At 39.5% G+C, this 54,017-nt stretch overlaps 6 protein-coding genes and 4 long non-coding RNA genes across 10 annotated transcripts; all 10 read left to right on the top strand.

The window, feature by feature from the left end:
* The first annotated feature begins 3,936 nt into the window (after positions 1 to 3,936).
* Positions 3,937 to 5,228, top strand: LOC124124375 (paired box protein Pax-6-like). The gene is made up of 4 exons (XM_046487517.2): positions 3,937 to 4,095; positions 4,215 to 4,316; positions 4,604 to 4,794; positions 4,901 to 5,228. Exons 1-4 carry the CDS (start codon positions 4,000 to 4,002, stop codon positions 5,226 to 5,228), a joined length of 717 nt encoding a protein of 238 aa, XP_046343473.2. The 5' UTR covers positions 3,937 to 3,999.
* A 7,558-nt stretch (positions 5,229 to 12,786) lies between these two features.
* Positions 12,787 to 13,541, top strand: LOC125384346. The gene is made up of 3 exons (XR_007223234.1): positions 12,787 to 12,890; positions 13,187 to 13,377; positions 13,484 to 13,541. It is a non-coding gene; the product is annotated as an uncharacterized LOC125384346 (long non-coding RNA).
* Positions 13,542 to 17,146: 3,605 nt separating this feature from the next.
* Positions 17,147 to 17,901, top strand: LOC125384344. Its single transcript, XR_007223233.1, has 3 exons — positions 17,147 to 17,250; positions 17,547 to 17,737; positions 17,844 to 17,901. It is a non-coding gene; the product is annotated as an uncharacterized LOC125384344 (long non-coding RNA).
* Positions 17,902 to 21,296: 3,395 nt separating this feature from the next.
* On the top strand, positions 21,297 to 22,569 carry LOC124124374 (homeobox protein OTX1 B-like). The gene is made up of 4 exons (XM_046487516.2): positions 21,297 to 21,392; positions 21,509 to 21,610; positions 21,907 to 22,097; positions 22,204 to 22,569. The coding sequence occupies exons 1-4, from the start codon at positions 21,297 to 21,299 to the stop codon at positions 22,529 to 22,531; spliced, it is 717 nt and encodes a 238-aa protein (XP_046343472.1). The 3' UTR covers positions 22,532 to 22,569.
* A 3,096-nt stretch (positions 22,570 to 25,665) lies between these two features.
* LOC125384347 lies at positions 25,666 to 26,328 on the top strand. The gene is made up of 3 exons (XR_007223235.1): positions 25,666 to 25,746; positions 25,863 to 25,964; positions 26,261 to 26,328. It is a non-coding gene; the product is annotated as an uncharacterized LOC125384347 (long non-coding RNA).
* A 3,682-nt stretch (positions 26,329 to 30,010) lies between these two features.
* LOC124124372 (homeobox protein OTX1 B-like) lies at positions 30,011 to 31,283 on the top strand. The gene is made up of 4 exons (XM_048403343.1): positions 30,011 to 30,106; positions 30,223 to 30,324; positions 30,621 to 30,811; positions 30,918 to 31,283. Exons 1-4 carry the CDS (start codon positions 30,011 to 30,013, stop codon positions 31,243 to 31,245), a joined length of 717 nt encoding a protein of 238 aa, XP_048259300.1. The 3' UTR covers positions 31,246 to 31,283.
* Positions 31,284 to 34,370: 3,087 nt separating this feature from the next.
* Positions 34,371 to 35,643, top strand: LOC124124373 (homeobox protein OTX1 B-like). The gene is made up of 4 exons (XM_046487515.2): positions 34,371 to 34,466; positions 34,583 to 34,684; positions 34,981 to 35,171; positions 35,278 to 35,643. Exons 1-4 carry the CDS (start codon positions 34,371 to 34,373, stop codon positions 35,603 to 35,605), a joined length of 717 nt encoding a protein of 238 aa, XP_046343471.2. The 3' UTR covers positions 35,606 to 35,643.
* Positions 35,644 to 38,739: 3,096 nt separating this feature from the next.
* On the top strand, positions 38,740 to 39,402 carry LOC125384348. Its single transcript, XR_007223236.1, has 3 exons — positions 38,740 to 38,820; positions 38,937 to 39,038; positions 39,335 to 39,402. It is a non-coding gene; the product is annotated as an uncharacterized LOC125384348 (long non-coding RNA).
* A 3,682-nt stretch (positions 39,403 to 43,084) lies between these two features.
* Positions 43,085 to 44,357, top strand: LOC125384337 (homeobox protein OTX1 B-like). The gene is made up of 4 exons (XM_048403341.1): positions 43,085 to 43,180; positions 43,297 to 43,398; positions 43,695 to 43,885; positions 43,992 to 44,357. The coding sequence occupies exons 1-4, from the start codon at positions 43,085 to 43,087 to the stop codon at positions 44,317 to 44,319; spliced, it is 717 nt and encodes a 238-aa protein (XP_048259298.1). The 3' UTR covers positions 44,320 to 44,357.
* A 3,090-nt stretch (positions 44,358 to 47,447) lies between these two features.
* LOC125384336 (homeobox protein OTX1 B-like) lies at positions 47,448 to 48,720 on the top strand. The gene is made up of 4 exons (XM_048403340.1): positions 47,448 to 47,543; positions 47,660 to 47,761; positions 48,058 to 48,248; positions 48,355 to 48,720. The coding sequence occupies exons 1-4, from the start codon at positions 47,448 to 47,450 to the stop codon at positions 48,680 to 48,682; spliced, it is 717 nt and encodes a 238-aa protein (XP_048259297.1). The 3' UTR covers positions 48,683 to 48,720.
* The last annotated feature ends 5,297 nt before the right edge of the window (positions 48,721 to 54,017 follow it).

Raw genomic sequence — 54,017 nt, 5'->3', positions numbered from 1 at the left:
GCCCAATTGAATCTGTCTCGTCGGATAATCGAGACTGGTTATTCTTTCGCGTTGACGTGTTATATTTCTTTGAGGTCCTCTCAGTGGGAGAACAACTACAAACGTTTAATGCAGGGCGGTCACACTTTTGATGACAGCTGAATGTGACAGAACGGGTTTATTCCAATTCTGTTTCCTCTTTTTCAGTTTAGGTATTCTACCATTACCATCATCACGCACTGACTTTACCCACTCTGAAAGTCCTTCGACAGGTTCATCTTGTCTATTGGCCGATTTGGGGGTATACACTTCGACAGCACTAATATTGATTTTATTCATTTTAAAGATGCGATCCCAAATGGTAGCAGGCTTATTTTGGTCAATGTTTGAATCACTGACGAAGGCTGTTTTAGCCATCAAGTAGCCTTGCTCCAAGGCTGTACTGGAAGATAAGTCCATAGATGTGTAATGTGTAATTCTATGCTCCTAATAGACAAGTCTTGGTAAGTGGGAAGGACGCCAGTCTCTTATAGGGGCAACTTGGTCTTATAATTTATATAATATAGAAATTATTGTTTAAGCTAATAATCATTACCTTAGAGACTTGTGCAAGTCTAGCCAACAAGTAGCGGAAAAAGTACAAAGAAACAAAGTAAAAAAAATATGAATGCTCACTTGTTACATTTGAACAGCTGTTTTTCTCCAGAACTTGATGTAAACATATTTATTTCCGCAAAGTGGAGGGAGTGGCAAACAAGCAAATTTTGCTTATCTGAATGCCTCTCCCAAACATGATACATATACAAATTACAATGTATTGAAAGTGACATGAGAAAAAGCATACATTATATAATTGACATTAAAGATAGTTATTGTTCTGTAAGTGTTTTATTACTCGATTATCTTTCGTAACTACAGCTACGTTATTATTTACATCCAGCACAACAGCATCGCAGTATCATATAGCAAAGCCAACATTTTTAAAAAAAGGACTCAGATAAAATCTCTAAATCGGCAATAAATTAGAATAAAAATTGTGCACTGATTTCAAAATTTCAAGATTTGATACAGTCGTTAAATGTGAATAACCATTTAGAATTGAATTTAAATCGTAACCTTTTACAAAATAAAACAAATTTTGCCTTAACGTACTGTTTAAGGGACACGTAAGAAAGAAATGAAATGCATTTTCCGTTTGATAGCCACAACAACATCTCGGACTGTCGGATATAAATCTGGCACATTTGTCGGCGTTAAGATCACTGCAGCCAGGTCTGAGATGGGAGTGTATAACCCGACAGAATCTTGATCCATAATTTACATCAGAGTATATACCATTCTTATCATTGCTTTTTATAAAACTTTTAAAACTTCCCAAACTACTGGCATTAGTGTATTCAAAAGGTAATGAGTTCTAAAATATTAGCTGTATCTGGAATAATTATTCATTATACACTTTATGTTTTGCAGCTGTGAACCAAATTCTCCAGTGCTTCGAAAAACGTTTCTGTATTTGATCGTATAAAGTACAATACTTGCAAGTGATAGAAAGAAAAAGTGAGTTGTCAGTCATATGAACATATCTGATAACATTTTAATTGTTACAAATTTCAAAGGGCAAAGGCTAACCCTTACAAAACCACTTCTTCTTCACTTAAGTGTTTTTAAGAGTCGTATTTTGCCTGAGCAGTATCGGCTGCCCCGCCCCTTTGAGACAGATTTTGCGAATAGGGTGACATATGTTTGTTGAGATTTCAGTATTGACATGATTTCTGGTTTCTTATAGAGAAGATTTCTGGTTTCGCATGGAGAAGAGTTCTGTTTTCGTATTGAGAAGATTACAATTTTCGTTCTGATGTGATTTCTGTTTGTTTGTTTTTTAATATTGATGGCACTTTTGTTGTTGTTGTGTTTTAAGTGCGTCATCATAGTTAAGTTGAGTAAGGACGATGAACCTACCCTGTCCCTTCCTTTTAGTACCAAATTAGCTGACCGCCTCCGTGGTATAGTGAATAAAGCGTCGGTGGTCGGTGGTTCGATCTCCCACCGCGCCAAACCAAGAGACGTTTATACCGTGTCTGAGTGGGGTATCCAACTATCCATATTAGACTGTGGCATAGTATCTCAGTTGGCTAGGCTTTCAAATCGACCATTGTGCGGACTAGTACAACCAACCAAACATACACGAACAGGCACGCACGCACACGCACACGCACACGCACACGCACACGCACACGCACGCACACGCACGCACACACGCACACGCACATGCATATACACACGCACATGCACACGTACACACACACGCACACGCACACGCACACGCACATGCACACACACACGCACATGCACATACACACGCACACACGGACATGCACATACACACGCACGCACGCTCACGCACACACGGACATGCACATACACACGCACACGCACAAGCAAACGCACACATGCACACACACATGTACCTGCATGTCGCGATATAAGTGCAATATTCTTGAACCCCGTGTCACCTCACCTATTACTGACATAGTAACTGTACTCCTCAGAAATCTCAACGTCCAGATCATCTGAACCCCAAGTTATTCAGTCGGTCACAGGTGATCTGGCCAAAATTTCAGTTGTTATATATAGCTTTATTTCCTCCAATGATTGAAGATTTGCAACTCCTGAAACAAAAAAAACCCAAACAACCGAATATAAGAAAAAGGTTAAATACAATTATCAATACAATATCGGACTCATGGCGAGAACCATTATTGCCTCTTGTTGTGGGTACAGCAGGTCACCCAATCAAGACCAGTCAACAACCTATACAGTGCGCACATAATTTCCACATCGATGATATAATATGTGATGTGTGCATGTTTTGAATAACAACAGGGCAACTCTGGTGCCGGGGGATTGCCAAGTTGTTGGCCCGAACCGTAGGCAAACCCAGTTACACGTTGAGTACCAGAGTGTACACAGCTGCCCGACACTGTGGGACTCACTGTCACCAGTAACCCAAGTGGTTGACTTGTCTGACTCGAAGTCATGTGCTGACTTCCATATTGCTTGACTTGGAAATATATCTATGTCTATAAATGTCTCAGTATCTTTCTGACGATTCATATTTATGTGACGACCGTCGAGATTGTTATTTCATTTTTTTCAATGATGTAAATGGATATGCATTGCAAGCTTATCATAAACATAACTGTTTCTTCTTTCAGAGGCATTTAGAAGTTGGTGTGATGAAGTAAGACAAGTTCTATGGATGAACAACTTCTTGTAATAACACTAATTGAAATAAAGAAGTTGTTCATCCATAGAACTTGTCTTACTTCATAACTGTTTCACACATTAACAAATAAGTTATCCCTGTGATAACTACGGTTTTGTTAATGTTCGTTTGTTGTTTAACGCCGCACTCGGCAATATTCCAGCTATATGACGACGGTTATTGTTAATGCCTGGCCCTTCCACACACTATAAGGATTCCTCGCTGGGATTTGTAAATGTTTTGTCCCTGTTTGTTTATGAAATTGTCCCACAAAACAAGATGGACATTTAAACGTAGTGTCCACACAGGTGTGCTACGTAAGGCGGCCTCTTTGATGTAGGTGTAAAGTTTTGACAGGTAAGTGAGTACACGCTCACCTGGCGGAGGCTACTTTAATGTACCGTTACCTCTTCGACGACTGCTACCGTTTTAATTAGGTAAACAAAGATATAGTTCTTATTGCTGTGAAAACAATCAAGATGTTTCAACTTAAACAGCATGGCGGCTATACATGAAGAAAGAATTCCTGATTATCAACAACACAGACGTGGGAGTAATGAGTATGGTGGTGTATGGTGGTTGACTTAAAAGAAGCCTGATGGTCATGGTACGGGTATAAAGTCGAAAACTTCCATCCTTGAGTCATCAGTCATAGAGCTGCCCTAATCGAAACCAACAAGACTTTTCACCGAGACCACCTTCTCATTTCGAGCATTTTCTCTTTTAAAAGTATTCTATACAATTACCACACTATAATGAAAGTGAAGAGCCCCGAAACCAAGCCAAGCAAGTGTACCGTCAACAAGACAATCGTTCCGGCAAGGAACAGAATCAAGTACTCTGCTAGTCAGGTAAATATTTAGTTGAACGAAGCCTAAATAGGAGGGAAACATAAACGTTATGTTATTTGAAAGGGAATGCAAACAATACAAATTTAACACGTTTTCATCTCCACTATCCATATCCACAGTTGAGGCAACTGGAGAAGGTATTCGTGTCCTCTCAGTATCCTGACAGCTCCATCTTGGAGGATCTCTCCAACACCATCAACATCGACGTAGAGAGACTATCGGTAGGTAAATCCTCCTTATTACACCTAACAGAACTTCTCGAAAGAGATAATTGATCACACAATACACAATATCATAGTGATATAAAACTCTCTTTCTTGTCCCCTTAAATGTACATAGGACCCATGAAATGTACTGAAGGGAAATTCTCACTTTTACTGCTTTATTCAGTTTATATGGTAGACTTAAAGAATTGTTGTATATTTCATTTCATAATCTTTTCAACCCATATAATAGACCCTGATTTCATCAAATGTCTCGATAATAATGACCTCTTCCTGCCATACAGATCTGGTTCCAGAACCGCCGTTCCAAGTTCAAGCGTCAGTCTAAAGGTGCTCACGTAAACTGGATGAGACAGCAACTGTATCAACAAGGAACGTCACGGTCACGTGACGTAACGGCTACGGACGAGTGTCACGTGCTCACACCACCAACGACTTCCAAGAAAGATGACGTGAAAGACAAACCCAAATCAAAGTAAGTACACACCAAGTTAGTTTCACAGGCGTGTAGTTGGCTCTTATTAGCTTCAACACAATGGCATGTCTGTCTCGGACTAACAACAATCTCTTCTCTTCTTCAGCCTCCACTACCTACCCAGCACTGGACCCGGCTGCTCCTCAGTGACGGACTACGACCCCGTCTACAACCACCTGATGTACCCATCATCACACAACGTCTACAGCGCACTCAGTGACGCAGTATCCTGTGCAGGGCCTACCCAGAATACACTCCACTACCCACATCTGATGACGGAAACATCCTTCCAAGTCACACCATGCCCGCAACAGTGGACAGAGTATTCCAACCAGTCCAACTTCAGCTCTCCCGGAACTCCATACTACCAGAATTATCTACCCCACTTCAACTTCCTAAGCGATCAGATGACATTTCCCCAGATAGGCGTCTAGAACCTTCGGGGATGTATTAGTGGTCAGATGAAGCACAAGGGCGTAATTTGTGCAATATGCACTGCAGTCCAATGTTGAACTCATCTTGGGCCTGCTTTGTTACTATTAATGTATATATTGTTGTGTTTACGTTATGGATTGCAACTGTCATTTGAAGAGGACTGTGTAAATGTTTCTGAGATAATAAACATTATCTGAAAACTATCATTTCATGTTCCTATGCAGCACGCATTTTCCCACTTTCATATAAACCACGATTACAAATATCTTACTGATAAACAAAGGATCCTAAACAGGCGAATCTTGGATTCGAACATTTGATTGGTGGATGTTGGTTGGACTAAGAGACAAACCTCTGCACAGTTCCAATGAATCTGCTTGAAGGAAACTTTTATTGTGAAATTTAACCGTTCTTTAGGTTGTGTGATATGAAATATAAAGCATTGTATAAATCATTTTTAGCAAAGCTACCCTCACAGATATAGATCCTCACCTCCTTGGAAACATGTGTGTTGCAACTGCGACAGATATCCTGCTTTGCTCAGGTCACATATTTAAGAGTGTTGTGGTTACATATGTTCCATCGTATATAGGTAATAACTAAAACATTGAATGAAGCTATGTTTTCAAGGCTTGAATGATACATTTGGCATCAAATAACACTCATGTGAAACTTTGAAGCTGCTCAGTTACGGTCAATGTGATAACCCGATCTATGCCTGTAAGGTATTATCAACAACTTTCGTATGCACTTGTAATCGCCATGTTGCGTATATGAGCCAAACCTTCATGCTGACGTTATCGGATTATCGGGCGCTTCCTTTGGATACCATTGTCTTAAGCAGCTGTCGACACAAGTTACCGTCTGGGAGCGTAAAACATATATATAAGGCGTGTCGGACAAACAAATTACGTCAATCAGTACTGTACATACATTATATACCACTAGTTCAAACCATTCATTATTTCATATGGTGAGAGATACAGACTGGTAAACGGGAAATTTACCTATAGGGTGACCCTTGTATTGCAGAAAAGCCAAGCAAGTAATGGTACAGCAATCACAGTTTAAGGTGTCATTTACAGGTATTTGCATTATTACCACGAAAAAGTACATGGCAAAAGTTTCAACAGTTTTTAAAATAGTTTGCCAAATCAATACTGACATTAAATTCTTCATAACCATCATTTAGGATCCGATTTTCTATCATAATACCATATGCATCTTCCAAATGTTATATATCAATTTATTTATGTGTCAGTTTAGGTATGTAATGTGTATTTTATTATCATATTGTGAGGCGCTAAATATACAGGTGAGGAACATCAAACGTCCCATGAAATACTTGCACCTTATCCCTCTATAAATTGTAAATATAGTTGCTGACTTTTCAGTTTCATGTGGGTTGTGAGTCTTCACTAAATTTTAAGTCCAAAAACATCTCTACACTTTGGTGGCAGCCAACTTCTACTCATATTTCGATCAAATGATAATATCCCTTAAGTCGGAATATATGCATCGGAATATATAGAATCTGAGCGTGATCTTGAAATAGCTTGGAACATCCGTTCAGTTAGCATAGAGTAAAATATTTAGAAGTTAATAAAGTGAAATATAAATAGCTACAAAGAGAAAAGTAATTTTTACGTGTTATTGGTGGTTATGATGGACACGTAACTTGAAAATTGCAAGGTTTTTACCAAACCTAAAATTCTTAAGAGAGGCGGGTAAAGACAATAAAATAAACTTTCCATATTCATATTAAGAATTTGTGTCAAACACACACTCGATTGTATAATTCCGACCATATCATGAGTATGTTTCTATTAATCGCCATTAAATAGTGATGATACCAGATGTTGGTGAAAAGGCGAGCGTATCCGGCTCCGCTATTTCCCCGGTTGCATCCCGTTAGAAACACATGCAAAACCAAGTCAATTGTTCACCCGAAAAAAACCCAAGGAAACAAGTTAAAAAAGGGAACTGTATCAAGCATCATTTGGTCACTGATGCGTCAAATTTGGAAATGTCATCCACATGTCTACCACAAAACGTTTTAAAAGCTTTATGTTGTAACTAAGAACACTCTTTGAAATCATCGTGGAAAGAGCTTGCTCGAGTGTACCTCAAAAGTTGTGAAATGTAGACAGTTGGGAACCATTTTTCTCGGCTCACGACATATATGCGCCTTATTTCTTTTGAACAAATACATGATCATCGAGATTTTGCTGTATCCTCTTATTCCAAAGATGTTCAATTATATAATGGATATGCGTTTCAAGCTTATAACGAGCATAACTGTTTCACAAAATAACAAATAAGTTATCCTTGTGAAGACTACGGTATTGTTAATGTTTGTTTGTTGTTTAACGCCGCACTCAGCAATATTCCAGCTATATGACGGCGGTTATTGTTAATGCGTGGCCCTTCCACACACTATAAGGATTCCTCGCTAGGATTTGTAAATGTTTTGTCCCTGTTTTTTTATGAAATTGTGCCACAAAACAAGATGGACATTTAAACGTAGTGTCCACACAGGTGTGCTACGTAGGGCGGCCTCTTTGATGTAGGTGTAAAGTTTTGACAGGTAAGTGAGTACACGCTCACCTGGCGGAGGCTACTTTAATGTACCGCTACCTCGTCGACGACTGCTACCGTTTTAATTAGGTAAACAAAGATATAGTTCTTATTACTGTGAAAACAATCAAGATGTTTCAACTTAAACAGCATGGCGGCTATACATGAAGAAAGAATTCCTGATTATTAACAACACAGACGTGGGAGTGATGAGTGGGTGGTGTATGGTGGTTGACTTAAAAGAAGCGCAATGGTCATGGTACGGGTATAAAGTCGAAAACTTCCATCCTTGAGTCATCAGTCAAAGAGCTGCCCTAATCGAAACCAGCAAGACTTGTCACCGAGATCATCTTCACATTTCGAGCATTTTCTCTTTTAAAAGTATTCTATACAATTACCACACTATAATGAAAGTGAAGAGCCCCGAAACCAAGCCAAGCAAGTGTACCGTCAACAAGACAATCGTTCCGGCAAGGAACAGAATCAAGTACTCTGCTAGTCAGGTAAACATTTAATTGCTCGAAACGTGAATAGGAAGAAAACATAAACCATTGTTGTTTCAAAAGTAAATCGAAATACAAATTTAACACGTTTTCACCTCCACTATCCATATCCACAGTTGAGGCAACTGGAGAAGGTATTCGTGTCCTCTCAGTATCCTGACAGCTCCATCTTTGGAGGATCTCTCCAACACCATCAACATCGACGTAGAGAGACTATCGGTAAGTAAATCCTCTTTATTACACTTAACAGAAGTTCTCGAAAGAGATAATTGATCACACAATACACAATATCATAGTGATATAAAACTCTCTTTCTTGTCCTTTTAAATGTACATAGGACCCATGAAATGTACTGAAGGGAAATTCTAACTTTTACTGCTTTATTCAGTTTATATGGTACATAGTTTGGACTTAAAGAATTGTTGTATATTTCATTTCATAATCTTTTCAACCCATATAAAAGACCCTGATTTCATGAAATGTCTCTATAATAATGACCTCTTTCTGCCATACAGATCTGGTTCCAGAACCGCCGTTCCAAGTTCAAGTGTCAGTCTAAAGGTGCTCACGTGAACTGGATGAGACAGCAACTGTTTCAACAAGGAACGTCACGGTCACGTGACGTAACGGCTACGGACGAGTGTCACGTGCTCACACCACCAACGACTTCCAAGAAAGATGACGTGAAAGACAAACCCAAATCAAAGTAAGTACACACCAAGTTAGTTACACAGGCGCGTAGTGGGCTGTTATTAGCTTCAACACAATGGCATGTCTGTCTCGGACTAACAACAATCTCTTCTCTTCTTCAGCCTCCACTACCTACCCAGCACTGGACCCGGCTGCTCCTCAGTGACGGACTACGACCCCGTCTACAACCCCCTGATGTACCCATCATCACACAACGTCTACAGCGCACTCAGTGACGCAGTATCCTGTACAGGGCCTACCCAGAATACACTCCACTACCCACATCTGATGACAGAAACATCCTTCCAAGTCACACCATGCCCGCAACAGTGGACAGAGTATTCCAACCAGTCCAACTTCAGCTCTCCCGGAACTCCATACTACCAGAATTATCTACCCCACTTCAACTTCCTAAGCGATCAGATGACATTTCCCCAGATAGGCGTCTAGAACTTTCGGGAATGTATTAGTGGTCAGATGAAGAACGAGGGCGTAATTTGTGCAATATGCACTGCAGTCCAATGTTGAACTCATCTTGGGCCTGCTTTGTTACTATTAATGTATATATTGTTGTGTTTACGTTATGGATTGCAACTGTCATTTGAAGAGGACTGTGTAAATGTTTCTGAGATAATAAACATTATCTGAAAACTATCATTTCATGTTCCTATGCAGCACGCATTTTCCCACTTTCATGTAAACCACGATTACAAATATCTTACTAACAAAGGATCCTAAACAGGCGAATCTTGGATTCGAACACATGATTGGTGGATGTTGGTTGGACTAAGAGACAAACCTCTTCACAGTTCAAATGAATCTGCTTGAAGGAAACTTTTATTGTGAAATTTAACCGTCTTTAGGTTGTGTGATATGAAATATAAAGCATTGTATAAATCATTTTTTTAGCAAAGCCACCCTCACAGATATAGATCCTCACCTTCTTCGAAACATGTGTGTTGCAACTGCGACAGATATCCTGCTTTGCTCAGGTCACATATTTAAGAGTGTTGTGGTTACATATGTTCCATCGTATATAGGTAATAACTAAAACATTAAATGAAGCTATGTTTTCAAGGCTTGAATGATACATTTGGCATCAAATAACACTCGTGTTAAACTTTGAAGCTGCTCAGTTACGGTCAATGTGATAACCCGATCTATGCCTGTAAGGTATTATCAACAACTTTCGAATGCACTTGTAATCGCCATGTTGCGTATATGAGCCAAACCTTCATGCTGACGTTATCGGATTATCGGGCGCTTCCTTTGGATACCATTGGCTTAATAACAAGTTACCGTCTGGGAGCGTAAAACATATATATAAGGCGTGTCGGACAAACCAATTACGTCAATCAGTACTGTACATACATTATATACCACTAGTTCAAACCATTCATTATTTCATATGGTGAGAGATACAGACTGATAAACGGGAAATTTACCTATAGGGTGACCCTTGTATTGCAGAAAAGCCAAGCAAGTAATGGTACAGCAATCACAGTATAAGGTGTCATTTACAGATATTTGGCTTATTACCACGAAAAAGTACATGGCAATAGTTTCAACAGCTTTAGAAAAGTTTGCCAAATCAATACTGACATTAAATTCTTCATAACCATCATTAAGGATCCGATTTTCTGTCAAAATACCATATGCATCTTCCAAATGTTATATATCAATTTATTTATGTGTCAGTTTAGGTACGTATTGTGTATTTCATTATCATATTGTGAGGCGCTAAATATACAGGTGAGGAACATCAAACGTCCCATGAAATACTTGCACCTTATCCCTCTATAAATTGTAAATATAGTTGCTGACTTTTCAGTTTCATGTGGGTTGTGAGTCTTCACTAAATATTAACTCCAAAAACATCTCTACACTTTAGTGTCAGCCAACTTCTAATATTTCGATCAAATGATAATATCCCTAACGTCGGAATATATAGAATCTGAGCGTGATCTTGAAATCGCTCAGTTAGCATAGAGTAAAATATTTAGAAGTTAATAAAGTGAAATATAAATAGCTACAAAGAGAAAAGTAATTTTACGTGTTATTGGTGGTTATGATGGACACGTAACTTGAAAATTGCAAGGATTTTACCAAACCTAAAATTCTTAAGAGAGGCGGGCGGTCGGGTAGCCTAGTGGTTAAAGCGTTCGCTCGTCACGCCGAAGACCCGGGTTCGATTCCCGACATGGGTACAATGTGTGAAGCCCATTTCTGGTGTCCCCCGCCGTGATATTGCTGGAATATTGCTAAAAGCGGCGTAAAACCATACTCACTCACTCACTCACTTAAGAGAGGCGGATAAAGACAATGAAATAAACTTTCCATATTCATATTAAGAATTTGTGTCAAACACACACTCGATTGTATAATTCCGACCATATCATGAGTTTTTTTCCATTAATCGCCATCAAATAGTGATGATACCAGATGTTGGCGAAAAGGCGAGCGTATCCGCCTCCGCTATTTTCCCGGTTGCATCCCGTCACAAACACATGCAAAACCAAGTCAATTGTTCACCCGAAAAAAAACCAAGGGAACAAGTTAAAAAAGGGAACTGTATCAAGCATCATTTGGTCACTGATGAGTCAAATTTGGAAATGTCATCCACATGTCTACCACAAAACGTTTTAAAAGCTTTATGTTGTAACTAAGAACACTCTTTGAAATCACCGTGGAAAGAGCTTGCTCGAGTGTACCTCAAAAGTTGTGAAATGTAGACAGTTGGGAACCATTTTTCTTGGCTCACGACATATAAACGCCTTATTTCTTTTGAACAAATACATGATCATCGAGATTTTTCTATATCCTCTTATTCCAAAGGTGTTCAATTTTATAATGGATATGCGTTTCAAGCTTATTACGAGCATAACTGTTTCACACAATAACAAATAAGTTATCCTTGTGAAGACTACGGTATTGTTAATGTTTTTGGGTTTTTTTTGTTTAACGCCGCACTCAGCAATATTCCAGCTATATGACGGCGGTTATTGTTAATGCCTGGCCCTTCCATACACTATAAGGATTCCTCGCTAGGATTTGTAAACGTTTTGTCCCTGTTTGTTTATGAAATTGTCCCACAAAACAAGATGGACATTTAAACGTAGTGTCCACACAGGTGTGCTTACGTAAGGCGGCGTCTTTGATGTAGGTGTAAAGTTTTGACAGGTAAGTGAGTACACGCTCACCTGGTGGAGGCTACTTTAATGTACCGCTACCTCGTCGACGACTGCTACCGTTTTAATAAGGTAAACAAAGATATAGTTCTTATTGCTGTGAAAACAATCAAGATGTTTCAACTTAAACAGCATGGCGGCTATACATGAAGAAAGAATTCCTGATTATTAACAACACAGACGTGGGAGTAATGAGTGGGTGGTGTATGGTGGTTGACTTAAAAGAAGCCCGATGGTCATGGTACGGGTATAAAGTCGAAAACTTCCATCCTTGAGTCATCAGTCATAGAGCTGCCCTAATCGAAACCAGCAAGACTTGTCACCGAGATCATCTTCACATTTCGAGCATTTTCTCTTTTAAAAGTATTCTATACAATTACCACACTATAATGAAAGTGAAGAGCCCCGAAACCAAGCCAAGCAAGTGTACCGTCAACAAGACAATCGTTCCGGCAAGGAACAGAATCAAATACTCTGCTAGTCAGGTAAACATTTAATTGCTCGAAACGTGAATAGGAAGAAAACATAAACCATTGTTATTTCAAAAGTAAATCGAAATACAAATTTAACACGTTTTCACCTCCACTATCCATATCCACAGTTGAGGCAACTGGAGAAGGTATTCGTGTCCTCTCAGTATCCTGACAGCTCCATCTTGGAGGATCTCTCCAACACCATCAACATCGACGTAGAGAGACTATCGGTAAGTAAATCCTCTTTATTACACCTAACAGAAGTTCTCGAAAGAGATAATTGATCACACAATACACAATATCATAGTGATATAAAACTCTCTTTCTTGTCCTTTTAAATGTACATAGGACCCATGAAATGTACTGAAGGGAAATTCTAACTTTTACTGCTTTATTCAGTTTATATAGTACATAGTTTGGACTTAAAGAATTGTTGTATATTTCATTTCATAATCTTTTCAACCCATATAATAGACCCTGATTTCATGAAATGTCTCTATAATAATGACCTCTTTCTGCCATACAGATCTGGTTCCAGAACCGCCGTTCCAAGTTCAAGCGTCAGTCTAAAGGTGCTCACGTGAACTGGATGAGACAGCAACTGTATCAACAAGGAACGTCACGGTCACGTGACGTAACGGCTACGGACGAGTGTCACGTGCTCACACCACCAACGACTTCCAAGAAAGATGACGTGAAAGACAAACCCAAATCAAAGTAAGTACACACCAAGTTAGTTACACAGGCGCGTAGTGGGCTCTTATTAGCTTCAACACAATGGCATGTCTGTCTCGGACTAACAACAATCTCTTCTCTTCTTCAGCCTCCACTACCTACCCAGCACTGGACCCGGCTGCTCCTCAGTGACGGACTACGACCCCGCCTACAACCCCCTGATGTACCCATCATCACACAACGTCTACAGCGCACTCAGTGACGCAGTATCCTGTACACGGCCTACCCAGAATACTCTCCACTACCCACATCTGATGACGGAAACATCCTTCCAAGTCACACCACGCCCGCAACAGTGGACAGAGTATTCCAACCAGTCCAACTTCAGCTCTCCCGGAACTCCATACTACCAGAATTATCTACCCCACTTCAACTTCCTAAGCGATCAGATGACATTTCCCCAGATAGGCGTCTAGAACTTTCGGGAATGTATTAGTGGTCAGATGAAGAACGAGGGCGTAATTTGTGCAATATGCACTGCAGTCCAATGTTGAACTCATCTTGGGCCTGATTTGTTACTATTAATGTATATATTGTTGTGTTTACGTTATGGATTGCAACTGTCATTTGAAGAGGACTGTGTAAATGTTTCTGAGATAATAAACATTATCTGAAAACTATCATTTCATGTTCTTATGCAGCACGCATTTTCCCACTTTCATGTAAACCACGATTACAAATATCTTACTAACAAAGGATCCTAAACAGGCGAATCTTGGATTCGAACACATGATTGGTGGATGTTGGTTGGACTAAGAGACAAACCTCTTCACAGTTCAAATGAATCTGCTTGAAGGAAACTTTTATTGTGAAATTTAACCGTCTTTAGGTTGTGTGATATGAAATATAAAGCATTGTATAAATCATTTTTTTAGCAAAGCCACCCTCACAGATATAGATCCTCACCTTCTTCGAAACATGTGTGTTGCAACTGCGACAGATATCCTGCTTTGCTCAGGTCACATATTTAAGAGTGTTGTGGTTACATATGTTCCATCGTATATAGGTAATAACTAAAACATTAAATGAAGCTATGTTTTCAAGGCTTGAATGATACATTTGGCATCAAATAACACTCGTGTTAAACTTTGAAGCTGCTCAGTTACGGTCAATGTGATAACCCGATCTATGCCTGTAAGGTATTATCAACAACTTTCGAATGCACTTGTAATCGCCATGTTGCGTATATGAGCCAAACCTTCATGCTGACGTTATCGGATTATCGGGCGCTTCCTTTGGATACCATTGGCTTAATAACAAGTTACCGTCTGGGAGCGTAAAACATATATATAAGGCGTGTCGGACAAACCAATTACGTCAATCAGTACTGTACATACATTATATACCACTAGTTCAAACCATTCATTATTTCATATGGTGAGAGATACAGACTGATAAACGGGAAATTTACCTATAGGGTGACCCTTGTATTGCAGAAAAGCCAAGCAAGTAATGGTACAGCAATCACAGTATAAGGTGTCATTTACAGATATTTGGCTTATTACCACGAAAAAGTACATGGCAATAGTTTCAACAGCTTTAGAAAAGTTTGCCAAATCAATACTGACATTAAATTCTTCATAACCATCATTAAGGATCCGATTTTCTGTCAAAATACCATATGCATCTTCCAAATGTTATATATCAATTTATTTATGTGTCAGTTTAGGTACGTAATGTGTATTTCATTATCATATTGTGAGGCGCTAAATATACAGGTGAGGAACATCAAACGTCCCATGAAATACTTGCACCTTATCCCTCTATAAATTGTAAATATAGTTGCTGACTTTTCAGTTTCATGTGGGTTGTGAGTCTTCACTAAATATTAACTCCAAAAACATCTCTACACTTTAGTGTCAGCCAACTTCTAATATTTCGATCAAATGATAATATCCCTAACGTCGGAATATATAGAATCTGAGCGTGATCTTGAAATCGCTCAGTTAGCATAGAGTAAAATATTTAGAAGTTAATAAAGTGAAATATAAATAGCTACAAAGAGAAAAGTAATTTTACGTGTTATTGGTGGTTATGATGGACACGTAACTTGAAAATTGCAAGGATTTTACCAAACCTAAAATTCTTAAGAGAGGCGGGCGGTCGGGAAGCCTAGTGGTTAAAGCGTTCGCTCGTCACGCCGAAGACCCGGGTTCGATTCCCGACATGGGTACAATGTGTGAAGCCCATTTCTGGTGTCCCCCGCCGTGATATTGCTGGAATATTGCTAAAAGCGGCGTAAAACCATACTCACTCACTCACTCACTTAAGAGAGGCGGATAAAGACAATGAAATAAACTTTCCATATTCATATTAAGAATTTGTGTCAAACAAACACTCGATTGTATAATTCCGACCATATCATGAGTTTGTTTCCATTAATCGCCATCAAGTAGTGATAATACCAGCTGTTGGCGAAAAGGCGAGCGTATCCGCCTCCGCTATTTTCCCGGTTGCACCCCGTCACAAACACATGCAAAACCAAGTCAATTGTTCACCCGAAAAAAAACCAAGGGAACAAGTTAAAAAAGGGAACTGTATCAAGCATCATTTGGTCACTGATGAGTCAAATTTGGAAATGTCATCCACATGTCTACCACAAAACGTTTTAAAAGCTTTATGTTGTAACTAAGAACACTCTTTGAAATCACCGTGGAAAGAGCTTGCTCGAGTGTACCTCAAAAGTTGTGAAATGTAGACAGTTGGGAACCATTTTTCTTGGCTCACGACATATAAACGCCTTATTTCTTTTGAACAAATACATGATCATCGAGATTTTTCTATATCCTCTTATTCCAAAGGTGTTCAATTTTATAATGGATATGCGTTTCAAGCTTATTACGAGCATAACTGTTTCACACAATAACAAATAAGTTATCCTTGTGAAGACTACGGTATTGTTAATGTTTTTGGTTTTTTTTGTTTAACGCCGCACTCAGCAATATTCCAGCTATATGACGGCGGTTATTGTTAATGCCTGGCCCTTCCATACACTATAAGGATTCCTCGCTAGGATTTGTAAACGTTTTGTCCCTGTTTGTTTATGAAATTGTCCCACAAAACAAGATGGACATTTAAACGTAGTGTCCACACAGGTGTGCTACGTAAGGCGGCGTCTTTGATGTAGGTGTAAAGTTTTGACAGGTAAGTGAGTACACGCTCACCTGGTGGAGGCTACTTTAATGTACCGCTACCTCGTCGACGACTGCTACCGTTTTAATAAGGTAAACAAAGATATAGTTCTTATTGCTGTGAAAACAATCAAGATGTTTCAACTTAAACAGCATGGCGGCTATACATGAAGAAAGAATTCCTGATTATTAACAACACAGACGTGGGAGTAATGAGTGGGTGGTGTATGGTGGTTGACTTAAAAGAAGCCCGATGGTCATGGTACGGGTATAAAGTCGAAAACTTCCATCCTTGAGTCATCAGTCATAGAGCTGCCCTAATCGAAACCAGCAAGACTTGTCACCGAGATCATCTTCACATTTCGAGCATTTTCTCTTTTAAAAGTATTCTATACAATTACCACACTATAATGAAAGTGAAGAGCCCCGAAACCAAGCCAAGCAAGTGTACCGTCAACAAGACAATCGTTCCGGCAAGGAACAGAATCAAATACTCTGCTAGTCAGGTAAACATTTAATTGCTCGAAACGTGAATAGGAAGAAAACATAAACCATTGTTATTTCAAAAGTAAATCGAAATACAAATTTAACACGTTTTCACCTCCGCTATCCATATCCACAGTTGAGGCAACTGGAGAAGGTATTCGTGTCCTCTCAGTATCCTGACAGCTCCATCTTGGAGGATCTCTCCAACACCATCAACATCGACGTAGAGAGACTATCGGTAAGTAAATCCTCTTTATTACACCTAACAGAAGTTCTCGAAAGAGATAATTGATCACACAATACACAATATCATAGTGATATAAAACTCTCTTTCTTGTCCTTTTAAATGTACATAGGACCCATGAAATGTACTGAAGGGAAATTCTAACTTTTACTGCTTTATTCAGTTTATATGGTACATAGTTTGGACTTAAAGAATTGTTGTATATTTCATTTCATAATCTTTTCAACCCATATAATAGACCCTGATTTCATGAAATGTCTCTATAATAATGACCTCTTTCTGCCATACAGATCTGGTTCCAGAACCGCCGTTCCAAGTTCAAGCGTCAGTCTAAAGGTGCTCACGTGAACTGGATGAGACAGCAACTGTATCAACAAGGAACGTCACGGTCACGTGACGTAACGGCTACGGACGAGTGTCACGTGCTCACACCACCAACGACTTCCAAGAAAGATGACGTGAAAGACAAACCCAAATCAAAGTAAGTACACACCAAGTTAGTTACACAGGCGCGTAGTGGGCTCTTATTAGCTTCAACACAATGGCATGTCTGTCTCGGACTAACAACAATCTCTTCTCTTCTTCAGCCTCCACTACCTACCCAGCACTGGACCCGGCTGCTCCTCAGTGACGGACTACGACCCCGCCTACAACCCCCTGATGTACCCATCATCACACAACGTCTACAGCGCACTCAGTGACGCAGTATCCTGTACACGGCCTACCCAGAATACTCTCCACTACCCACATCTGATGACGGAAACATCCTTCCAAGTCACACCACGCCCGCAACAGTGGACAGAGTATTCCAACCAGTCCAACTTCAGCTCTCCCGGAACTCCATACTACCAGAATTATCTACCCCACTTCAACTTCCTAAGCGATCAGATGACATTTCCCCAGATAGGCGTCTAGAACTTTCGGGAATGTATTAGTGGTCAGATGAAGAACGAGGGCGTAATTTGTGCAATATGCACTGCAGTCCAATGTTGAACTCATCTTGGGCCTGCTTTGTTACTATTAATGTATATATTGTTGTGTTTACGTTATGGATTGCAACTGTCATTTGAAGAGGACTGTGTAAATGTTTCTGAGATAATAAACATTATCTGAAAACTATCATTTCATGTTCTTATGCAGCACGCATTTTCCCACTTTCATGTAAACCACGATTACAAATATCTTACTAACAAAGGATCCTAAACAGGCGAATCTTGGATTCGAACACATGATTGGTGGATGTTGGTTGGACTAAGAGACAAACCTCTTCACAGTTCAAATGAATCTGCTTGAAGGAAACTTTTATTGTGAAATTTAACCGTCTTTAGGTTGTGTGATATGAAATATAAAGCATTGTATAAATCATTTTTTTAGCAAAGCCACCCTCACAGATATAGATCCTCACCTTCTTCGAAACATGTGTGTTGCAACTGCGACAGATATCCTGCTTTGCTCAGGTCACATATTTAAGAGTGTTGTGGTTACATATGTTCCATCGTATATAGGTAATAACTAAAACATTAAATGAAGCTATGTTTTCAAGGCTTGAATGATACATTTGGCATCAAATAACACTCGTGTTAAACTTTGAAGCTGCTCAGTTACGGTCAATGTGATAACCCGATCTATGCCTGTAAGGTATTATCAACAACTTTCGAATGCACTTGTAATCGCCATGTTGCGTATATGAGCCAAACCTTCATGCTGACGTTATCGGATTATCGGGCGCTTCCTTTGGATACCATTGGCTTAATAACAAGTTACCGTCTGGGAGCGTAAAACATATATATAAGGCGTGTCGGACAAACCAATTACGTCAATCAGTACTGTACATACATTATATACCACTAGTTCAAACCATTCATTATTTCATATGGTGAGAGATACAGACTGATAAACGGGAAATTTACCTATAGGGTGACCCTTGTATTGCAGAAAAGCCAAGCAAGTAATGGTACAGCAATCACAGTATAAGGTGTCATTTACAGATATTTGGCTTATTACCACGAAAAAGTACATGGCAATAGTTTCAACAGCTTTAGAAAAGTTTGCCAAATCAATACTGACATTAAATTCTTCATAACCATCATTAAGGATCCGATTTTCTGTCAAAATACCATATGCATCTTCCAAATGTTATATATCAATTTATTTATGTGTCAGTTTAGGTACGTAATGTGTATTTCATTATCATATTGTGAGGCGCTAAATATACAGGTGAGGAACATCAAACGTCCCATGAAATACTTGCACCTTATCCCTCTATAAATTGTAAATATAGTTGCTGACTTTTCAGTTTCATGTGGGTTGTGAGTCTTCACTAAATATTAACTCCAAAAACATCTCTACACTTTAGTGTCAGCCAACTTCTAATATTTCGATCAAATGATAATATCCCTAACGTCGGAATATATAGAATCTGAGCGTGATCTTGAAATCGCTCAGTTAGCATAGAGTAAAATATTTAGAAGTTAATAAAGTGAAATATAAATAGCTACAAAGAGAAAAGTAATTTTACGTGTTATTGGTGGTTATGATGGACACGTAACTTGAAAATTGCAAGGATTTTACCAAACCTAAAATTCTTAAGAGAGGCGGGCGGTCGGGTAGCCTAGTGGTTAAAGCGTTCGCTCGTCACGCCGAAGACCCGGGTTCGATTCCCGACATGGGTACAATGTGTGAAGCCCATTTCTGGTGTCCCCCGCCGTGATATTGCTGGAATATTGCTAAAAGCGGCGTAAAACCATACTCACTCACTCACTCACTTAAGAGAGGCGGATAAAGACAATGAAATAAACTTTCCATATTCATATTAAGAATTTGTGTCAAACAAACACTCGATTGTATAATTCCGACCATATCATGAGTTTGTTTCCATTAATCGCCATCAAGTAGTGATAATACCAGCTGTTGGCGAAAAGGCGAGCGTATCCGCCTCCGCTATTTTCCCGGTTGCACCCCGTCACAAACACATGCAAAACCAAGTCAATTGTTCACCCGAAAAAAAACCAAGGGAACAAGTTAAAAAAGGGAACTGTATCAAGCATCATTTGGTCACTGATGAGTCAAATTTGGAAATGTCATCCACATGTCTACCACAAAACGTTTTAAAAGCTTTATGTTGTAACTAAGAACACTCTTTGAAATCACCGTGGAAAGAGCTTGCTCGAGTGTACCTCAAAAGTTGTGAAATGTAGACAGTTGGGAACCATTTTTCTTGGCTCACGACATATAAACGCCTTATTTCTTTTGAACAAATACATGATCATCGAGATTTTTCTATATCCTCTTATTCCAAAGGTGTTCAATTTTATAATGGATATGCGTTTCAAGCTTATTACGAGCATAACTGTTTCACACAATAACAAATAAGTTATCCTTGTGAAGACTACGGTATTGTTAATGTTTTTGGGTGTTTTTGTTTAACGCCGCACTCAGCAATATTCCAGCTATATGACGGCGGTTATTGTTAATGCCTGGCCCTTCCATACACTATAAGGATTCCTCGCTAGGATTTGTAAACGTTTTGTCCCTGTTTGTTTATGAAATTGTCCCACAAAACAAGATGGACATTTAAACGTAGTGTCCACACAGGTGTGCTACGTAAGGCGGCGTCTTTGATGTAGGTGTAAAGTTTTGACAGGTAAGTGAGTACACGCTCACCTGGTGGAGGCTACTTTAATGTACCGCTACCTCGTCGACGACTGCTACCGTTTTAATTAGGTAAACAAAGATATAGTTCTTATTGCTGTGAAAACAATCAAGATGTTTCAACTTAAACAGCATGGCGGCTATACATGAAGAAAGAATTCCTGATTATTAACAACACAGACGTGGGAGTAATGAGTGGGTGGTGTATGGTGGTTGACTTAAAAGAAGCCCGATGGTCATGGTACGGGTATAAAGTCGAAAACTTCCATCCTTGAGTCATCAGTCATAGAGCTGCCCTAATCGAAACCAGCAAGACTTGTCACCGAGATCATCTTCACATTTCGAGCATTTTCTCTTTTAAAAGTATTCTATACAATTACCACACTATAATGAAAGTGAAGAGCCCCGAAACCAAGCCAAGCAAGTGTACCGTCAACAAGACAATCGTTCCGGCAAGGAACAGAATCAAATACTCTGCTAGTCAGGTAAACATTTAATTGCTCGAAACGTGAATAGGAAGAAAACATAAACTATTGTTATTTCAAAAGTAAATCGAAATACAAATTTAACACGTTTTCATCTCCGCTATTCATATCCACAGTTGAGGCAACTGGAGAAGGTATTCGTGTCCTCTCAGTATCCTGACAGCTCCATCTTGGAGGATCTCTCCAACACCATCAACATCGACGTAGAGAGACTATCGGTAAGTAAATCCTCTTTATTACACCTAACAGAAGTTCTCGAAAGAGATAATTGATCACACAATACACAATATCATAGTGATATAAAACTCTCTTTCTTGTCCTTTTAAATGTACATAGGACCCATGAAATGTACTGAAGGGAAATTCTAACTTTTACTGCTTTATTCAGTTTATATGGTACATAGTTTGGACTTAAAGAATTGTTGTATATTTCATTTCATAATCTTTTCAACCCATATAAAAGACCCTGATTTCATGAAATGTCTCTATAATAATGACCTCTTTCTGCCATACAGATCTGGTTCCAGAACCGCCGTTCCAAGTTCAAGCGTCAGTCTAAAGGTGCTCACGTGAACTGGATGAGACAGCAACTGTATCAACAAGGAACGTCACGGTCACGTGACGTAACGGCTACGGACGAGTGTCACGTGCTCACACCACCAACGACTTCCAAGAAAGATGACGTGAAAGACAAACCCAAATCAAAGTAAGTACACACCAAGTTAGTTACACAGGCGCGTAGTGGGCTGTTATTAGCTTCAACACAATGGCATGTCTGTCTCGGACTAACAACAATCTCTTCTCTTCTTCAGCCTCCACTACCTACCCAGCACTGGACCCGGCTGCTCCTCAGTGACGGACTACGACCCCGTCTACAACCCCCTGATGTACCCATCATCACACAACGTCTACAGCGCACTCAGTGACGCAGTATCCTGTACACGGCCTACCCAGAATACTCTCCACTACCCACATCTGATGACAGAAACATCCTTCCAAGTCACACCATGCCCGCAACAGTGGACAGAGTATTCCAACCAGTCCAACTTCAGCTCTCCCGGAACTCCATACTACCAGAATTATCTACCCCACTTCAACTTCCTAAGCGATCAGATGACATTTCCCCAGATAGGCGTCTAGAACTTTCGGGAATGTATTAGTGGTCAGATGAAGAACGAGGGCGTAATTTGTGCAATATGCACTGCAGTCCAATGTTGAACTCATCTTGGGCCTGATTTGTTACTATTAATGTATATATTGTTGTGTTTACGTTATGGATTGCAACTGTCATTTGAAGAGGACTGTGTAAATGTTTCTGAGATAATAAACATTATCTGAAAACTATCATTTCATGTTCTTATGCAGCACGCATTTTCCCACTTTCATGTAAACCACGATTACAAATATCTTACTAACAAAGGATCCTAAACAGGCGAATCTTGGATTCGAACACATGATTGGTGGATGTTGGTTGGACTAAGAGACAAACCTCTTCACAGTTCAAATGAATCTGCTTGAAGGAAACTTTTATTGTGAAATTTAACCGTCTTTAGGTTGTGTGATATGAAATATAAAGCATTGTATAAATCATTTTTTTAGCAAAGCCACCCTCACAGATATAGATCCTCACCTTCTTCGAAACATGTGTGTTGCAACTGCGACAGATATCCTGCTTTGCTCAGGTCACATATTTAAGAGTGTTGTGGTTACATATGTTCCATCGTATATAGGTAATAACTAAAACATTAAATGAAGCTATGTTTTCAAGGCTTGAATGATACATTTGGCATCAAATAACACTCATGTTAAACTTTGAAGCTGCTCAGTTACGGTCAATGTGATAACCCGATCTATGCCTGTAAGGTATTATCAACAACTTTCGAATGCACTTGTAATCGCCATGTTGCGTATATGAGCCAAACCTTCATGCTGACGTTATCGGATTATCGGGCGCTTCCTTTGGATACCATTGGCTTAATAACAAGTTACCGTCTGGGAGCGTAAAACATACATATAAGGCGTGTCGGACAAACCAATTACGTCAATCAGTACTGTACATACATTATATACCACTAGTTCAAACCATTCATTATTTCATATGGTGAGAGATACAGACTGATAAACGGGAAATTTACCTACAGGGTGACCCTTGTATTGCAGAAAAGCCAAGCAAGTAATGGTACAGCAATCACAGTATAAGGTGTCATTTACAGATATTTGGATTATTACCACGAAAAAGTACATGGCAATAGTTTCAACAGCTTTAGAAAAGTTTGCCAAATCAATACTGACATTAAATTCTTCATAACCATCATTTAGGATCCGATTTTCTGTCAAAATACCATATGCATCTTCCAAATGTTATATATCAATTTATTTATGTGTCAGTTCAGGTACGTAATGTGTATTTCATTATCATATTGTGAGGCGCTAAATATACAGGTGAGGAACATCAAACGTCCCATGAAATACTTGCACCTTATCCCTCTATAAATTGTAAATATAGTTGCTGACTTTTCAGTTTCATGTGGGTTGTGAGTCTTCACTAAATGTTAAGTCCAAAAACATCTCTACACTTTAGTGTCAGCCAACTTCTTCTAATATTTCGATCAAATGATAATATCCCTAACGTCGGAATATATAGAATCTGAGCGTGATCTTGAAATCGCTCAGTTAGCATAGAGTAAAATATTTAGAAGTTAATAAAGTGAAATATAAATAGCTACAAAGAGAAAAGTAATTTTACGTGTTATTGGTGGTTATGATGGACACGTAACTTGAAAATTGCAAGGATTTTACCAAACCTAAAATTCTTAAGAGAGGCGGGCGGTCGGGTAGCCTAGTGGTTAAAGCGTTCGCTCGTCACGCCGAAGACCCGGGTTCGATTCCCGACATGGGTACAATGTGTGAAGCCCATTTCTGGTGTCCCCCGCCGTGATATTGCTGGAATATTGCTAAAAGCGGCGTAAAACCATACTCACTCACTCACTCACTTAAGAGAGGCGGATAAAGACAATGAAATAAACTTTCCATATTCATATTAAGAATTTGTGTCAAACAAACACTCGATTGTATAATTCCGACCATATCATGAGTTTGTTTCCATTAATCGCCATCAAGTAGTGATAATACCAGCTGTTGGCGAAAAGGCGAGCGTATCCGCCTCCGCTATTTTCCCGGTTGCACCCCGTCACAAACACATGCAAAACCAAGTCAATTGTTCACCCGAAAAAAAACCAAGGGAACAAGTTAAAAAAGGGAACTGTATCAAGCATCATTTGGTCACTGATGAGTCAAATTTGGAAATGTCATCCACATGTCTACCACAAAACGTTTTAAAAGCTTTATGTCGTAACTAAGAACACTCTTTGAAATCACCGTGGAAAGAGCTTGCTCGAGTGTACCTCAAAAGTTGTGAAATGTAGACAGTTGGGAACCATTTTTCTTGGCTCACGACATATAAACGCCTTATTTCTTTTGAACAAATACATGATCATCGAGATTTTTCTGTATCCTCTTATTCCAAAGGTGTTCAATTATATAATGGAAATGCGTTTCAAGCTTATTACGAGCATAACTGTTTCACACAATAACAAATAAGTTATCCTTGTGAAGACTACGGTATTGTTAATGTTTTTGGGTGTTTTTGTTTAACGCCGCACTCAGCAATATTCCAGCTATATGACGGCGGTTATTGTTAATGCCTGGCCCTTCCATACACTATAAGGATTCCTCGCTAGGATTTGTAAACGTTTTGTCCCTGTTTGTTTATGAAATTGTCCCACAAAACAAGATGGACATTTAAACGTAGTGTCCACACAGGTGTGCTACGTAAGGCGGCGTCTTTGATGTAGGTGTAAAGTTTTGACAGGTAAGTGAGTACACGCTCACCTGGTGGAGGCTACTTTAATGTACCGCTACCTCGTCGACGACTGCTACCGTTTTAATTAGATAAACAAAGATATAGTTCTTATTGCTGTGAAAACAATCAAGATGTTTCAACTTAAACAGCATGGCGGCTATACATGAAGAAAGAATTCCTGATTATTAACAACACAGACGTGGGAGTAATGAGTATGGTGGTTGACTTAAAAGAAGCCCGATGGTCATGGTACGGGTATAAAGTCGAAAACTTCCATCCTTGAGTCATCAGTCATAGAGCTGCCCTAATCGAAACCAGCAAGACTCGTCACCGAGATCATCTTCACATTTCGAGCATTTTCTCTTTTAAAAGTATTCTATACAATTACCACACTATAATGAAAGTGAAGAGCCCCGAAACCAAGCCAAGCAAGTGTACCGTCAACAAGACAATCGTTCCGGCAAGGAACAGAATCAAGTACTCTGCTAGTCAGGTAAACATTTAATTGCTCGAAACGTGAATAGGAAGAAAACATAAACTATTGTTATTTCAAAAGTAAATCGAAATACAAAGTTAACACGTTTTCATCTCCGCTATCCATATCCACAGTTGAGGCAACTGGAGAAGGTATTCGTGTCCTCTCAGTATCCTGACAGCTCCATCTTGGAGGATCTCTCCAACACCATCAACATCGACGTAGAGAGACTATCGGTAAGTAAATCCTCTTTATTACACCTAACAGAAGTTCTCGAAAGAGATAATTGATCACACAATACACAATATCATAGTGATATAAAACTCTCTTTCTTGTCCTTTTAAATGTACATAGGACCCATGAAATGTACTGAAGGGAAATTCTAACTTTTACTGCTTTATTCAGTTTATATGGTACATAGTTTGGACTTAAAGAATTGTTGTATATTTCATTTCATAATCTTTTCAACCCATATAAAAGACCCTGATTTCATGAAATGTCTCGATAATAATGACCTCTTTCTGCCATACAGATCTGGTTCCAGAACCGCCGTTCCAAGTTCAAGCGTCAGTCTAAAGGTGCTCACGTGAACTGGATGAGACAGCAACTGTATCAACAAGGAACGTCACGGTCACGTGACGTAACGGCTACGGACGAGTGTCACGTGCTCACACCTCCAACGACTTCCAAGAAAGATGACGTGAAAGACAAACCCAAATCAAAGTAAGTACACACCAAGTTAGTTACACAGGCGCGTAGTGGGCTCTTATTAGCTTCAACACAATGGCATGTCTGTCTCGGACTAACAACAATCTCTTCTCTTCTTCAGCCTCCACTACCTACCCAGCACTGGACCCGGCTGCTCCTCAGTGACGGACTACGACCCCGTCTACAACCCCCTGATGTACCCATCATCACACAACGTCTACAGCGCACTCAGTGACGCAGTATCCTGTACACGGCCTACCCAGAATACTCTCCACTACCCACATCTGATGACGGAAACATCCTTCCAAGTCACACCATGCCCGCAACAGTGGACAGAGTATTCCAACCAGTCCAACTTCAGCTCTCCCGGAACTCCATACTACCAGAATTATCTACCCCACTTCAACTTCCTAAGCGATCAGATGACATTTCCCCAGATAGGCGTCTAGAACTTTCGGAATGTATTAGTGGTCAGATGAAGAACGAGGGCGTAATTTGTGCAATATGCACTGCAGTCCAATGTTGAACTCATCTTGGGCCTGCTTTGTTACTATTAATGTATATATTGTTGTGTTTACGTTATGGATTGCAACTGTCATTTGAAGAGGACTGTGTAAATGTTTCTGAGATAATAAACATTATCTGAAAACTATCATTTCATGTTCTTATGCAGCACGCATTTTCCCACTTTCATGTAAACCACGATTACAAATATCTTACTAACAAAGGATCCTAAACAGGCGAATCTTGGATTCGAACACATGATTGGTGGATGTTGGTTGGACTAAGAGACAAACCTCTTCACAGTTCAAATGAATCTGCTTGAAGGAAACTTTTATTGTGAAATTTAACCGTCTTTAGGTTGTGTGATATGAAATATAAAGCATTGTATAAATCATTTTTAGCAAAGCCACCCTCACAGATATAGATCCTCACCTTCTTCGAAACATGTGTGTTGCAACTGCGATAGATATCCTGCTTTGCTCAGGTCACATATTTAAGAGTGTTGTGGTTACATATGTTCCATCGTATATAGGTAATAACTAAAACATTAAATGAAGCTATGTTTTCAAGGCTTGAATGATACATTTGGCATCAAATAACACTCATGTTAAACTTTGAAGCTGCTCAGTTACGGTCAATGTGATAACCCGATCTATGCCTGTAAGGTATTATCAACAACTTTCGAATGCACTTGTAATCGCCATGTTGCGTATATGAGCCAAACCTTCATGCTGACGTTATCGGATTATCGGGCGCTTCCTTTGGATACCATTGGCTTAATAACAAGTTACCGTCTGGGAGCGTAAAACATATATATAAGGCGTGTCGGACAAACCAATTACGTCAATCAGTACTGTACATACATTATATACCACTAGTTCAAACCATTTATTATTTCATATGGTGAGAGATACAGACTGATAAACGGGAAATTTACCTACAGGGTGACCCTTGTATTGCAGAAAAGCCAAGCAAGTAATGGTACAGCAATCACAGTATAAGGTGTCATTTACAGATATTTGGATTATTACCACGAAAAAGTGCATGGCAATAGTTTCAACAGCTTTAGAAAAGTTTGCCAAATCAATACTGACATTAGATTCTTCATAACCATCATTTAGGATCCGATTTTCTGTCAAAATACCATATGCATCTTCCAAATGTTATATATCAATTTATTTATGTGTCAGTTCAGGTACGTAATGTGTATTTCATTATCATATTGTGAGGCGCTAAATATACAGGTGAGGAACATCAAACGTCCCATGAAATACATGCACCTTATCCCTCTATAAATTGTAAATATAGTTGCTGACTTTTCAGTTTCATGTGGGTTGTGAGTCTTCACTAAATGTTAAGTCCAAAAACATCTCTACACTTTAGTGTCAGCCAACTTCTTCTAATATTTCGATCAAATGATAATATCCCTAACGTCGGAATATATAGAATCTGAGCGTGATCTTGAAATCGCTCAGTTACCATAGAGTAAAATATTTAGAAGTTAATAAAGTGAAATATAAATAGCTACAAAGAGAAAAGTAATTTTACGTGTTATTGGTGGTTATGATGGACACGTAACTTGAAAATTGCAAGGTTTTTACCAAACCTAAAATTCTTAAGAGAGGCGGGCGGTCGGGTAGCCTAGTGGTTAAAGCGTTCGCTCGTCACGCCGAAGACCCGGGTTCGATTCCCGACATGGGTACAATGTGTGAAGCCCATTTCTGGTGTCCCCCGCCGTGATATTGCTGGAATATTGCTAAAAGCGGCGTAAAACCATACTCACTCACTCACTCACTTAAGAGAGGCGGATAAAGACAATGAAATAAACTTTCCATATTCATATTAAGAATTTGTGTCAAACAAACACTCGATTGTATAATTCCGACCATATCATGAGTTTGTTTCCATTAATCGCCATCAAGTAGTGATAATACCAGCTGTTGGCGAAAAGGCGAGCGTATCCGCCTCCGCTATTTTCCCGGTTGCACCCCGTCACAAACACATGCAAAACCAAGTCAATTGTTCACCCGAAAAAAAACCAAGGGAACAAGTTAAAAAAGGGAACTGTATCAAGCATCATTTGGTCACTGATGAGTCAAATTTGGAAATGTCATCCACATGTCTACCACAAAACGTTTTAAAAGCTTTATGTCGTAACTAAGAACACTCTTTGAAATCACCGTGGAAAGAGCTTGCTCGAGTGTACCTCAAAAGTTGTGAAATGTAGACAGTTGGGAACCATTTTTCTTGGCTCACGACATATAAACGCCTTATTTCTTTTGAACAAATACATGATCATCGAGATTTTTCTGTATCCTCTTATTCCAAAGGTGTTCAATTATATAATGGAAATGCGTTTCAAGCTTATTACGAGCATAACTGTTTCACACAATAACAAATAAGTTATCCTTGTGAAGACTACGGTATTGTTAATGTTTTTGGGTGTTTTTGTTTAACGCCGCACTCAGCAATATTCCAGCTATATGACGGCGGTTATTGTTAATGCCTGGCCCTTCCATACACTATAAGGATTCCTCGCTAGGATTTGTAAACGTTTTGTCCCTGTTTGTTTATGAAATTGTCCCACAAAACAAGATGGACATTTAAACGTAGTGTCCACACAGGTGTGCTACGTAAGGCGGCGTCTTTGATGTAGGTGTAAAGTTTTGACAGGTAAGTGAGTACACGCTCACCTGGTGGAGGCTACTTTAATGTACCGCTACCTCGTCGACGACTGCTACCGTTTTAATTAGATAAACAAAGATATAGTTCTTATTGCTGTGAAAACAATCAAGATGTTTCAACTTAAACAGCATGGCGGCTATACATGAAGAAAGAATTCCTGATTATTAACAACACAGACGTTGGAGCAATGAGTGGGTGGTGTATGGTGGTTGACTTAAAAGAAGCCCGATGGTCATGGTACGGGTATAAAGTCGAAAACTTCCATCCTTGAGTCATCAGTCATAGAGCTGCCCTAATCGAAACCAGCAAGACTCGTCACCGAGATCATCTTCACATTTCGAGCATTTTCTCTTTTAAAAGTATTCTATACAATTACCACACTATAATGAAAGTGAAGAGCCCCGAAACCAAGCCAAGCAAGTGTACCGTCAACAAGACAATCGTTCCGGCAAGGAACAGAATCAAGTACTCTGCTAGTCAGGTAAACATTTAATTGCTCGAAACGTGAATAGGAAGAAAACATAAACTATTGTTATTTCAAAAGTAAATCGAAATACAAAGTTAACACGTTTTCATCTCCGCTATCCATATCCACAGTTGAGGCAACTGGAGAAGGTATTCGTGTCCTCTCAGTATCCTGACAGCTCCATCTTGGAGGATCTCTCCAACACCATCAACATCGACGTAGAGAGACTATCGGTAAGTAAATCCTCTTTATTACACCTAACAGAAGTTCTCGAAAGAGATAATTGATCACACAATACACAATATCATAGTGATATAAAACTCTCTTTCTTGTCCTTTTAAATGTACATAGGACCCATGAAATGTACTGAAGGGAAATTCTAACTTTTACTGCTTTATTCAGTTTATATGGTACATAGTTTGGACTTAAAGAATTGTTGTATATTTCATTTCATAATCTTTTCAACCCATATAAAAGACCCTGATTTCATGAAATGTCTCGATAATAATGACCTCTTTCTGCCATACAGATCTGGTTCCAGAACCGCCGTTCCAAGTTCAAGCGTCAGTCTAAAGGTGCTCACGTGAACTGGATGAGACAGCAACTGTATCAACAAGGAACGTCACGGTCACGTGACGTAACGGCTACGGACGAGTGTCACGTGCTCACACCACCAACGACTTCCAAGAAAGATGACGTGAAAGACAAACCCAAATCAAAGTAAGTACACACCAAGTTAGTTACACAGGCGCGTAGTGGGCTCTTATTAGCTTCAACACAATGGCATGTCTGTCTCGGACTAACAACAATCTCTTCTCTTCTTCAGCCTCCACTACCTACCCAGCACTGGACCCGGCTGCTCCTCAGTGACGGACTACGACCCCGTCTACAACCCCCTGATGTACCCATCATCACACAACGTCTACAGCGCACTCAGTGACGCAGTATCCTGTACACGGCCTACCCAGAATACTCTCCACTACCCACATCTGATGACAGAAACATCCTTCCAAGTCACACCATGCCCGCAACAGTGGACAGAGTATTCCAACCAGTCCAACTTCAGCTCTCCCGGAACTCCATACTACCAGAATTATCTACCCCACTTCAACTTCCTAAGCGATCAGATGACATTTCCCCAGATAGGCGTCTAGAACTTTCGGGAATGTATTAGTGGTCAGATGAAGAACGAGGGCGTAATTTGTGCAATATGCACTGCAGTCCAATGTTGAACTCATCTTGGGCCTGCTTTGTTACTATTAATGTATATATTGTTGTGTTTACGTTATGGATTGCAACTGTCATTTGAAGAGGACTGTGTAAATGTTTCTGAGATAATAAACATTATCTGAAAACTATCATTTCATGTTCTTATGCAGCACGCATTTTCCCACTTTCATGTAAACCACGATTACAAATATCTTACTAACAAAGGATCCTAAACAGGCGAATCTTGGATTCGAACACATGATTGGTGGATGTTGGTTGGACTTAGAGACAAACCTCTTCACAGTTCAAATGAATCTGCTTGAAGGAAACTTTTATTGTGAAATTTAACCTTCTTTAGGTTGTGTGATATGAAATATAAAGCATTGTATAAATCATTTTTTTAGCAAAGCCACCCTCACAGATATAGATCCTCACCTTCTTCGAAACATGTGTGTTGCAACTGCGACAGATATCCTGCTTTGCTCAGGTCACATATTTAAGAGTGTTGTGGTTACATATGTTCCATCGTATATAGGTAATAACTAAAACATTAAATGAAGCTATGTTTTCAAGGCTTGAATGATACATTTGGCATCAAATAACACTCGTGTTAAACTTTGAAGCTGCTCAGTTACGGTCAATGTGATAACCCGATCTATGCCTGTAAGGTATTATCAACAACTTTCGAATGCACTTGTAATCGCCATGTTGCGTATATGAGCCAAACCTTCATGCTGACGTTATCGGATTATCGGGCGCTTCCTTTGGATACCATTGGCTTAATAACAAGTTACCGTCTGGGAGCGTAAAACATATATATAAGGCGTGTCGGACAAACCAATTACGTCAATCAGTACTGTACATACATTATATACCACTAGTTCAAACCATTCATTATTTCATATGGTGAGAGATACAGACTGATAAACGGGAAATTTACCTATAGGGTGACCCTTGTATTGCAGAAAAGCCAAGCAAGTAATGGTACAGCAATCACAGTATAAGGTGTCATTTACAGATATTTGGCTTATTACCACGAAAAAGTACATGGCAATAGTTTCAACAGCTTTAGAAAAGTTTGCCAAATCAATACTGACATTAAATTCTTCATAACCATCATTAAGGATCCGATTTTCTGTCAAAATACCATATGCATCTTCCAAATGTTATATATCAATTTATTTATGTGTCAGTTTAGGTACGTAATGTGTATTTCATTATCATATTGTGAGGCGCTAAATATACAGGTGAGGAACATCAAACGTCCCATGAAATACTTGCACCTTATCCCTCTATAAATTGTAAATATAGTTGCTGACTTTTCAGTTTCATGTGGGTTGTGAGTCTTCACTAAATATTAACTCCAAAAACATCTCTACACTTTAGTGTCAGCCAACTTCTAATATTTCGATCAAATGATAATATCCCTAACGTCGGAATATATAGAATCTGAGCGTGATCTTGAAATCGCTCAGTTAGCATAGAGTAAAATATTTAGAAGTTAATAAAGTGAAATATAAATAGCTACAAAGAGAAAAGTAATTTTACGTGTTATTGGTGGTTATGATGGACACGTAACTTGAAAATTGCAAGGATTTTACCAAACCTAAAATTCTTAAGAGAGGCGGGCGGTCGGGTAGCCTAGTGGTTAAAGCGTTCGCTCGTCACGCCGAAGACCCGGGTTCGATTCCCGACATGGGTACAATGTGTGAAGCCCATTTCTGGTGTCCCCCGCCGTGATATTGCTGGAATATTGCTAAAAGCGGCGTAAAACCATACTCACTCACTCACTCACTTAAGAGAGGCGGATAAAGACAATGAAATAAACTTTCCATATTCATATTAAGAATTTGTGTCAAACAAACACTCGATTGTATAATTCCGACCATATCATGAGTTTGTTTCCATTAATCGCCATCAAGTAGTGATAATACCAGCTGTTGGCGAAAAGGCGAGCGTATCCGCCTCCGCTATTTTCCCGGTTGCACCCCGTCACAAACACATGCAAAACCAAGTCAATTGTTCACCCGAAAAAAAACCAAGGGAACAAGTTAAAAAAGGGAACTGTATCAAGCATCATTTGGTCACTGATGAGTCAAATTTGGAAATGTCATCCACATGTCTACCACAAAACGTTTTAAAAGCTTTATGTTGTAACTAAGAACACTCTTTGAAATCACCGTGGAAAGAGCTTGCTCGAGTGTACCTCAAAAGTTGTGAAATGTAGACAGTTGGGAACCATTTTTCTTGGCTCACGACATATAAACGCCTTATTTCTTTTGAACAAATACATGATCATCGAGATTTTTCTATATCCTCTTATTCCAAAGGTGTTCAATTTTATAATGGATATGCGTTTCAAGCTTATTACGAGCATAACTGTTTCACACAATAACAAATAAGTTATCCTTGTGAAGACTACGGTATTGTTAATGTTTTTGGGTGTTTTTGTTTAACGCCGCACTCAGCAATATTCCAGCTATATGACGGCGGTTATTGTTAATGCCTGGCCCTTCCATACACTATAAGGATTCCTCGCTAGGATTTGTAAACGTTTTGTCCCTGTTTGTTTATGAAATTGTCCCACAAAACAAGATGGACATTTAAACGTAGTGTCCACACAGGTGTGCTACGTAAGGCGGCGTCTTTGATGTAGGTGTAAAGTTTTGACAGGTAAGTGAGTACACGCTCACCTGGTGGAGGCTACTTTAATGTACCGCTACCTCGTCGACGACTGCTACCGTTTTAATTAGGTAAACAAAGATATAGTTCTTATTGCTGTGAAAACAATCAAGATGTTTCAACTTAAACAGCATGGCGGCTATACATGAAGAAAGAATTCCTGATTATTAACAACACAGACGTGGGAGTAATGAGTGGGTGGTGTATGGTGGTTGACTTAAAAGAAGCCCGATGGTCATGGTACGGGTATAAAGTCGAAAACTTCCATCCTTGAGTCATCAGTCATAGAGCTGCCCTAATCGAAACCAGCAAGACTTGTCACCGAGATCATCTTCACATTTCGAGCATTTTCTCTTTTAAAAGTATTCTATACAATTACCACACTATAATGAAAGTGAAGAGCCCCGAAACCAAGCCAAGCAAGTGTACCGTCAACAAGACAATCGTTCCGGCAAGGAATAGAATCAAATACTCTGCTAGTCAGGTAAACATTTAATTGCTCGAAACGTGAATAGGAAGAAAACATAAACTATTGTTATTTCAAAAGTAAATCGAAATACAAATTTAACACGTTTTCATCTCCGCTATTCATATCCACAGTTGAGGCAACTGGAGAAGGTATTCGTGTCCTCTCAGTATCCTGACAGCTCCATCTTGGAGGATCTCTCCAACACCATCAACATCGACGTAGAGAGACTATCGGTAAGTAAATCCTCTTTATTACACCTAACAGAAGTTCTCGAAAGAGATAATTGATCACACAATACACAATATCATAGTGATATAAAACTCTCTTTCTTGTCCTTTTAAATGTACATAGGACCCATGAAATGTACTGAAGGGAAATTCTAACTTTTACTGCTTTATTCAGTTTATATGGTACATAGTTTGGACTTAAAGAATTGTTGTATATTTCATTTCATAATCTTTTCAACCCATATAAAAGACCCTGATTTCATGAAATGTCTCTATAATAATGACCTCTTTCTGCCATACAGATCTGGTTCCAGAACCGCCGTTCCAAGTTCAAGCGTCAGTCTAAAGGTGCTCACGTGAACTGGATGAGACAGCAACTGTATCAACAAGGAACGTCACGGTCACGTGACGTAACGGCTACGGACGAGTGTCACGTGCTCACACCACCAACGACTTCCAAGAAAGATGACGTGAAAGACAAACCCAAATCAAAGTAAGTACACACCAAGTTAGTTACACAGGCGCGTAGTGGGCTGTTATTAGCTTCAACACAATGGCATGTCTGTCTCGGACTAACAACAATCTCTTCTCTTCTTCAGCCTCCACTACCTACCCAGCACTGGACCCGGCTGCTCCTCAGTGACGGACTACGACCCCGTCTACAACCCCCTGATGTACCCATCATCACACAACGTCTACAGCGCACTCAGTGACGCAGTATCCTGTACACGGCCTACCCAGAATACTCTCCACTACCCACATCTGATGACAGAAACATCCTTCCAAGTCACACCATGCCCGCAACAGTGGACAGAGTATTCCAACCAGTCCAACTTCAGCTCTCCCGGAACTCCATACTACCAGAATTATCTACCCCACTTCAACTTCCTAAGCGATCAGATGACATTTCCCCAGATAGGCGTCTAGAACTTTCGGGAATGTATTAGTGGTCAGATGAAGAACGAGGGCGTAATTTGTGCAATATGCACTGCAGTCCAATGTTGAACTCATCTTGGGCCTGATTTGTTACTATTAATGTATATATTGTTGTGTTTACGTTATGGATTGCAACTGTCATTTGAAGAGGACTGTGTAAATGTTTCTGAGATAATAAACATTATCTGAAAACTATCATTTCATGTTCTTATGCAGCACGCATTTTCCCACTTTCATGTAAACCACGATTACAAATATCTTACTAACAAAGGATCCTAAACAGGCGAATCTTGGATTCGAACACATGATTGGTGGATGTTGGTTGGACTAAGAGACAAACCTCTTCACAGTTCAAATGAATCTGCTTGAAGGAAACTTTTATTGTGAAATTTAACCGTCTTTAGGTTGTGTGATATGAAATATAAAGCATTGTATAAATCATTTTTTTAGCAAAGCCACCCTCACAGATATAGATCCTCACCTTCTTCGAAACATGTGTGTTGCAACTGCGACAGATATCCTGCTTTGCTCAGGTCACATATTTAAGAGTGTTGTGGTTACATATGTTCCATCGTATATAGGTAATAACTAAAACATTAAATGAAGCTATGTTTTCAAGGCTTGAATGATACATTTGGCATCAAATAACACTCATGTTAAACTTTGAAGCTGCTCAGTTACGGTCAATGTGATAACCCGATCTATGCCTGTAAGGTATTATCAACAACTTTCGAATGCACTTGTAATCGCCATGTTGCGTATATGAGCCAAACCTTCATGCTGACGTTATCGGATTATCGGGCGCTTCCTTTGGATACCATTGGCTTAATAACAAGTTACCGTCTGGGAGCGTAAAACATACATATAAGGCGTGTCGGACAAACCAATTACGTCAATCAGTACTGTACATACATTATATACCACTAGTTCAAACCATTCATTATTTCATATGGTGAGAGATACAGACTGATAAACGGGAAATTTACCTACAGGGTGACCCTTGTATTGCAGAAAAGCCAAGCAAGTAATGGTACAGCAATCACAGTATAAGGTGTCATTTACAGATATTTGGATTATTACCACGAAAAAGTACATGGCAATAGTTTCAACAGCTTTAGAAAAGTTTGCCAAATCAATACTGACATTAAATTCTTCATAACCATCATTTAGGATCCGATTTTCTGTCAAAATACCATATGCATCTTCCAAATGTTATATATCAATTTATTTATGTGTCAGTTCAGGTACGTAATGTGTATTTCATTATCATATTGTGAGGCGCTAAATATACAGGTGAGGAACATCAAACGTCCCATGAAATACTTGCACCTTATCCCTCTATAAATTGTAAACATAGTTGCTGACTTTTCAGTTTCATGTGGGTTGTGAGTCTTCACTAAATGTTAAGTCCAAAAACATCTCTACACTTTAGTGTCAGCCAACTTCTTCTAATATTTCGATCAAATGATAATATCCCTAACGTCGGAATATATAGAATCTGAGCGTGATCTTGAAATCGCTCAGTTAGCATAGAGTAAAATATTTAGAAGTTAATAAAGTGAAATATAAATAGCTACAAAGAGAAAAGTAATTTTACGTGTTATTGGTGGTTATGATGGACACGTAACTTGAAAATTGCAAGGATTTTACCAAACCTAAAATTCTTAAGAGAGGCGGGCGGTCGGGTAGCCTAGTGGTTAAAGCGTTCGCTCGTCACGCCGAAGACCCGGGTTCGATTCCCGACATGGGTACAATGTGTGAAGCCCATTTCTGGTGTCCCCCGCCGTGATATTGCTGGAATATTGCTAAAAGCGGCGTAAAACCATACTCACTCACTCACTCACTTAAGAGAGGCGGATAAAGACAATGAAATAAACTTTCCATATTCATATTAAGAATTTGTGTCAAACAAACACTCGATTGTATAATTCCGACCATATCATGAGTTTGTTTCCATTAATCGCCATCAAGTAGTGATAATACCAGCTGTTGGCGAAAAGGCGAGCGTATCCGCCTCCGCTATTTTCCCGGTTGCACCCCGTCACAAACACATGCAAAACCAAGTCAATTGTTCACCCGAAAAAAAACCAAGGGAACAAGTTAAAAAAGGGAACTGTATCAAGCATCATTTGGTCACTGATGAGTCAAATTTGGAAATGTCATCCACATGTCTACCACAAAACGTTTTAAAAGCTTTATGTCGTAACTAAGAACACTCTTTGAAATCACCGTGGAAAGAGCTTGCTCGAGTGTACCTCAAAAGTTGTGAAATGTAGACAGTTGGGAACCATTTTTCTTGGCTCACGACATATAAACGCCTTATTTCTTTTGAACAAATACATGATCATCGAGATTTTTCTGTATCCTCTTATTCCAAAGGTGTTCAATTATATAATGGAAATGCGTTTCAAGCTTATTACGAGCATAACTGTTTCACACAATAACAAATAAGTTATCCTTGTGAAGACTACGGTATTGTTAATGTTTTTGGGTGTTTTTGTTTAACGCCGCACTCAGCAATATTCCAGCTATATGACGGCGGTTATTGTTAATGCCTGGCCCTTCCATACACTATAAGGATTCCTCGCTAGGATTTGTAAACGTTTTGTCCCTGTTTGTTTATGAAATTGTCCCACAAAACAAGATGGACATTTAAACGTAGTGTCCACACAGGTGTGCTACGTAAGGCGGCGTCTTTGATGTAGGTGTAAAGTTTTGACAGGTAAGTGAGTACACGCTCACCTGGTGGAGGCTACTTTAATGTACCGCTACCTCGTCGACGACTGCTACCGTTTTAATTAGATAAACAAAGATATAGTTCTTATTGCTGTGAAAACAATCAAGATGTTTCAACTTAAACAGCATGGCGGCTATACATGAAGAAAGAATTCCTGATTATTAACAACACAGACGTGGGAGTAATGAGTATGGTGGTTGACTTAAAAGAAGCCCGATGGTCATGGTACGGGTATAAAGTCGAAAACTTCCATCCTTGAGTCATCAGTCATAGAGCTGCCCTAATCGAAACCAGCAAGACTCGTCACCGAGATCATCTTCACATTTCGAGCATTTTCTCTTTTAAAAGTATTCTATACAATTACCACACTATAATGAAAGTGAAGAGCCCCGAAACCAAGCCAAGCAAGTGTACCGTCAACAAGACAATCGTTCCGGCAAGGAACAGAATCAAGTACTCTGCTAGTCAGGTAAACATTTAATTGCTCGAAACGTGAATAGGAAGAAAACATAAACTATTGTTATTTCAAAAGTAAATCGAAATACAAAGTTAACACGTTTTCATCTCCGCTATCCATATCCACAGTTGAGGCAACTGGAGAAGGTATTCGTGTCCTCTCAGTATCCTGACAGCTCCATCTTGGAGGATCTCTCCAACACCATCAACATCGACGTAGAGAGACTATCGGTAAGTAAATCCTCTTTATTACACCTAACAGAAGTTCTCGAAAGAGATAATTGATCACACAATACACAATATCATAGTGATATAAAACTCTCTTTCTTGTCCTTTTAAATGTACATAGGACCCATGAAATGTACTGAAGGGAAATTCTAACTTTTACTGCTTTATTCAGTTTATATGGTACATAGTTTGGACTTAAAGAATTGTTGTATATTTCATTTCATAATCTTTTCAACCCATATAAAAGACCCTGATTTCATGAAATGTCTCGATAATAATGACCTCTTTCTGCCATACAGATCTGGTTCCAGAACCGCCGTTCCAAGTTCAAGCGTCAGTCTAAAGGTGCTCACGTGAACTGGATGAGACAGCAACTGTATCAACAAGGAACGTCACGGTCACGTGACGTAACGGCTACGGACGAGTGTCACGTGCTCACACCTCCAACGACTTCCAAGAAAGATGACGTGAAAGACAAACCCAAATCAAAGTAAGTACACACCAAGTTAGTTACACAGGCGCGTAGTGGGCTCTTATTAGCTTCAACACAATGGCATGTCTGTCTCGGACTAACAACAATCTCTTCTCTTCTTCAGCCTCCACTACCTACCCAGCACTGGACCCGGCTGCTCCTCAGTGACGGACTACGACCCCGTCTACAACCCCCTGATGTACCCATCATCACACAACGTCTACAGCGCACTCAGTGACGCAGTATCCTGTACACGGCCTACCCAGAATACTCTCCACTACCCACATCTGATGACGGAAACATCCTTCCAAGTCACACCATGCCCGCAACAGTGGACAGAGTATTCCAACCAGTCCAACTTCAGCTCTCCCGGAACTCCATACTACCAGAATTATCTACCCCACTTCAACTTCCTAAGCGATCAGATGACATTTCCCCAGATAGGCGTCTAGAACTTTCGGAATGTATTAGTGGTCAGATGAAGAACGAGGGCGTAATTTGTGCAATATGCACTGCAGTCCAATGTTGAACTCATCTTGGGCCTGCTTTGTTACTATTAATGTATATATTGTTGTGTTTACGTTATGGATTGCAACTGTCATTTGAAGAGGACTGTGTAAATGTTTCTGAGATAATAAACATTATCTGAAAACTATCATTTCATGTTCTTATGCAGCACGCATTTTCCCACTTTCATGTAAACCACGATTACAAATATCTTACTAACAAAGGATCCTAAACAGGCGAATCTTGGATTCGAACACATGATTGGTGGATGTTGGTTGGACTAAGAGACAAACCTCTTCACAGTTCAAATGAATCTGCTTGAAGGAAACTTTTATTGTGAAATTTAACCGTCTTTAGGTTGTGTGATATGAAATATAAAGCATTGTATAAATCATTTTTAGCAAAGCCACCCTCACAGATATAGATCCTCACCTTCTTCGAAACATGTGTGTTGCAACTGCGATAGATATCCTGCTTTGCTCAGGTCACATATTTAAGAGTGTTGTGGTTACATATGTTCCATCGTATATAGGTAATAACTAAAACATTAAATGAAGCTATGTTTTCAAGGCTTGAATGATACATTTGGCATCAAATAACACTCATGTTAAACTTTGAAGCTGCTCAGTTACGGTCAATGTGATAACCCGATCTATGCCTGTAAGGTATTATCAACAACTTTCGAATGCACTTGTAATCGCCATGTTGCGTATATGAGCCAAACCTTCATGCTGACGTTATCGGATTATCGGGCGCTTCCTTTGGATACCATTGGCTTAATAACAAGTTACCGTCTGGGAGCGTAAAACATATATATAAGGCGTGTCGGACAAACCAATTACGTCAATCAGTACTGTACATACATTATATACCACTAGTTCAAACCATTTATTATTTCATATGGTGAGAGATACAGACTGATAAACGGGAAATTTACCTACAGGGTGACCCTTGTATTGCAGAAAAGCCAAGCAAGTAATGGTACAGCAATCACAGTATAAGGTGTCATTTACAGATATTTGGATTATTACCACGAAAAAGTGCATGGCAATAGTTTCAACAGCTTTAGAAAAGTTTGCCAAATCAATACTGACATTAGATTCTTCATAACCATCATTTAGGATCCGATTTTCTGTCAAAATACCATATGCATCTTCCAAATGTTATATATCAATTTATTTATGTGTCAGTTCAGGTACGTAATGTGTATTTCATTAACATATTGTGAGGCGCTAAATATACAGGTGAGGAACATCAAACGTCCCATGAAATACATGCACCTTATCCCTCTATAAATTGTAAATATAGTTGCTGACTTTTCAGTTTCATGTGGGTTGTGAGTCTTCACTAAATGTTAAGTCCAAAAACATCTCTACACTTTAGTGTCAGCCAACTTCTTCTAATATTTCGATCAAATGATAATATCCCTAACGTCGGAATATATAGAATCTGAGCGTGATCTTGAAATCGCTCAGTTACCATAGAGTAAAATATTTAGAAGTTAATAAAGTGAAATATAAATAGCTACAAAGAGAAAAGTAATTTTACGTGTTATTGGTGGTTATGATGGACACGTAACTTGAAAATTGCAAGGTTTTTACCAAACCTAAAATTCTTAAGAGAGGCGGGCGGTCGGGTAGCCTAGTGGTTAAAGCGTTCGCTCGTCACGCCGAAGACCCGGGTTCGATTCCCGACATGGGTACAATGTGTGAAGCCCATTTCTGGTGTCCCCCGCCGTGATATTGCTGGAATATTGCTAAAAGCGGCGTAAAACCATACTCACTCACTCACTCACTTAAGAGAGGCGGATAAAGACAATGAAATAAACTTTCCATATTCATATTAAGAATTTGTGTCAAACAAACACTCGATTGTATAATTCCGACCATATCATGAGTTTGTTTCCATTAATCGCCATCAAGTAGTGATAATACCAGCTGTTGGCGAAAAGGCGAGCGTATCCGCCTCCGCTATTTTCCCGGTTGCACCCCGTCACAAACACATGCAAAACCAAGTCAATTGTTCACCCGAAAAAAAACCAAGGGAACAAGTTAAAAAAGGGAACTGTATCAAGCATCATTTGGTCACTGATGAGTCAAATTTGGAAATGTCATCCACATGTCTACCACAAAACGTTTTAAAAGCTTTATGTCGTAACTAAGAACACTCTTTGAAATCACCGTGGAAAGAGCTTGCTCGAGTGTACCTCAAAAGTTGTGAAATGTAGACAGTTGGGAACCATTTTTCTTGGCTCACGACATATAAACGCCTTATTTCTTTTGAACAAATACATGATCATCGAGATTTTTCTGTATCCTCTTATTCCAAAGGTGTTCAATTATATAATGGAAATGCGTTTCAAGCTTATTACGAGCATAACTGTTTCACACAATAACAAATAAGTTATCCTTGTGAAGACTACGGTATTGTTAATGTTTTTGGGTGTTTTTGTTTAACGCCGCACTCAGCAATATTCCAGCTATATGACGGCGGTTATTGTTAATGCCTGGCCCTTCCATACACTATAAGGATTCCTCGCTAGGATTTGTAAACGTTTTGTCCCTGTTTGTTTATGAAATTGTCCCACAAAACAAGATGGACATTTAAACGTAGTGTCCACACAGGTGTGCTACGTAAGGCGGCGTCTTTGATGTAGGTGTAAAGTTTTGACAGGTAAGTGAGTACACGCTCACCTGGTGGAGGCTACTTTAATGTACCGCTACCTCGTCGACGACTGCTACCGTTTTAATTAGATAAACAAAGATATAGTTCTTATTGCTGTGAAAACAATCAAGATGTTTCAACTTAAACAGCATGGCGGCTATACATGAAGAAAGAATTCCTGATTATTAACAACACAGACGTGGGAGCAATGAGTGGGTGGTGTATGGTGGTTGACTTAAAAGAAGCCCGATGGTCATGGTACGGGTATAAAGTCGAAAACTTCCATCCTTGAGTCATCAGTCATAGAGCTGCCCTAATCGAAACCAGCAAGACTCGTCACCGAGATCATCTTCACATTTCGAGCATTTTCTCTTTTAAAAGTATTCTATACAATTACCACACTATAATGAAAGTGAAGAGCCCCGAAACCAAGCCAAGCAAGTGTACCGTCAACAAGACAATCGTTCCGGCAAGGAACAGAATCAAGTACTCTGCTAGTAAGGTAAACATTTAATTGCTCGAAACGTGAATAGGAAGAAAACATAAACTATTGTTATTTCAAAAGTAAATCGAAATACAAAGTTAACACGTTTTCATCTCCGCTATCCATATCCACAGTTGAGGCAACTGGAGAAGGTATTCGTGTCCTCTCAGTATCCTGACAGCTCCATCTTGGAGGATCTCTCCAACACCATCAACATCGACGTAGAGAGACTATCGGTAAGTAAATCCTCTTTATTACACCTAACAGAAGTTCTCGAAAGAGATAATTGATCACACAATACACAATATCATAGTGATATAAAACTCTCTTTCTTGTCCTTTTAAATGTACATAGGACCCATGAAATGTACTGAAGGGAAATTCTAACTTTTACTGCTTTATTCAGTTTATATGGTACATAGTTTGGACTTAAAGAATTGTTGTATATTTCATTTCATAATCTTTTCAACCCATATAAAAGACCCTGATTTCATGAAATGTCTCGATAATAATGACCTCTTTCTGCCATACAGATCTGGTTCCAGAACCGCCGTTCCAAGTTCAAGCGTCAGTCTAAAGGTGCTCACGTGAACTGGATGAGACAGCAACTGTATCAACAAGGAACGTCACGGTCACGTGACGTAACGGCTACGGACGAGTGTCACGTGCTCACACCACCAACGACTTCCAAGAAAGATGACGTGAAAGACAAACCCAAATCAAAGTAAGTACACACCAAGTTAGTTACACAGGCGCGTAGTGGGCTGTTATTAGCTTCAACACAATGGCATGTCTGTCTCGGACTAACAACAATCTCTTCTCTTCTTCAGCCTCCACTACCTACCCAGCACTGGACCCGGCTGCTCCTCAGTGACGGACTACGACCCCGTCTACAACCCCCTGATGTACCCATCATCACACAACGTCTACAGCGCACTCAGTGACGCAGTATCCTGTACACGGCCTACCCAGAATACTCTCCACTACCCACATCTGATGACAGAAACATCCTTCCAAGTCACACCATGCCCGCAACAGTGGACAGAGTATTCCAACCAGTCCAACTTCAGCTCTCCCGGAACTCCATACTACCAGAATTATCTACCCCACTTCAACTTCCTAAGCGATCAGATGACATTTCCCCAGATAGGCGTCTAGAACTTTCGGGAATGTATTAGTGGTCAGATGAAGAACGAGGGCGTAATTTGTGCAATATGCACTGCAGTCCAATGTTGAACTCATCTTGGGCCTGCTTTGTTACTATTAATGTATATATTGTTGTGTTTACGTTATGGATTGCAACTGTCATTTGAAGAGGACTGTGTAAATGTTTCTGAGATAATAAACATTATCTGAAAACTATCATTTCATGTTCTTATGCAGCACGCATTTTCCCACTTTCATGTAAACCACGATTACAAATATCTTACTAACAAAGGATCCTAAACAGGCGAATCTTGGATTCGAACACATGATTGGTGGATGTTGGTTGGACTTAGAGACAAACCTCTTCACAGTTCAAATGAATCTGCTTGAAGGAAACTTTTATTGTGAAATTTAACCTTCTTTAGGTTGTGTGATATGAAATATAAAGCATTGTATAAATCATTTTTTTAGCAAAGCCACCCTCACAGATATAGATCCTCACCTTCTTCGAAACATGTGTGTTGCAACTGCGACAGATATCCTGCTTTGCTCAGGTCACATATTTAAGAGTGTTGTGGTTACATATGTTCCATCGTATATAGGTAATAACTAAAACATTAAATGAAGCTATGTTTTCAAGGCTTGAATGATACATTTGGCATCAAATAACACTCATGTTAAACTTTGAAGCTGCTCAGTTACGGTCAATGTGATAACCCGATCTATGCCTGTAAGGTATTATCAACAACTTTCGAATGCACTTGTAATCGCCATGTTGCGTATATGAGCCAAACCTTCATGCTGACGTTATCGGATTATCGGGCGCTTCCTTTGGATACCATTGGCTTAATAACAAGTTACCGTCTGGGAGCGTAAAACATATATATAAGGCGTGTCGGACAAACCAATTACGTCAATCAGTACTGTACATACATTATATACCACTAGTTCAAACCATTCATTATTTCATATGGTGAGAGATACAGACTGATAAACGGGAAATTTACCTACAGGGTGACCCTTGTATTGCAGAAAAGCCAAGCAAGTAATGGTACAGCAATCACAGTATAAGGTGTCATTTACAGATATTTGGATTATTACCACGAAAAAGTACATGGCAATAGTTTCAACAGCTTTAGAAAAGTTTGCCAAATCAATACTGACATTAAATTCTTCATAACCATCATTTAGGATCCGATTTTCTGTCAAAATACCATATGCATCTTCCAAATGTTATATATCAATTTATTTATGTGTCAGTTTAGGTACGTAATGTGTATTTCATTATCATATTGTGAGGCGCTAAATATACAGGTGAGGAACATCAAACGTCCCATGAAATACTTGCACCTTATCCCTCTATAAATTGTAAATATAGTTGCTGACTTTTCAGTTTCATGTGGGTTGTGAGTCTTCACTAAATGTTAACTCCAAAAACATCTCTACACTTTAGTGTCAGCCAACTTCTTCTAATATTTCGATCAAATGATAATATCCCTAACGTCGGAATATATAGAATCTGAGCGTGATCTTGAAATCGCTCAGTTAGCATAGAGTAAAATATTTAGAAGTTAATAAAGTGAAATATAAATAGCTACAAAGAGAAAAGTAATTTTACGTGTTATTGGTGGTTATGATGGACACGTAACTTGAAAATTGCAAGGATTTTACCAAACCTAAAATTCTTAAGAGAGGCGGGCGGTCGGGTAGCCTAGTGGTTAAAGCGTTCGCTCGTCACGCCGAAGACCCGGGTTCGATTCCCGACATGGGTACAATGTGTGAAGCCCATTTCTGGTGTCCCCCGCCGTGATATTGCTGGAATATTGCTAAAAGCGGCGTAAAACCATACTCACTCACTCACTCACTTAAGAGAGGCGGATAAAGACAATGAAATAAACTTTCCATATTCATATTAAGAATTTGTGTCAAACAAACACTCGATTGTATAATTCCGACCATATCATGAGTTTGTTTCCATTAATCGCCATCAAGTAGTGATAATACCAGCTGTTGGCGAAAAGGCGAGCGTATCCGCCTCCGCTATTTTCCCGGTTGCACCCCGTCACAAACACATGCAAAACCAAGTCAATTGTTCACCCGAAAAAAAAACAAGGGAACAAGTTAAAAAAGGGAACTGTATCAAGCATCATTTGGTCACTGATGAGTCAAATTTGGAAATGTCATCCACATGTCTACCACAAAACGTTTTAAAAGCTTTATGTTGTAACTAAGAACACTCTTTGAAATCACCGTGGAAAGAGCTTGCTCGAGTGTACCTCAAAAGTTGTGAAATGTAGACAGTTGGGAACCATTTTTCTTGGCTCACGACATATAAACGCCTTATTTCTTTTGAACAAATACATGATCATCGAGATTTTTCTGTATCCTCTTATTCCAAAGGTGTTCAATTTTATAATGGAAATGCGTTTCAAGCTTATTACGAGCATAACTGTTTCACACAATAACAAATAAGTTATCCTTGTGAAGACTACGGTATTGTTAATGTTTTTGGGGTTTTTTGTTTAACGCCGCACTCAGCAATATTCCAGCTATATGACGGCGGTTATTGTTAATGCCTGGCCCTTCCATACACTATAAGGATTCCTCGCTAGGATTTGTAAACGTTTTGTCCCTGTTTGTTTATGAAATTGTCCCACAAAACAAGATGGACATTTAAACGTAGTGTCCACACAGGTGTGCTACGTAAGGCGGCGTCTTTGATGTAGGTGTAAAGTTTTGACAGGTAAGTGAGTACACGCTCACCTGGTGGAGGCTACTTTAATGTACCGCTACCTCGTCGACGACTGCTACCGTTTTAATTAGGTAAACAAAGATATAGTTCTTATTGCTGTGAAAACAATCAAGATGTTTCAACTTAAACAGCATGGCGGCTATACATGAAGAAAGAATTCCTGATTATTAACAACACAGACGTGGGAGTAATGAGTGGGTGGTGTATGGTGGTTGACTTAAAAGAAGCCCGATGGTCATGGTACGGGTATAAAGTCGAAAACTTCCATCCTTGAGTCATCAGTCATAGAGCTGCCCTAATCGAAACCAGCAAGACTTGTCACCGAGATCATCTTCACAGTTCGAGCATTTTCTCTTTTAAAAGTATTCTATACAATTACCCCACTATAATGAAAGTGAAGAGCCCCGAAACCAAGCCAAGCAAGTGTACCGTCAACAAGACAATCGTTCCGGCAAGGAACAGAATCAAGTACTCTGCTAGTCAGGTAAACATTTAATTGCTCGAAACGTGAATAGGAAGAAAACATAAACTATTGTTATTTCAAAAGTAAATCGAAATACAAAGTTAACACGTTTTCATCTCCGCTATCCATATCCACAGTTGAGGCAACTGGAGAAGGTATTCGTGTCCTCTCAGTATCCTGACAGCTCCATCTTGGAGGATCTCTCCAACACCATCAACATCGACGTAGAGAGACTATCGGTAAGTAAATCCTCTTTATTACACCTAACAGAAGTTCTCGAGAGAGATAATTGATCACACAATACACAATATCATAGTGATATAAAACTCTCTTTCTTGTCCTTTTAAATGTACATAGGACCCATGAAATGTACTGAAGGGAAATTCTAACTTTTACTGCTTTATTCAGTTTATATGGTACATAGTTTGGACTTAAAGAATTGTTGTATATTTCATTTCATAATCTTTTCAACCCATATAAAAGACCCTGATTTCATGAAATGTCTCGATAATAATGACCTCTTTCTGCCATACAGATCTGGTTCCAGAACCGCCGTTCCAAGTTCAAGCGTCAGTCTAAAGGTGCTCACGTGAACTGGATGAGACAGCAACTGTATCAACAAGGAACGTCACGGTCACGTGACGTAACGGCTACGGACGAGTGTCACGTGCTCACACCACCAACGACTTCCAAGAAAGATGACGTGAAAGACAAACCCAAATCAAAGTAAGTACACACCAAGTTAGTTACACAGGCGCGTAGTGGGCTCTTATTAGCTTCAACACAATGGCATGTCTGTCTCGGACTAACAACAATCTCTTCTCTTCTTCAGCCTCCACTACCTACCCAGCACTGGACCCGGCTGCTCCTCAGTGACGGACTACGACCCCGTCTACAACCCCCTGATGTACCCATCATCACACAACGTCTACAGCGCACTCAGTGACGCAGTATCCTGTACACGGCCTACCCAGAATACTCTCCACTACCCACATCTGATGACGGAAACATCCTTCCAAGTCACACCATGCCCGCAACAGTGGACAGAGTATTCCAACCAGTCCAACTTCAGCTCTCCCGGAACTCCATACTACCAGAATTATCTACCCCACTTCAACTTCCTAAGCGATCAGATGACATTTCCCCAGATAGGCGTCTAGAACTTTCGGGAATGTATTAGTGGTCAGATGAAGAACGAGGGCGTAATTTGTGCAATATGCACTGCAGTCCAATGTTGAACTCATCTTGGGCCTGCTTTGTTACTATTAATGTATATATTGTTGTGTTTACGTTATGGATTGCAACTGTCATTTGAAGAGGACTGTGTAAATGTTTCTGAGATAATAAACATTATCTGAAAACTATCATTTCATGTTCTTATGCAGCACGCATTTTCCCACTTTCATGTAAACCACGATTACAAATATCTTACTAACAAAGGATCCTAAACAGGCGAATCTTGGATTGGAACACATGATTGGTGGATGTTGGTTGGACTAAGAGACAAACCTCTTCACAGTTCAAATGAATCTGCTTGAAGGAAACTTTTATTGTGAAATTTAACCGTCTTTAGGTTGTGTGATATGAAATATAAAGCATCGTATAAATCATTTTTAGCAAAGCCACCCTCACAGATATAGATCCTCAACTTCTTCGAAACATGTGTGTTGCAACTGCGACAGATATCCTGCTTTGCTCAGGTCACATATTTAAGAGTGTTGTGGTTACATATGTTCCATCGTATATAGGTAATAACTAAAACATTAAATGAAGCTATGTTTTCAAGGCTTGAATGATACATTTGGCATCAAATAACACTCATGTTAAACTTTGAAGCTGCTCAGTTACGGTCAATGTGATAACCCGATCTATGCCTGTAAGGTATTATCAACAACTTTCGAATGCACTTGTAATCGCCATGTTGCGTATATGAGCCAAATCTTCATGCTGACGTTATCGCATTATCGGGCGCTTCCTTTGGATACCATTGGCTGAATAACAAGTTACCGTCTGGGAGCGTAAAACATATATATAAGGCGTGTCGGACAAACCAATTACGTCAATCAGTACTGTACATACATTATATACCACTAGTTCAAACCATTCATCATTTCATATGGTGAGAGATACAGACTGATAAACGGGAAATTTACCTATAGGGTGACCCTTGTATTGCAGAAAAGCCAAGCAAGTAATGGTACAGCAAGCACAGTATAAGGTGTCATTTACAGATATTTGGATTATTACCACGAAAAAGTACATGGCAATAGTTTCAACAGCTTTAGAAAAGTTTGCCAAATCAATACTGACATTAAATTCTTCATAACCATCATTAAGGATCCGATTTTCTGTCAAAATACCATATGCATCTTCCAAATGTTATATATCAATTTATTTATGTGTCAGTTTAGGTACGTAATGTGTATTTCATTATCATATTGTGAGGCGCTAAATATACAGGTGAGGAACATCAAACGTCCCATGAAATACTTGCACCTTATCCCTCTAAAAATTGTAAATATAGTTGCTGACTTTTCAGTTTCATGTGGGTTGTGAGTCTTCACTAAATGTTAAGTCCAAAAACATCTCTACACTTTAGTGTCAGCCAACTTCTTCTAATATTTCGATCAAATGATAATATCCCTAACGTCGGAATATATAGAATCTGAGCGTGATCTTGAAATCGCTCAGTTAGCATAGAGTAAAATATTTAGAAGTTAATAAAGTGAAATATAAATAGCTACAAAGAGAAAAGTAATTTTACGTGTTATTGGTGGTTATGATGGACACGTAACTTGAAAACTGCAAGGTTTTTACCCAACCTAAAATTCTTAAGAGAGGCGGGCGGTCGGGTAGCCCAGTGGTTAAAGCGTTCGCTCGTCACGCCGAAGACCCGGGTTCGATTCCCGACATGGGTACAATGTGTGAAGCCCATTTCTGGTGTCCCCCGCCGTGATATTGCTGGAATATTGCTAAAAGCGGCGTAAAACCATACTCACTCACTCACTCACTTAAGAGAGGCGGATAAAGACAATAAAATAAACTTTCCATATTCATATTAAGAATTTGTGTCAAACACACACTCGATTGTATAATTCCGACCATATCATGAGTTTGTTTCCATTAATCGACATCAAGTAGTGATGATACCAGATGTTGGCGAAAAGGCGAGCGTATCCGCCTCCGCTATTTTCCCGGTTGCACCCCGTCACAAACACATGCAAAACCAAGTCAATTGTTCACCCGAAAAAAAACCAAGGGAACAAGTTAAAAAAGGGAACTGTATCAAGCATCATTTGGTCACTGATGAGTCAAATTTGGAAATGTCATCCACATGTCTACCACAAAACGTTTTAAAAGCTTTATGTCGTAACTAAGAACACTCTTTGAAATCATCGTGGAAAGAGCTTGCTCGAGTGTACCTCAAAAGTTGTGAAATGTAGACAGTTGGGAACCATTTTTCTTGGCTCACGACATATAAACGCCTTATTTCTTTTGAACAAATACATGATCATCGAGATTTTTCTGTATCCTCTTATTCCAAAGGTGTTCAATTATATAATGGATATGCGTTTCAAGCTTATTACGAGCATAACTGTTTCACACAATAACAAATAAGTTATCCTTGTGAAGACTACGGTATGGTTAATGTTTTTGGTTTTTTTTGTTTAACGCCGCACTCAGCAATATTCCAGCTATGTGACGGCGGTTATTGTTAATGCCTGGCCCTTCCATACACTATAAGGATTCCTCGCTAGGATTTGTAAACGTTTTGTCCCTGTTTGTTTATGAAATTGTCCCACAAAACAAGATGGACATTTAAACGTAGTGTCCACACAGGTGTGCTACGTAAGGCGGCGTCTTTGATGTAGGTGTAAAGTTTTGACAGGTAAGTGAGTACACGCTCACCTGGTGGAGGCTACTTTAATGTACCGCTACCTCGTCGACGACTGCTACCGTTTTAATTAGGTAAACAAAGATATAGTTCTTATTGCTGTGAAAACAATCAAGATGTTTCAACTTAAACAGCATGGCGGCTATACATGAAGAAAGAATTCCTGATTATTAACAACACAGACGTGGGAGTAATGAGTGGGTGGTGTATGGTGGTTGACTTAAAAGAAGCCCGATGGTCATGGTACGGGTATAAAGTCGAAAACTTCCATCCTTGAGTCATCAGTCATAGAGCTGCCCTAATCGAAACCAGCAAGACTTGTCACCGAGATTATCTTCACATTTCGAGCATTTTCTCTTTTAAAAGTATTCTATACAATTACCCCACTATAATGAAAGTGAAGAGCCCCGAAACCAAGCCAAGCAAGTGTACCGTCAACAAGACAATCGTTCCGGCAAGGAACAGAATCAAGTACTCTGCTAGTCAGGTAAACATTTAATTGCTCGAAACGTGAATAGGAAGAAAACATAAACTATTGTTATTTCAAAAGTAAATCGAAATACAAAGTTAACACGTTTTCATCTCCGCTATCCATATCCACAGTTGAGGCAACTGGAGAAGGTATTCGTGTCCTCTCAGTATCCTGACAGCTCCATCTTGGAGGATCTCTCCAACACCATCAACATCGACGTAGAGAGACTATCGGTAAGTAAATCCTCTTTATTACACCTAACAGAAGTTCTCGAAAGAGATAATTGATCACACAATACACAATATCATAGTGATATAAAACCCTCTTTCTTGTCCTTTTAAATGTACATAGGACCCATGAAATGTACTGAAGGGAAATTCTAACTTTTACTGCTTTATTCAGTTTATATGGTACATAGTTTGGACTTAAAGAATTGTTGTATATTTCATTTCATAATCTTTTCAACCCATATAAAAGACCCTGATTTCATGAAATGTCTCGATAATAATGACCTCTTTCTGCCATACAGATCTGGTTCCAGAACCGCCGTTCCAAGTTCAAGCGTCAGTCTAAAGGTGCTCGCGTGAACTGGATGAGACAGCAACTGTATCAACAAGGAACGTCACGGTCACGTGACGTAACGGCTACGGACGAGTGTCACGTGCTCACACCACCAACGACTTCCAAGAAAGATGACGTGAAAGACAAACCCAAATCAAAGTAAGTACACACCAAGTTAGTTACACAGGCGCGCATTTTGGCTCTTATTAGCTTCAACACAATAGCATGTCTGTCTCGGACTAACAACAATCTATTCTCTTCTTCAGCCTCCACTACCTACCCAGCACTGGACCCGGCTGCTCCTCAGTGACGGACTACGACCCCGTCTACAACCCCCTGATGTACCCATCATCACACAACGTCTACAGCGCACTCGGTGACGCAGTATCCTGTACTTGGCCTACCCAGAATACTCTCCACTACCCACATCTGATGACGGAAACATCCTTCCAAGTCACACCATGCCCGCAACAGTGGACAGAGTATTCCAACCAGTCCAACTTCAGATCTCCCGAAACTCCATACTACCAGAATTATCTACCCCACTTCAACTTCCTAAGCGATCAGATGACTTTTCCCCAGATAGGCGTCTAGAAGTTTCGGGAATGTATTAGTGGTCAGATGAAGAACGAGGGCGTAATTTGTGCAATATGCACTGCAGTCCAATGTTGAACTCATCTTGGGCCTGCTTTGTTACTATTATTGTATATATTGTTGTGTTTACATTATGGATTGCAACTGTCATTTGAAGACGACTGTGTAAATGTTTCTGAGATAATAAACATTATCTGAAAACTATCATTTCATGTTCTTATGCAGCACGCATTTTCCCACTTTCATGTAAACCACGATTACAAATATCTTACTGATAAACAAAGGATCCTAAACAGGCGAATCTTGGATTGGAACACATGATTGGTGGATGTTGGTTGGACTAAGAGACAAACCTCTTCACAGTTCAAATGAATCTGCTTGAAGGAAACTTTTATTGTGACGTTTAACCGTTCTTTAGGTTGTGTGATATGAAATATAAAGGATTGTCAGCTAAGCTAGCCTCACAGATATAGGGGCGATGGAGTAGCCTCGTGGTTAAAACGTTCGCACATCACACTGAAGACCCGGGTTCGATTGCCCACATTGTGTGAAGCCCATTTCTGGGCTAACCTCCATGGAAACGTGTGTTGCAACTGCGAAAGATATCCTGCTTTGCTGAGATATAGAAATCCAATTCTCAGTCATTCATTTATTGTCAATTGTCAAAAATACCACTTGTGAAGGTAACATCCTCAAACCAAGTCACAACATACGTCACATGTGAAATCTCAATGAAATGTGCATGAAATGATGTAGGGGTTGTTAAGCATGAATTGATGGGTATCTTTCTTGGTCCAAATGAAGTAACACTTGCTATATCATTCTTTAGGTTGTGTGATATGAAATATAAATCATTGTATAAATCATTTTTTAGCATAGCTACCCTCACAGATATAGATCCTCACCTTCTTCGAAACATGTGTGTTGCAACTGCGACAGATATCCTGCTTTGCTCAGCTCACATATTTTAGAG

This window comes from Haliotis rufescens, unplaced genomic scaffold (genome assembly GCF_023055435.1).
Source record: "Haliotis rufescens isolate VD_foot unplaced genomic scaffold, xgHalRufe1.0.p SCAF_3, whole genome shotgun sequence".
Lineage (NCBI taxonomy): Eukaryota > Metazoa > Mollusca > Gastropoda > Lepetellida > Haliotidae > Haliotis > Haliotis rufescens.
The sequence above is the reverse complement of the archived record's forward strand: the minus strand, read 5'-3'. Positions and strand labels throughout refer to the sequence as shown.

Excerpts from the sequence above, each read along its gene's own strand:
- LOC125384337 (XM_048403341.1), top strand. The coding sequence starts at position 43,085 with ATGAAAGTGAAGAGCCCCGAAACCAAGCCAAGCAAGTGTACCGTCAAC. Across the intron at positions 43,181-43,296 it reads TCAAGTACTCTGCTAGTAAG|TTGAGGCAACTGGAGAAGGT; the intron begins GTAAACATTTAA and ends CCATATCCACAG. Across the intron at positions 43,886-43,991 it reads AAAGACAAACCCAAATCAAA|CCTCCACTACCTACCCAGCA; the intron begins GTAAGTACACAC and ends TCTCTTCTTCAG.
- LOC124124373 (XM_046487515.2), top strand. The coding sequence starts at position 34,371 with ATGAAAGTGAAGAGCCCCGAAACCAAGCCAAGCAAGTGTACCGTCAAC. Across the intron at positions 34,467-34,582 it reads TCAAATACTCTGCTAGTCAG|TTGAGGCAACTGGAGAAGGT; the intron begins GTAAACATTTAA and ends TCATATCCACAG. Across the intron at positions 35,172-35,277 it reads AAAGACAAACCCAAATCAAA|CCTCCACTACCTACCCAGCA; the intron begins GTAAGTACACAC and ends TCTCTTCTTCAG.
- LOC124124375 (XM_046487517.2), top strand. The coding sequence starts at position 4,000 with ATGAAAGTGAAGAGCCCCGAAACCAAGCCAAGCAAGTGTACCGTCAAC. Across the intron at positions 4,096-4,214 it reads TCAAGTACTCTGCTAGTCAG|TTGAGGCAACTGGAGAAGGT; the intron begins GTAAATATTTAG and ends CCATATCCACAG. Across the intron at positions 4,317-4,603 it reads TCGACGTAGAGAGACTATCG|ATCTGGTTCCAGAACCGCCG; the intron begins GTAGGTAAATCC and ends CCTGCCATACAG.
- LOC125384336 (XM_048403340.1), top strand. The coding sequence starts at position 47,448 with ATGAAAGTGAAGAGCCCCGAAACCAAGCCAAGCAAGTGTACCGTCAAC. Across the intron at positions 47,544-47,659 it reads TCAAGTACTCTGCTAGTCAG|TTGAGGCAACTGGAGAAGGT; the intron begins GTAAACATTTAA and ends CCATATCCACAG. Across the intron at positions 47,762-48,057 it reads TCGACGTAGAGAGACTATCG|ATCTGGTTCCAGAACCGCCG; the intron begins GTAAGTAAATCC and ends TCTGCCATACAG.
- LOC124124372 (XM_048403343.1), top strand. The coding sequence starts at position 30,011 with ATGAAAGTGAAGAGCCCCGAAACCAAGCCAAGCAAGTGTACCGTCAAC. Across the intron at positions 30,107-30,222 it reads TCAAGTACTCTGCTAGTCAG|TTGAGGCAACTGGAGAAGGT; the intron begins GTAAACATTTAA and ends CCATATCCACAG. Across the intron at positions 30,812-30,917 it reads AAAGACAAACCCAAATCAAA|CCTCCACTACCTACCCAGCA; the intron begins GTAAGTACACAC and ends TCTCTTCTTCAG.
- LOC124124374 (XM_046487516.2), top strand. The coding sequence starts at position 21,297 with ATGAAAGTGAAGAGCCCCGAAACCAAGCCAAGCAAGTGTACCGTCAAC. Across the intron at positions 21,611-21,906 it reads TCGACGTAGAGAGACTATCG|ATCTGGTTCCAGAACCGCCG; the intron begins GTAAGTAAATCC and ends TCTGCCATACAG. Across the intron at positions 22,098-22,203 it reads AAAGACAAACCCAAATCAAA|CCTCCACTACCTACCCAGCA; the intron begins GTAAGTACACAC and ends TCTCTTCTTCAG.